We start from the raw sequence: 57,116 nt of genomic DNA, 5'->3' as shown, positions 1-57,116 counted from the left end.
AAGGAAAATTTACTTTGTTTTAATTTTACAACACATTGTTTTTGGAAGGTAAAAGGCCGGTTGAGAGCAAAAACACCAAAAAAAAGTGTGTTTTGGTTTAATTGGTCTCAATTGTGTTCATCATTAACATCAGCTTTGATGTTTTGTTTTTTTTTGTTTTACACTAAAGGAATCATTTAATCATTTTAATCTGTACTATGTAAAATTTGTTTAAAGATTCGCATAAATAACAATGTTGATATAAAAAATGGAAATTTGTAAATAACCCGACTTTCTTTCTCTTACTTTGCGTTACTACCAGCTTAATTGTTTGTTGGCATCCAAACACACAGTATTTGTGACTTCGGAACGTGTATTGCATGCTTTTTATTATTAAATAATAATAATAATAATACGTGTTTATTGATTGATAATTTATACATATTTACATAGTAGTGCCAGTATAATTATGATTTAGGGCACGTCAACATCTGAAGTTATTGGCGCCCGGAGCTTTATTCAGTACACTGGTGGCCTGCGGTCAGAGTTCTCTCGTTACAGATAACACTGTCCACCACCGGACAGTTTAATAATATTTTAACCAGCACTTTTAGGGTTTCCTCTAGCACGAGTGTTCTCCGCAGGCCTGATGCTTTTACTTTCAAAATGACCCAGCCATACTATTCGCATTGCTTCTGTATACATAACAATATCCTCATGGTCGTAGACTGTTCTAATTCTTTACTTACAATTTTCTTTCCTTATTCACAGGAAGAAGGATCTTCCAGAAAAGGTCCTCGCATTTATATAACCTCCCTCTAATTGCTTAAACGAATTAACCAAGCATACCAACGCATGAATCACCGTGATCATACCTCCAGCAGTACAGATGATAGTTACAGCCAAGCTGAAACTCCAGTTCCACCCGTCAGGAACCACTCAGTATCAGATATCACCATCATTTCTTTTAAGAAGCACTTCTCTAATAGACAAACCTTAACCTGAAATACTTTCAAGCATTTCTTACTCTTCCCTTCGACAGTGACAGCCGCAGCTTATCCCCTAATTTAGTATATTTCTTCGAAAAATGTTACTCTTCATCTAATCCTAAAATGGTTGTTCATTGATTATTCTTCAATAAAGAACTGAAGAGGTTCTAATGCTAGTATCAATTACTTCAGCTAAACATGCCGTTCACTTTCTGCAAAATCTTGATAAGTATGTGTTCTTATCAGAATTCTTGACCTCAACTACATCTCCACCCCAAAGTATACTCTCGTTTTACCTAATCTAATAGATCTATTTTAGGCTAGAGGACATCTCCCAACAGGCCTTTACTACCCACTCAACACCTGCAAATGCTTAGCTGTAGACCTCATTAGAGCTACCATCTTACCCATAAATATGGTTTTAATTAGAAAAAAAAACTCAAATTTTTGTTTACCCAAGAGGATATTACACCAAGTTAAATAAAAGTTGTTAGAGTCGCTTTTGAGAGCAATCTTGAACTATTCTCTGAAATCACTCTTTCCGCTGACTGGTTTTCTTTAAACCTAGAATTCTAAATTATGTACTTACTTTTTACTAAGAAGCTTCTTAATATCAAGTAGGTGGTACATAGAACTGAAAATGCACTTTAGTGGTGCCAGTAAATTATTATACATAAAGCTACAGTTACCTGAGAACACCTAAAAATCTATTCACCTAGGCAATTTCAAAAAATAAAGTAAAGCTATTTTATTCGCTGTAAGAAAACTTTTGGAATCAAACTTCAGAGAAGAAAAATTGCAATACCAGTATAAGTATGTGGGTATGAAGTCGAGTCCCTAAACAAGTTCACGCTTGAGAAAGAAGAAAGTGGATGTGTCATTTATAATCACAAATCTCTTTCACTGGATGGTATTGCAATTCAATTCAGAGTTAAATATCTCAACAACACTTTCCTCACTTCACTTTTTAGAACATTTAATAGTTAATATAATGGGCTAACAAAGTGATAGTTTTCATTGCTACAATTTAATGCGAACACAAATCAGTATGCTAGAATTCTTAGATGAAAGTATACGAGGTGCGGCTATTAAATAACCGAGACTATTGCTGTAAAAAAATTTATTTTAAATTTATACATATTTAGTTATTATCACCTTCAATATAAACCCCTGCCCAATCCCTAAAACGCTCCATGCGAATTTACCACTGTTTCGAAACAGTGCTGGAAGCCTCTTTTTCTGTCAGCTCCTGCATGATGCGTGACACTTTTTCTTTCACAGCTTCTCCTGACTGAAATCGTGTTCCTTTTAATGCAGATTTGGCTTTGGGGAACAGATAAAAGTCGTATGGGGCTGCCAGGTCAGGCGAATAAGGCGGATGGCCTAAAACTGGGATGTTGTACTTGGCTAGAAACGTCTTGACAGACAATGCAGTGTGAGCCGGCGCGTTTTTCTTGATGGAGAACCCATGACTTGTTCTTTCACAAATCGGGTCGTTTTTTCCTTACTCTTTCACTGAGTTGAGCAAGCAACTCACGGTAGTAATGTTGATTAATTATAACGTCTTCTCGGCCGTCTTAGAAATGTTTGAACCACTCAAAAACTCGCGCAGGTGATTAACATTCATCGCCATAAACTTCTTTTAATAAAAGATAAGTTTCAGTAGCGGTTTTACCAAGTTTCATGTGAAATTTCACTACAATTTGTTGCTCTACTACATGTGTAGTATCATGTTTTCGGCAAAACGAAACTAACACCTCTTACACAAACGGACGGTTCCGGTAAGACAGATTTCTCTACAAACACGTGAGACGCTGCAATCGAAAGAGATGGCTTGGTTTGGCGCATGCATGGTTCTTCTGTAGCAGCATCAGTCTCGTTATTTAATAGCCACACCTCGTATTATTTGGATTAAGTATATTCTCAGATAAACTCTCTCTGCGAATCCCCAGATAGAAGTAACACATTGTTCAACCTGAGAATAACTGTATACAATATACCAAGGGAAGCACAATAGGTCTTGTACACACAGTACTTTGCAGCTGCAGCCACACCCTACAACTGGTTCCTTCATCACATTTTACAATCTTTATTTTAGTTAGAAAGGTGTAGAACAATTGCCTTTGTTTATTGATTTAACTAATCAAACAAACAAAAAAACTGTTGAAGAAATAATCTTCAGTTACAAGTAATGAAATCCTCCTTTTAAATAAACACCAACTGTTACTGCAAATTTACAAATAAATCCTTCCATTAAAGAGAACTTATTTCTACTATTATATTTTTGAGAACTGAAAGAGTGTTCTGTTATTTAGATCAAAAGCAGCAAATAAAAAAAAAAGGACATAAAAAGGAATAAGGGAAAGGAAGCGAGTTGGGGAAAGGTACAACGATGGCTGTATAATAGTAGAAGGGACTTCAAAGGACAGCCTTACGGACCTATCAGAAGATAGTGAACACATTCACCCGTGAGATGGAATCACGTATCTCGCATTGACGAGAGTAACGGTGACAACTTTTATTACAACTGCCTCACTAGCTGCTATCCTGTTTCTCACCTTCTTACTTTAAATTTATTGATCTTCACTTTTTTTCTTTGGCTGCTGCAAGTGGCATTTCTGTGAACTTGTCAAATTTTAAGGTTGTGTTTTTACTGGACATAAACTAGTTTTTCAGGTCATCTGAAACTAAAAATGTGATTTTTATAAACTCAATTTGAGTATGTGTCTGGACAACATAATATGAAATAACGTAGTGCTCAGCAGACCGATGGTAAAGTTTATTCAAAAAGTCAATTAGTAGAAGTGCACTTAGCTGAATTGATCCTGTGCAATTTTGCTATTTTCCTTGGACTTCATTCAGTTTCTGCTTGTAGAGGCTAAGTACATAAATGTTTACTGAGTTGTATAAATATTGTTACAAAAAATTTCTATTTTAATTAATATAAACATCAAGACAATGGATGGTATACGACTGACTGACTATTCAACAAACTTTCCTTCATTTTACTAATATAGGCAATTGAACCGGTGTACTAGCATATTTCGGATCTCCAGTATTGTATGAGAATACATTAATTTTAACTACACTTCTACGAACTGTAAAAAAGAACTAGCTGACATCAGATACAGCTAAGGAATTTTTATTGAACGACGGCCTCTACAAAATACCAAAAATCCTTTATCAAATTAGTTTTCTAAAATGTGGTTGCAACTAATTTGAAAAGAATATTCCAAGGCATTTCATTGATTTGAAATGTTAAAATTCAGATAATTTCTGATCTTACATGCGTTACAGATGAATTAATTCTTACTAATAGATGTGTTAAAACAATGCTTGAAAGCTTAGCAGAGAGAGACTACTATCTTGAGAGCTTTCCTATTGTACGGCAGTAGTGAGAATCACTTCAACTTTTTTCATTAAATGAAAGGTGAGTTGTACAGCTGGTTCTCGTAATAAGCAGAGTTTGAGTGAACTATATTGGGGTTCACGCCTGTTTTTTTTTTTAATTCATCCATTACAATAAAAACACCTAATCACACTACAAACAAATCAACTAATCAATTTAGACTAAACCTTCTGTATTAGCCAAATGGTTGGAAGCTCAAAAATTCAAGATGCAAACTTCCCCTCTCTAATAGTATAAAGGACAGTAGATTCTCCGTAAAAATATTTGATATAAATAATTTTACTTTCAGAATTTCAATTTAACTCTAATAAAAAAAATTATTTCAGATGTAATCGAAATAACGTTGCAATTATTTAAGTTGAAAACCAAATTGAAAAATCGTAAATGATATTAATTAGGAATGGAAGATAATAAACTCGTATAAATCTTCGTTTTATAAGTTGGCTCAAAAGTCTCCTAGAATCTCGGTACTCGTCACCGGAAACCATTGGTTAAAGGTCACTAAAATCGGTTTTTCGTAAATATCTGGTTTCCTTGGCTCTAAATGTTACTTAAAGTTATTACATAAGTTGTAGAGCATAAAATTCTCTACAAATTTGGTTCTATGCAAATTTTACATACAATAAATCGTTCTTGAGATAGAGCGCGAAGAAAATCTGGAAATACCAGCAAAAATAAGAAAGATTTTGTATTTTTCCCTTTTTTTTAAATCTCTACATACAAAACAAGCCCACCTAATGTGTATAATATACGCTTGGCACTAAAGTACAATGTACGAAAACGAAATTAAGGACATTCCAGAAAAACTAATAAAGATTTTGTATTTTCCTTTTTTTCTAAACTTCTACTTGCGGGACTAGTTGTCAAATTATGTATACATTGTAATCTTAGGCAAATTGCAACTTATCAGTGCATTGTATCGCTGATATTATCTGTTGCAGCATGTTTTCTCTTTTTCAGATGGATTTTTACCCATCACCAGTCCGTCATAGAGAATACACTATGGATGACGGCAACATATGTTTGAAGCCAACTTCTCAACACCAAATTGGTGAATCAACCTTTGTTGATGGATGAAATCAACGATATTATCCATCACTGTGGTCTGAACTACTTTTACCACATTCAGCAATGCATTATTTGATTATGAACAGTGTGCCTACACATTGTCTTTTAAGATGTATTGCATCCACCTTTTTATTCTTCGATTGATCATGTAAGTCAGAAAATTTCGAACATACATTAGAATTAATCTTTACTATTTCCTTTGTGTCTTATAGATTAAGATATGATTTTTTGTTTTTCGATAAAACTACGCACAAATGTTTAATTCATTGTAAATAATTTAGATTATATATCATTTAAATTTCTTTTCAAGTGAAAATAAATCAAAACTTCTCTCCAAATTAACATTCTCCTAAAAGTTGTTGCATGAAAATTGCAAATTCTCCTATAAGTACTTTCCTGCTTTCAAATGTGTTTTTTTCTTAGATCATAATAAAGCAACAAGACAATATCTTAAGTTTGTACTTTAAATTAATTTTGGTCATGAGATTTTTCAAACCTTAACTTCATGTTTGAAATATTTCATTAAAAAATGACTTAAAAAGTAACATTTATTACAAACCATTTAATACAGAAGTCTTATTTTATAAGCATGTCTATTCTTATAATGAATAGAATAACAAGGGCTAATGACAGAAGCGACTTGTTAAACAACTGAAACTACAACTTAGGAATATTTAAATAGTGTTTTATTTTTGTAACAATATGATAGAGAAGTCAGAAAATAGAAAAAAATGACAACTTCATTTATAAAAAAATATCATTCTCTTTCTCGAAAAAAAAGTCCTAATTTATCTATATTTTAACCGTAAAAGTATTAAATTAACAAATAAGTTTGCCCACGTTTTATGAAGTTTTGAAATACTGTATTCAACACATTCTGTAGGAGACAAATGAAACTAGTAGAAATACAAAACGAATTTCCAATGTTTTGTTGAGTCACAAAGCATTTAATGAAATATTTTGCAGGAAAATATGTGTAATATACTTCCTCGTAAATAATATATTATGAAAGTCAATAAATTCACAAGACTAAAATTATTTCAAAATAATTTAAAAGCAATGAAAAGCATCATCATTCTAGTTTCTGTTCACAAGTTGTATTCGTGCTTTTTAATTATTATGTCTTATTAATTTTGTTTCCTATTTAATTCTTTGTAATTGTAACATTGAAAAAATGTTGGTAAAATATTATGCACGAATAACGTAATAAAATCAAATATTTCTCAAATAAACTGCATCTCTTCTCTGTTACATCAATGAAACATTACAAAGAAATGACAAATTGGATTTTAATGCCTAAATATAAAACTATTGCATTCCAGATCGCACTGCCATAATATACATATTTCTAATAAGATCATCCATAATAATGGATGTTTCAAACAAATAGTAACATTACAAAGTTGGTCTCATATAATGGATGTATTGAAATATAATATATACGAATGTATCAACGAAATTAAATACTCGTAGTTTGAAGTGCCATTAAATTTTATAGTAACAGATTGTGCTAAAATCTATGTTTTACTTTCAGTAAACATTAATTACAAAAAATGAATGTTTATTCCTAAAAGTGACTCACATTCCTGAGTAATTAACAACTTGAAAGTAACTATTTAAAAAAAAAGAAGTTTTTAACACTCAATCCTTAGGAAGAGCACTATCACTTTTGACTCGACCATATTGTTTAACTGTAGACTTACTTCCAAGCATTCTATCTAATAATGATTGTTTATTTTTACGACGGACAGTCAACACTTCGCGGCACAATTCGTGAAATGTCTCTGCAACTTGGGTAACTTGTTCGGCAGCCGCTACTTCACTGAACCAACATTCATAGTCTTTGGCTAAGATCTCACCTAAATAAAGAAGATACAAAATTTTTAGAGGTGTATCAAACTTTTATAGCTCTGTATTTAATCATTATCTTACAACTATTCACAATTGAATTTAAACAAAATAAGGAAATTGACTGCAAACGACTTTCTTTTTTTTTTGTATTTAATCCTTACTTGTAAATTTCATTCTACATTTGTTTATTTTTTATTTAATTTATTTTTTTTTTTAAGTTTAAGGACACCTTTATTTTAGGAGTCAAAGGTTTAGAATGTTAATCTATAAATAAAAAACTGCAGTTTGTTCAATCGGTAGCTTGATCTTTTTTTTTGGCAGGCTAATATTACTTTGAAATGTACTTTAAGTTAAATTTTTCTACCTATGCACATACCACCTACTTTGATAAACTTATACAGGAGCTAACAAACAAGTTCAATCTTGGTTGTACAGTGAACACACACTGAAAAGGTAGACTTGTATATTCTGGATAGTTTGATTTAAATATTTGCAGTTTTATAGTAACAAGACCTTCAGAAGTTTGCATTTACACAGTAATTTAGAGTTTCAAATAAATTTATTCTTGAAGTAGAAAGAAGAAGGAACGGGCCCACAGACACTGTGAGCCGCACGAATCTATTGTGACATTTCCTCAAATTAATCAAAGTTAACCAATGACTCAAACCACATCCGCAAACCCAATGATCACAAACAACAAAGCCACATGCAAGGCTCTTAGATTAGATTGTACAAGACGGGCGGTTCCACCAAAAAAAAAAAAGAGGGGAAGGAACGCAGGCAATCCTGATGCCCATTGTTCCCCGCCCACTCCTCATCTCATGAGAGATACCGGGGTTTAAAAACAAATCCGGCTAAAAATTACCAGATGCTAATATAATAACCTAACAAAGTAGCAACAGGACACTAGGGAGCTTGACGACTCAATCGCCCAGTGCACTGAATAAACCTAGAAAGTTCATTAAGATTACCAGATGCTACAATCTCCGGTAGGGAGACATTTGACCTTCCGAAGACGAGGAATCTAGTTTTAGAATAAACTGGGCACACCTCAACAAAGTGCCTCACAGTTTCATCGGACTCACCACAGCCAGCACAATTTGGCGACTGGATTAGGCCACATTTAAAAAGATGATATGCTAAATTCGCATGTCCTGAACCAACTGGCGGATCCGGGACCTGCTAAAACCAACCATATCCATTCTTGACAGGCCAAGGATTTCCTTAGCCTGGCGGCAGTCAGTTCGGGATCTCCACCGTTTCCGATGTTCTTTCAAAATCCACTGTTCCACCTCTGTTCTACAACGTCGATAGGATACAGGGATAATGGGCTGAGGAGTCATTGTTATCAACGCAGCTCCTTTCTTTGCTGTTTCATCAGCAAGTTCGTTACCCGGAATCCCAGAATGACCAGGAGACCAAGCAACCGAAACAGTATTCAAAGCTCCTAACAAATTGAGAGCAGCATGACGAGAATTGACCGAAATTTGGTTCCTACTAGGAGAGGCCAGAGCTTTAATTGCAGCCTGGCTATCCGTGAAGAACCTAACATCAGTGTCGGCAAATCCCTTCCAGCGGAGTAAAGTAGCCGCCATCTCAATGGCAGCCAACTCCGCCTGAAAAACAGATGCATAATTACCAAGATCAAGGCAGGTGCGTTCCCATAGGAACCCAAACTGGGGTCCCCAGATGCAGAGACCAGCACCTGCCCTATCCATCAATGAACCATCCGTAAAAACAGAAATGGCGTTTGTTGATAACTCGACAGCCGAAGCACAAGCCTCCTCCCTCGCAAGTATCTGAACCCCATAATTCCTACTGAAATCCAGAGTCGCAGGGATGAAGTCCCCCGGCATGGAGAGCACTACAATATGCTTTTTATCCTCTCGAACCAGATCAGCATGACTAATAAGCCTGCCTTTCCGACCAAGAAGGTTCCTAGATGCCCACGTGCCGACACTCTCAAGTCTACGAGCGGCCATCAAAGCCTCCCCTCTAAGAAAAATATCCAAGGGAGGAAGCCGTAACACAAATTCCAAAGCGGCAGTAGGAGTACTCTGCAATGCTCCGGTAATCAATACACATGCTAGCCGCTGGACGCGTTGCAAAACATTACAAAGCGTCTTCTGACTAGTAGCATTCAACCAAACAATACAGCCATAGGCTAAAATGGGACGCACTACGGCCGTATACATCCAATACATGAGCTTAGGGGAAATTCCCCATCTCTTACCAACCACCCTGCGACATTGCATAAGTGCAGAGGTGGCCTTATTCGCACGTTCCTTGACATGCGGAGTCCAAGATAATCTAGAATCCAGGATCACTCCAAGATATTTCACTGTTGAGCAAAACTGGATTTCCTCTCCGTAAAGCGTAAGACCACGCTGCGGACGCCTTCGGTTCCAGGTGAATAATACTACCTGGGTTTTAGAAACACTGAATCTCAGCCCATTTCCCTCAGCCCATCGCGCCACAAAGCAAAGGCTCTGCTGCGAAAGATCGAGAAGCGTACCGAGATCCTTCCCCACATGAAGTACCACCAGATCATCCGCATACGCCTGAGCATATCCCGGACGATCGGCAAGACCGTTGAGAAGGCCACATGCAAGGCTCTACGTCGTGGGAGCTTCTTCGTCCAGTATGAGAAGCCTCGCTCCTGCCACACTTTCATAAAAAAAGAACACTTGTAACAGTGTCCGTTTCTCAGTCATACAAAAAATTTGGAATGATCCCTGCTGACAGAGAACAAGCAGGTTCATAAGTCTTCTGAGCCTACAGTGCAAAGGTAAATTCATTTTTAGTAACATACAGTCCATTTTGTAGTGATTTCATTTATAAAGCATACAAATATATATCTCCGTCAGAAATAATAATTTTAATCCAACGCCAAGTATTTATGTAAGGATGAAAGTAAATAAGATAAAATTGCAATTATAAAGATTTAGGCTCATTTTTATACTCTTTTTGTGATCTTTTGCGGTAAAATGAGTTTTACCAATGTTTACAATGGTACTAATTATGCATTTTTCAATTGCAAAACTTTTCAAATGAAAATAGACATCACTTTGCATTTCTTTAAAGGATATAAGAGACTTTTCGAATACTAAGATTCTTCATCAATGTACCATGCAATTCATTGTTCCTAGCATTCAAACAAAGGAAAATTACTTAACTTCTTAAAAAAAGAAAAGAAATAACATTTAGAGCGTATAGGAATAAAAAATATTTGTTTTCAAATTTTCGTTTCATTTTTCCTGCTAGCACCGATAACCTTCCCAAAAACATCTGTTCTATACTTAGAAATATCAATTTTAAACAGCGTTCAACTATTTTCTGTTCTTTAAATAGCTTTTTCATTAACTTATAGATTGGAGGTGATATGCAAAAGGAATGTATGTTACATACGTTATTACAAGAATATGAGTAGGTGTTAGAAAATGACGCGGTTAAATGTATTTTTTACCAATACTAAAAAACAAGATGTTTTTAAATAAACGCATTTGGCCAACTCAATCTAAATATATATATATAAAAAATCGCACTAAATATTTTTAATATCAAAAGTTTCGATGGAAAAACATAAACATATGTAATTAAGGAGGAAAGTAATTTATTTACTACGTAGTAGTTTTTTTAAATTTATGTTATTTGTTTCAAACTAAAGTTGCCATTGCTAAAAGCGGAATTAAATTTTAAAATCAAATATAGTCGCACGGAAGGAGTGGCTTGAAATGCCAAATCTACGGCGTTCCAACTGGTAATTAATGGCTCCACGAGTATCTGCGTTATTCGAGTCTAAGTTCTGTACTATTTGATTTATTTAATTCACATATAGGCGGGGATAATTCCAAACAAACAGAAAATAGGAGTTGTGCGTAAGAGGTGCAGAACTAGAATTTACTTTAAGAACGGTAAACGTAACTGCTTGCCTTCAAATAGGATCCCTCCTCTGGGCTAGAATACACAACTGCAGTTTTATTATTAAACAGTATAAATACAATTCTTGTATATAGTAATCATTTATAAAAGAAATTAATTCACGAATGTCTAAATTGGTGAATATTAAACAAACCTTCATCCGTCGAGACCTGCCTAAGATGCACCATATCTCCTTTATTACCAACTAATACCACTGGCGTCATTTCGCACATCAATTCTCGTACTCTACGGATATAATTGAAGGAAATTCTATCTGTGATAGCATACACCAAGAGACAGCCATCAGCCCAGTTAAGCGTGTCATTGCTTGGCAACTCATCTTCATTCTGTAATCAATTCTACTCATATAAATACAATACATGAATTACAAAACAAAAAAACTCAAGAATTCTCTAAGAAAAAATTAATATTGCCAGTTATTGAATTTTCTACCTTCAATCTCGCAGTCTGAATTTGGCTCTCTTTTACCCTTTTAGGTAGATTACAGTCATCACGATGAAAAATATTTTATATTTATTTTATAGACATCATGGTTTTAATGTATTTTTATGTTGTTATACTCCACTTTTATAAAGTATAAAATTCCTTCATGACAGTGAGAGCTGCTCACAGATTTTAAACTCCTCACTGAGAGGTTAAATTTTTTAACTTGTTTGTTCATGCCAAAATTTTTAGAAAAATGTTAAAATTGAATATGAATTTGCAAACTAGCCAGATCTTCTCAAGTTTATAAGTTGGAAGGTAAGTTATATTAAATATTATGGTTCTACAAAAATAACTGATTTTTTTGGGAAATAACAGTAGTTGGGAGCATTCAAATTCAAAGATGTGAATGTAAACATAAAAATGCGTAGGAATGATTAATATTTATTTACTGTGGATTTAGAGGAAGTATTATACATCCAAAAAACTTAGACAGTAAATAAATTTAAAACACATAAGAATGCATCAAAATTCCACCTGAGCTAAAACAAAGTAGATGTAGATGAAGGAAAGAAAGTGGCTAAAAGCCAGATTCATAGCCAACTAAACGATCTATTGTGTGACTCCCTAATGTGAAGTGTTTTTGATCAAAATGTGAGCTTTGTAAAGTGCGTTTGTGTATGTTAGGTACTGACCAGATTAACCTGCGTGTTCGCTAAATCTAAATAGTTGCATATACCAAATATCTTTACAAACCTAAAAGTATTGTGTATGTACCCGCAGGCGCGCATCTCTCTCAGAAGAATTAGCTAGTCCACTTCTCCCTGTTTTACACAACAATAAATACGAACCAATCTTGGTGAGTCCTGGAGTCTGTGTCCTAGAGTGATGAACTGGCTTGCAAAGAAGTAAGCTAGGCCCAAGGATCACCTATTAATTGTTGTATGGCGACCTCGAATATTGGTACAGAACAATAGTTCCTCAGAAAGGTACAGTGAAATCTTTGGAGTTTTGCGAACCACGGTAATGGTAATGGAGGCGTTCCTCAACTAACACCGTTAGATGTGAATTATTAGTGGAAGAGCAAAGACAATTAAGGACGATTAGCAAGTGATTGGACTAAAAGCTAGAATTCTTTAATTACTTTAAAAGAGAGAAAAAGTTCTTGCAAAGATGATGGATACTCACCTAAAAAAACCCTATGAAGTAAACATAAGGGAACCCATTAAGGTAAGGCTTGCGAGCTAGAGTGTGCCGGAAGTTGAATTGAGCTTTACGGACGGATCTCACAGGGGCCTGCATATGGATAAAAAAGTGCATATGGAAGTAAAAATATAGATGGAGAACCTGGACGACTGTTTTTCAAACAAAGGTCATGACAATTCTAGTGTATAGTCCTATAGAAATAACCAGAGAACACAGGTTACTACAATTATAAATTTTCTCACTGTCAGGCTGATTTAAAATCTCTGGAGAAGCCAGAGTCCTCATCAAGGCTGGTAAAAGGGATGTAGATATAAGACTTTTTAGAAATGAATAGAAGAAAACAATGTCCTTTTTCTTTGGATCACAAAGAATCGTGGGTAATGAAAAAGCTGATGAGTTAGCAAAAGCGAGCTTTTCAAACTTCTTAGACTAAAGCCAATGAAACTACTTCTAGCAGTTATTGGGCTACCAATAACTGAAGAAGTGGCGACTAGTAGAACAAGAGATGCTGCCACCTTAACATATGTCAAATCGAAAAAATTCCCAAGACGATTAAGCTAATGAATTCGCTCGAGATTATTCAATGAAATAGGAATAATAAAAAGAACTTAGTGGCGCTGGTTTCTGGTCTTGCATCTGTGGCTTCAAGTTTAACAAGAAGGAAATTCGGCACGCGCAATGACAAAAGTGTTTGACAGTGGAATTCAGAGATCTTTTTTTTGTTTGCAAATTAGCAGGAAATGCCCCCATTCTGGGCACTACAGTAGATGAGTGATAGAATGGATATGGCTCGAAGGAACGACTTTAAAACTTCGACTTAAAGAATCTGTAAAAGAACAGCGAAGATTGGTAGGTTTAAAGGTAAGTAATTTGAAGATTGGATGAGAGTTAGCGATTTGTATTGGTGTGGATAGGGGCCGATCTATGGCAAAGATCCTAGAGGAACTCCTCCTCGAAAATGAACAAATCCAAATTCTTGGATAGATCTCAAGCTCCAAATTTTGTTCATTACCAAAAGCAATTTACAAACATTAACTATGCCATAACAAATAATTATAAAACATAATATTTATAATTGATAAAAATGAGATCGCAAAGGCATATTCATCTAATTATAATTAAAGTAATGACGTGAGAACAAAATGATAAGAACAAAAGTTGTTTATTTCTAAACCTCAAAAGAACTGAAAATTTAAATATACTAATAATAACATATATATACAAACTAATTATATATTAGACTTGTTTTTTGAAGGGGAAATATTCTTTACTGAAGTTTATTATGTTGCCTATTCTATTGTAATGTCAGAACCAGCTGAATATTATGATTTAAAAATAAAGACAGATTCGTTACAGAAAAACGGAAATGATTATCATAATATTTTACATTGTTTGACTATAATAAAACGTTCAATTATTATTTGAATGACTAACTCTATTCAAGGCGAAAAAATCTTTTTTTATTTATTTTTTTCTCTTGGTTTTTATTGTTGTTATGTCCAATGGTTTAGAAACTAACTCAGTCTACATTAAAAGTGGCCAAAGAAGAGATTTTTTACCAATTACCAAGCGTTCAGTATTGAAATAGTTTAATAATAATTTTAAACCATACATGATTCTGAGTTTTGGTTTTTGTGGCAAGATTGAGGTTTTTGCAATATTAGGTTTCCTGCAAACAAGGATGAGCTAACAGACCTCGTTTAGAGTTCTCATTTTAATAGAATTAATTTAAAGTAATTTTACTAATCTGCATTAAAAAAAATATATATATATAAAGAGGAAATATTTCTTTAAAAAGTTGTAAATTAAAATATACTCCATCATTTTTTAAAAAGTATTTTTGGTTTTAGTGTAATGTTCAATTGTTTTATATTTACCTTTGGGCATGTATCCAGTATTTCAAATAAAACTGGCTCTCCGTCAACTAAAACTTCGTGTTTGTACCTCATATCTGTGGAAGAAAAAAAAAATTGTATTATGTTGAAAAGTGAACAGTTTAAATGAATAATAAAATACAAAATGTCTTACCGGCTTGATGATCATATTCTCCTATGTAACGCTTGGTCAAAAATCTAACTGTAAGAGCTGCGAAGAAAATTATTTCTATTAATTATATTCTTGCTTAAGAATGGAAGAAAAACAAAAATATTAATTAATTAAATTGGATAAGTAGGCTCTAATATTTATTTGGTATTTTGAATAAAGCGAGAAAATTGTGGTACAATGAGGATTTGATCCTTATAACATCTACCTTTGTCGACAATCCGCCCATAACGCCGTTTACACGTGAACCACAAACCTCTTACGAAAGATTAGTGGAAGAATTTTTTTGAGAGATGAAGGGGGACGGTACTAAGAATAGTAGTCAAACGAAGATCCCCTGGTTCAGCGTCGACAAGATGCACTTTGTCAGCTTTGGTAGCCGAGTTGGTTGATGTACTTTGTCGGCGCTACGGTAGCCGAGCGGTTAGAGGCGAGACCTGTAAAGTTAATATGTATTGTGGTACTGGGTTCGATTCCCGATCTTTAGGCCTTGGATTTTATTTAATGGTTAATAAAAGAAATTTACAGTAAAGTATGTTTACTAGACACCTCCGTTCATAACACCTAATTGGTAGTTGGAAGTAAAGCCTGCCTGAAAAATAGGCAATTACTTTACTTTAACTTATCCACTACATTTAGAACATGCTTTATTTAATCCATGCTAAATACTAGGAAAGTTATTGAGTGGGGATATTAAACACCACAGGAATGCCATGAAACGAAGAATTAGTCAGCCTCTGTTTTGCAAATGATGAATAACAATCTTTACGGAGGTACTCTTCAGGTATATTTCTAAGGTTCTAGCCTTTGAAAAGAAAACAATAAATATCAAAGGAAAGGGACTAGGCCAGGGGTCGGCAACCCACGGCTCGCGAGCCGCATGCGGCTCTTTTATCCTAATTGTGTGGCTCTTCAGCCTGTCCAAAATCAATTGTATATTTCAATTTTATTGAAATAAATGAAAATTTCATTTTATAAAAGTAAAGATATTTTCTCAAAAAGAATTTTAAATGTGATAGGTTTGGAAATTGAATAGAATTACTTATTTTAAAATACAGTACGTAATTATAAAAGACTGCCGCCATTTTCATTCAAATACAGGTTTAGTTATTATTTATTCGTTTATTTACTTTGCAATATGTGAAAATAAATATATAAAATTGTCAAAGTTAACTGTTTTTCAACGTTACGCTTTTTCGGGCAGTTTTTGACGATTTACCCTTTTACCATGCCCTACCGCACAGTTTTAAAACATTTAAATGTTATTGAATATCATAAAATAATAAATTGTTAATACAAATGATCTTCAGAGTTTGTTTACACTATCATCCTTGCGGCTCTTGGTAAGATTTATAAAAATTATTTAAGGAGAAATGGCTCTCTACTTGAAATAGGTAGCCGACCCCTGGACTAGGCCATTGTTTAGCGTACACTGGATTCCAAGATGGAAATCCCGGCTACGAAGGACCCAGGTGTTGGCCCTTTGATTTTAGATTCCTTGGAGCTTCTTTCTTACAGCTAACTGTCTGAAGGCCGGCAGTGCCCTGAAAAAAGCTCAGGGCGCCAATGACTTCTCATGCTAACGCGCTATTAAAAAAAAAATCAAAATCAAAAGTCAAAAAACCAAAATAAAATAAACAAATCTTTAAAAATACTGGTGAGAACTCTCAAAATGACTTTTCTTTACAATTTATGAAATTTTCTTTAAATTTACAATTTTTCCTTTAAAAAAAAAATCCACAAAACCTAGAATCACAAAATCTACTTCGTAGTAAAAGTACATTTTCACCATAATTATTTACTTACATATCAGTGTTTAATTAGGAAATTTCTATTAGTGTTATGTGCAGGTGATGTGGTCGCAGAAAGAACCTTGAATTGATGGAATTATTTTGGGAGCCAGACATAGTCGCCCAAATAAAGAAGGGGAGATTGAGATGGTTGGGACACGTGGAGAGGATGCCTGCGGGAAGGGTGCCCTGAAAACTTATTAAAAACAAACCCAGGAAACAGAAGAATTCGAGGGCCCCCTCGACTAAGATGGCTGGATGTTGTGGAAGAAGACTTTCGTCGGGTTGGAGTAAGAAGATGGCGCCTTAAGGCCGTAGACCGGGATGAATGGGGAAAACTTGATGAGGAGGTCCAGGACTGTCGAACCAGATATTAGTGAGTGAGTGTGTGATGTGGTCGCTCTTTACACTCAAATAATGCTATAAATTAGGATTGATTTCATCTTCTTATCTGAAAAAAACCTTAATAAGTACTTATTCCTAGGAAAATGGTTCATAAAATTATAGATCTATGGGTCTGCGACGATCGTACAAAGTTTAAAAAAAATCTTGGGGGCGGAACAAGCCGATTTTGTCTAAAAGCCTATTGGCGAGGTCATAAAGTAGCATCGAATAAAAATATAAATTTTCAACTTTCTGATACTTTTTTTGTTTTGCTGATCACATTCAAAAGCAGACGGACGAACAATTCAATTTATAAAAACAATATCTTTCATTCTCAAGGGACCTCCAAAAGGGGAACACTCAAATTAGAAAATCTGCTCGATCACTGTACATTCCCTAGCCATGATTAGGAACAACAAACAGAGAGTAAAAATAATAACATTTAAAAAATATCACTCAGTAAGAATGTTGGAAAAACATTCTACCTTTCCAGATAGCGAAGGAACGGAGCTAGTACTCCTTTCATTGGCCTGGAATCAGTCCTGGAGATCACTAAGGGCGCAGTTCGTGAGGCTCTCAGAGATTAGATCTGGAGAGAACATGAAAATAACTGGGTGATGCTTCTTGGGGTCAAACACGGCAAGAGTGATATGCCAAAGAGACTCTGAGCTTGGGCAGAAATCAGATCACTCTGATTACAGGCCTATTCACAGGGCACGGCAGGTTCAGGAAGCACCTGCACAAGATGTGGGCTTATTAGCTCGGAACCGTTGTGTAGATTGTGCCAGGAAGAGGAGGAAATAGCCTCTCATTTGTTATTCGATTGCGTTGCAATCGAGCGGCTGCGCTACGATATCTTTGGAACTTTGAGGTCAAGGGAAATTGTGGTGCAGAAGGAAGTGGTAGGGAAAGTCCTCAACCTTTTTAGAAAGGGGAGTTTTCATCTACTAGACTTAGAGGGGAAGGCACAATAAGCCTCTTGTGGCTGCGGTGCCGATGGTGCATGGGTCCCGTCCCGCTTTTAAAATCTCAATCTTCCATTAGCGATAATGAAACGTTACCAGCATAATTTTAGACAGTTTTAATACATAAATCTACTTATAAATACACAATGCAGTAAATTGCTTTTTTCCCACCTTTCAACCATCATATAAAATCCAAGTAACATCTTAATTGGCTTCTTGCTTGTTTCATTCCACTCATGAAGGTTCTTAAAATAAATTCTGTTAAGAATGTTTTATAACAATATAAAACTAAAATGAAAATAATTAATAAGTCAAAAATAGCAACAAGTTTAACAGATAGAGAAGTAAATAAACAAAGAAAGTTAAGTTTTAATTTTCTCTCATGCACACGAGAAAGTTACTGCCCTCAGCTCTTCTTTATTTCTTCTTGTTTTATCTATTCTTTTTGTAATTGTTCAGTTTATTTGTTATGAAACGATAATTCTGGCAGATAGTTTAATAAATCCTTCCATTGTACCTAACAGCTACAGCTAAAAATAGTAGCTTGTCTTGATTGAGGTTAGTAGAACAGACAACCAAATAAATTCTCTTGTGACAATAAATGTGATTTACTGAAATGAATATATTTTTAATCTGGATACTAGTTAGGCCAATGAATCATTATATTATTAGTTATATATCTTGGTGCTGTTTTGAGTGATATAGAAATTTTGTAACTTTTAATTCTTCTGATATTAAGTTTTTTTAATGTTTAAATGATATTCAGCACTATTTAACAACGCTTTAGATTCTACTGCAGCTGTTCGACATTTAACAACGGTTCATGCACAGTATTATTATGATATTAATGCATAAAATTTGGTGTTTGGTCGTAGAATTGCTTGCTTTATGACATCTTTGAACTTACTAAAATATTGTGGGACTAATTTTTTCATTAAATTTGTTAAACTCTTTATTTAGTGTTGATAATTCGATTTCATGATATTTCAACTAATACATAGTAAACGAAAAATTATGAGTTTTGGCAGCTGTTAGTGTAATTTTGTTTGAAATTCATGATAATATTTAGCATAACTAGTTATGATGAGTAAAACTCTTAGACAGGAACGTTTTAATCTTAACTGTTACTTATAAAATCATTATTCTTGCACCTTCGATGAAATATTATAACTTCCTATTGCGTAAAATATCATTACAGAGTTTAATTTTTAATAATTTCCGCTTCAAATTTAAATAATTTTCTTTTAGCATTTCTTTTAGTCTAGATTCTTTTTTAAATAACCTATTCATACTCTGCAGTAATTTTGAGATAATTTAGCAATTAATTTGAAAGTAATTACCTAAGTATTACTGGATTGCAGCTAGGAACTTGTACTGCCACACTCTTAAAAGTGAGGGCAACTAAACTGAATAGTTACTGGATTTATCCCTTCTAGTGTCTGCCTAATAATGCTGAATTATTGGTCTTTAAGCTCTTGATTGATACCGAAAAAATGATTGCCCAATTATAAATATAGAATTGCATTATTGATGAAATAAATCTCACACATTAGATTCTTTTTTCTGCAACCATCAACTGCATTCTGTTGCGTGAAGGCTACTCAAAATGTATCGCTACAGTGGACGAGTCACTTCTTTCCCACCAAAAATCTCAGTACTTTAGCATCTGCAAAGGTAGTTGATGCGTGCAACTACATGGGCCAAGCACAACTTCAAGCAAATCTAGCTCGACATTATACATACTGTTCCTCATTCAAACACACATCGTGTTTGTGCGTGATCAGCAGTCAATAAAACAGATCAAGGAGTTCCAACGTGATGCAAATAATTGAAACTTAGGCATTCAGTCGTGATAGCATTTCGAATTTGGTAAACTTTGGAAATAATGCAGGATAAAAAATAGTTTTTAAAAAAAAATTAAATTTATTTCGGCAAGTTCAAAATGTCTCCAAAACAAAAAAAAGTCTTCAAATGTTCAAACATGGGATTTCTTTCGAGCAAAATGTTGCATTTACTCAAGTGTCGATCGGTGTACATAAAAGAAAATGCAATTTTACTAAAACTAATTGATTTTAATTGAGACTTTCTTCCAGAAAAACTGAAATGGGAGATTCTTTCTCAGGGAAATTCAATCAAAGGTATTTCTCTAATGTGCCGAGTCAGAATAATGGATAATCCTATCATCTGCAGATTATTGCGGAGCCTTAAACCTATCCATGGATGTAACTCGGTTAATCATGCCGTTTTATGTTTTCCCATAATGGATCGTACGATATTAAATACATAATACTAAGCAGTATACTTAGTACATTACACAAAATACTTGTACACTCTAGTACTAACAATAGACTTCCGATTAGTTGATTTTAAGAAGCTTCGGTAGAATGTATGGATGAGATATAAGACTAATTTTTCTTCATTACTTCTGGGTGAGATAAAGCAGAGTGCTCTGGCGGGCAATATCACTCTTGTGAAATCCTCACCACATAAATATTTGTTGTAACTAAGAAACCAACAAACTTTACAAAATTTGTCATTCAGTTGTACCAACTGCAGTTAGAGAACGTTGAGTGAGTGTTACAAGCCAGGTTTTAAATTTTTGAAAAGCACAATTCGTGTTGATGTAGTGGTCATGAACGTGGATTTGTAAGTGGGAGATCCCCAGTTCGAATCCCGCGAAGTCATACTTAATAACATCATAATACGTTTTAAAATAAAATGTAGTCATACGCCGGATTCGAACTGGGGATCTCCGCACTTACAAAGCCTTACATATATGTATATATTTGGGAACCAAAGAAAAGATATTTAAAAATAGAACGTTGATTTAAAGCGAGAGAAAATAAATTCACTAACCACTTTTACCAACTCCAGGTGCGCCGATGACAGCAACTTTCACCTCCGAGAGGGAGGATTTCTTCCTCCTGATTCCCCGGATGGCATTGGATGTCATCGCCCCCGTACCTTCCTAAAAAGTATTAAAATAAATGAATAATTAGAATCATTTGGCTGGTAGAAACGCTCAGCTTAAACTACTTTCCTTTGAAGGCAAAATAATTTTCATTTACAAAATAGAAATCTACTAATAGCTTCAATTCATACTTGATTGAAAACCTATTCAATAACCATTTACAAGAAGAAAACGGAAGCTCCATTCTAAAAACATTTAGACCAATCTAGATTACGCAAAACATATGCTATATAGCTGAATAAATGTTTTTTATAACTAATGCATCCGTGGGCGTGTAGACATATAACACCTTTCAGAATGTATTACCATACCGTGTCAGCACTTACGTAGGACGGAAAGAATGGATATATTCAAGCATAAAATATCCTTTTCGATGACTTTGAATACGTATTACCAATTTATCACCAAGCCGTTTCTCCAACGACGTAAAACGTAAAAGTTTTGAGACATTTTGTTTTATTCAATTCGAAAACTGTAACACATTTTCATTCTATCATTCTTTTTTTTACCGATGAGCAATATATTGATGTCTTATACTTGTTTATATTATAAATATGACCCACATTTTTGCGAAGAAATTGCATTTATAAGGTTATTGCAGCAAGCAATAGAAAGATGAGGGGTAAGAAGGCGCTAATGACCATAGACGTCGATGCGCCGCAAAAAAATAATATAAAAATAAATAAATCGTTAAATGTTTAGCGCTATGGATGGCTAAGCAGAAGTCCCCGGGTTCGAGTCCAGCAGGTAGATGTTATCTTTTCAGACACCTCTACTGACTTCTTGGGAGCTGTAACGTACGATGTCTGCAACGAAAGAACTAAGTCCGAATTAAATTGGTTTAACACAAATTATTTGCGGATGGTTTGGGCAATAGCTAGAGAATACTCGATAAACCGAGACGGCTGTAGTTTCTGCAATGAGCGTTAACACCTCTGAACATATCTAAGTAAATAAACATGTAAATGTTCGTTTGTTCAAAATCTTAAATCACCTACAGTTCTTCACCGATTGCTTTGAAATTTTGGACACAACAGTGCATTCAAATATGGGCGTCTTTTTATATACCTATTATATAAAATTCACACCTGTATCAGGTAAAAACATGTTTTTTTTAAATACATCTGTTGGACGAAAAAGCAACACACGCTATACTAAATATTTTACAATTCCGTTTCAATGTTTCCGATTGCATTGTTAAACTGAATGTTCATAGATTGCAATGTGCAACAAATAGCCCTGAATTCACTGGCTACAACACTAACTGCTTTCTTCACGTTATCCCAAAATGACGCGCCTACAAATTACACATGGAATGCGAACAGAAAATCATTTGAACGACGCAAACGAGGAGGGCGAATCGACGGTCAACTTGGCATATTTAAACAAACTACGACAGACAGACTGTACATCGTGCATTCCAATCAAGGATGAATGCTTCTTTCTTCGCAAGCTGTGACCTAAATGTGCCCGGCCAACGTCTTCCTGCAATTGAGAACTATCAACGGCGGGTATACAAGCCACTTTCCGCAGTGCGTGTCGAGCTCTGAATTTACTTACGACCGACACTAGGATGTATGCATTAATGACGCGTATAACACGTTATATCCAAATCAAATTCGTGCATTGTTTGCAATCATATTGACCGCTTGCTCTCCTTCATCTCCAACAGAAAATTCGCTGAAGATATTTTCCGTAGAATATGTAAGAAAAATTTAAACATGAACATGGATTTCACAGAAGAAATCTACAACAAAGCATTGATAATGATTGAAGATTTGTGCTTAGCAATCGCGAAGTTTCTCAAATCAAGTGGGAATGCTATCACCGAATCGATCTGCTGCTGCTTCAGACTGAGCCACAGTATCGCGTGGCCGGGTGCAGCTACTTTTATTTTTACTTTTTTAATGATAATTGAATGTTTACAAAGTGATAAACAAATATGCAACCTGAATATTATGCAGACGGTTGATGAGATAAAATCAATAATATATTTAATGATCTTCGAAATGTAATTGCGCAATAGGATACTGCAATAAGATTTTTCTATTGAAGCACTATTTTAATTAAGATTGGCAACTAAACTGTTCCTGATAATGATTTACTTTCATCTTCAGATGCTATTTTAATCCCATGAATTAAAAACAAGTTCGGCTGGAATTTGACAATAAATAAGGAGAAACACATGTTTTCAATTCTAATTATATCTCTTTCGACTTGTGTTATTGGTTATTCTGAACAACAGAATGAACATGTTCCAACTAATCAGATGTTGAATTGTTTGACAGATTTGTTAGATGGTTTTTCTTTTACTTGGGAATATAGTTTTCTCAATTAGGTTATTAGTATTAATGTGATTTCAATATTTTTACAGATAGTTTCAGCCTAATAAGGTGTTCTGTCAACTAATCTAGAACCTACGTATATAGAGTAATGTTTACATTGCTAAACTTACCGGGAGAACTGAACAGACAACGGAAGAGCAGCTTTATGATCTTTTGCAGCGAAGAACGCAGAAATAGACTCAGGAAGAAACTTAACAGAACTTTTCGGGGAGAACAGATTGTCTTTGGCTAATTCATGTGTTTTAGATAAATTTTAATAGTTTCTACTAAGTTCAAAAAAAAAATGAAAAGTTCACCATTAACTGTTGGGACTATACGAGGGTCGTTTGAAAAGTCCGTGCAAAGTCAGAGAGATAGCACTACTGGCGCGTATCGAGGTTATGTTTAGTTAGTAGCATCTCTTGGAAGAACACACACCAAGTTTCAGCCAGATCGGTCTATTTCTTTGTGTTTGGCATTCGTTTGAATCGAGGAAGTCGAGTGATTTTCAAAAAATGGACGAAAAAGAATTTCGTGTGTTGATTAAACACTACTTTATGAAAGGCAAAACGCCTCAGGAGACTAAAGAGAAGCTTGATAAACATTATGGTGACTCTGCACCTTAGATTAGAACAGTTTATAAGTGGTTTTAAAATTTTCGGAGTGGCCATATGGGCACAAGTGACGCTGAACGTTCTGGACGCCCTGTTGAGGTTCCTCTCCAGAAATCATTGATAAAATCCATGATATGGTGATGGATGACAGAAGAGTGAAGGTGCGTGAGATTGCTAGTGCTGTGGGCATCTCGAATGAACGGGTACATAATATTTTGCATCAACATTTGGACATGACAAAGCAAGATGGGTGCCGCGATTGCTCACGCTTGACCAAAAACGAAATCGTGTGAAGTGTTGCAAGGACGGTTTGCAGCTGTTCCAGAAGAATCCGCAGGACTTTAAGCGCCGTTTCGTCACTGTGGATGAAACATGGATACATCACTACACTCCTGAGACCAAAGAACAATCTAAACAATGGGTTACCAAGGAGGAATCTGCGCCAAAAAAGGCGAAGACCGTTCCTTCGGCCGGAAAGATTATGGCGACTGTCTTTTGGGATTCGCAAGGAATAATCCTCATCGACTATCTGGAAAAGGGTAAAACTATTACAGGTGCATGTTATTCATCGTTATTGGACCGTTTGAAAACCGAGCTGCAAGAAAAACGCCCACGATTGGCCCACAAAAAAGTCCTTTTCCATCACGACAACGCACCAGCTCACACCTCAGCAGTTGTGGTCGCAAAATTAATGGAAATAGGGTTCCAACTCGTTTCACATCCCCCCTATTCTCCAGACTTGGCTCCCTCGGACTACTATTTGTTCCCCAATATGAAGAAATGGCTGACGGGAAAAAGATTTTATTCAAACGAGGAGGTGATTGCAGAAACGAATGACTATTTTTCAGACTTGGACAAATCCTATTATTCGGAAGGGATCAACAAACTAGAGCAGCGTTGGACGAAGTGTATAAGCCTAAAAGAAGACTATGTTGAAAAATAAAAAAGGTTTACCCCAAAAAATTAAGTAGTTTTTATTTTTGCACGGACTTTTCAAACGACCCTCGTAAATCCCGTTACTCTGTTGTTCTTACCTTATTCTTATTAGGCTATTATTATTAATTAAGCCACCCGCGCCTTAGCTATTGACTACATAAGAGCCTTTAGGCTTGAGTCATGCTAGAAATTAATTTCTAAATTAAAATTTTGTAACAATTAGACCATGGTAAATTTCAATCTGATACAATTACTTCCCAAATAATGATTTTGGGGAATATTGAGGTGCGGTCATAAATTCAAAAACAAATATTGCTTCTTCATACCAACGTTTCGGTAAATCTATTACCTTCTTCAGGGTATTGTAAAATTTGTGAAGTTTAACGTTAAGCTATATCATCATAACTGTTAACAGTTTATCAACAGTTATGATGATGTAGCTTAACTTTAAACTCCACAAATTTTCCAATACCCTGAAGAAGGTAATAGATTTACCGAAACATAGGTATGAAGAAAGACATTTTTTTGTAAATTTATTAACCGCACCTCAATATTCCCCCAAAATCATCATTTAACAACTGTCCTAATACTGACACGATTGCTGTTACTTCGACGACAGTAGATCTGGACAGGAATAGCCGACCGTCATTCGGCTTAAAAGAGGATCCAACGCCCACTTTGAACACTTGGTAACGACACTGACCGTACATTCCCGCGTACAGGTTAGCCAACATGAAAGAAGGAGGTTTTGCTATTCCTTGATCCGCTTCTGCTGCTATTTCACAATATTCAGCGAATGCGAGAAAAGGTATTTAACTTTTCTAGTACTTTATAAAAGACCAGCTATAATCAAGAAACTCCTGGTTTGACGGTCATTTAAATTATTTAACTTCAATTACTTTGATTTCTCTTTTAATAAATAATAACACGCCCCATCGGTTTGTTGTAAACTTCTTTATTTAAGCATAAATATGTTACTTTTCACCCCCGTTTATGAACGGTATAGTGCGGACTTGAAAGTGAGAGATCGATCCCCAGTTCGAGTTCTGAGTGTAGTTACTATTAATTTTTTAGAAAAATATTAACAGTCAAGTCTGTTCCATCACCTCATCCACGAAAACTAATTTGGTTGATGAACTTTAAGTCCTGCCTGAAAAAATAGACGATTACTTTACCTCTGCTTATTTTGTACTCGAAGTTAGCAATGAAGAAAAGTAAAGATTCTTTACGCTTGTTTCATCAACATGTAATAAATTTTTTTTGTCCGATAGTGGGTAGGTATCTGCCAGCTGTTAGAACCATTAGAGATACTATTTTAGAACTGAGAAGGGTACTTAACGAAGGCGTTAAAAGCTAGCAGTGTATTTTAACTTTGATATTTACAAATAAGTATGAATTATATATATATTTTTTTTTAATCATTTGGGAACGTATTGACAGCTTTTCTGCCGGATAATTTATATTATAATAAATCTCTTTACTACAAAGATTTGGTATGTAGTAACTAAAATTAGATTTGCTGTCATATTTATTTGTAGGAAAAAGTTGCCAATGATGGCTAATTTTGCTGTCAGCTGTAATTTATAGGATTATTTTTTTCTGTTTAAAGTGGTTTGCTTTACGACAACATTTGCAAAGAGAGACACAAATGTTAAAAATAAAACCAGAAGAAAGTAATATCTAGTGTAATAACCTCCTCTCGCTTCACACGATTTTAGAAGAAACATTTCCTTCAAACCTGTCTCAGTAATACAAATATTTAAATTTGGTTTAACAACGAGCGAAGTTAAAGTGACCCCAGGTCTACTGAAATAGCAACTCAGACAAACCGCTGAATAGTTCAAAAGAAATTTAGCTACAATTTTCTCACTTGTTTTAGATATCTACAATTTATTTGAGTCATGAACAGTTTTTTAATTTTAAAAAGAAATGAACAAAAATTAGGGAGAAAAATTCACTCTTAATTTATCTAATTACTTAATCTACTTCTAATTACTTCTAGAATTATGAATTATACAGGGTAATCCATTTAAAATGCACCAATCGCTAATAACTTTTTAGGAAAGCGGAATTTCGAAAAAACCCACAAAATAAACTATATGTTTTTATTGGTCTAGTTTTCAAATTTTCCTCCCTCGATGCTGTATCTTTATTTTTGGCGGAGTTTCGGCCAAAAAACTGATCGGAATTACAGAAGGACAACTGGTTTTAACAATGTTTATGAAAACTACATAAAACATTGCGGCAAAAGGCGTTGACCCTGTTTCGATATCCCTAATATTAGTCGAGATATTTAAGATCAAATTTACAATTTTATCTACTCTTAATCGGTTTTCAATATTAATTTTCCACTAAAAATACATGTTTTAGGAGGTCCTCTGACTGCAAAAAATGTTATTTGTGTGGCAAAGAACAAAAATAAGAATAATAATTGAAGTTTTTAAAAAATGTAGAATAATGTAATGGTTGTGGGTGAATCAGGATAAATTTGTTTTATCATCAAATAAAAATCAACCATCACATCATGTTAATGTACCCCATATGCAAGGTATGATTACGGTGAGAATATCTTGCAAGGGTGTTGGTCTAATGGTCAAGAGCGTGGCTTTGTAAGTGAGAGATCCCCAGTTCGAATCCCGTGTATGCAGTCATTCATAATACTTAATTCATCATAATACTTTTTCTAATAAAATGTAGTAGGCCGACCAAGCAGCTAAAGATGTTCTGCAGTCTTCAGCAGATGGTGAAAAACCCTTTTAACCTCCGTTTAAGCAAATGGTGAATTCTGGTAGAAATTCAAAAAATTGATTTCTGAGACTCTTCAAGTTGTTGAAGGATAAAAATTTCCTGCCACCTTAAGAAGTATTTACTGCCAATTTTGGATTGAACTAACCCAAACATTTTTATCTGTGGATCCTCTAGTTCCTGAAGGAATAAGGAGTATACTTAATAGTCCTCTGTATGGCACAGGAGAGGTTGTAGTTGATTAACATCTTTACACATTCCTTAAGATGGCATTATTTAGAAAATGATGCTGTCAGTACTGAATGGTGCTGCAGAATAATTTATGTTGCACTCCTCGCAACAAACTGCCTCAACTATCCTTGAATGAACTTAAAATGACTTGATAGCCAGTAGTGCAGACTGGATATTTGAGGAAATTACTCTTCCAGAATTGATTATCCCCCTGTTATAATTCCAGTAGCACAAAGGTCTTATAACTAGCTGTGTTTGAAACTAGCTTCGGCTAGTTAGCCTAGACTTACGGATATAACTTGGATTAGCTCACCTCTTCTGTTTTGGAGCCTTCCTAGAAACTAAACATTGCCATAAGTTTACTTATTACTTAATATTAATTACTTATTATTAATGACCATCACCTTTTAGTGTTTATTATTAAGCTTAAAGAGATTATACTGCTTTAACTATTTTGTATTTACAAAATATTTTCTAGCAAAACAATCTCATTTAGAAATTGGATGGTATTCTAAATTAAATTTAGTTTTAAAACAAACCCGAAAACCCACCCGAAAAAATTCTTGATGTGCCTCTGCTGGGCTGTATCAAATGTTATAGATAACCTCTTATCATGCTAAACTCACGCTGAACCTCATAAACTGATTTTGATGACTTAATCTAGAGTGGTGCAGCGTATGAGACGGTAGGTATGTTAGCTCCTCGGTGATATTCAAAGCTGGATTAGTTTTTACCATAAAACAAACTGACTTCAGGAACCTACTCAAAGGTGATTATCTTTTCAATCAAATAGCTTAAAGCCAGCAAGAACTCAGTTTTATTTTTATTTGAAGCAATCGATGCAAATTTCTTGGCAGCTTGCTGTACCAATTTAATCTTCACGAAGAAGTTGTGTTTATTCTTCTTGCAACAGCAAGATAAAGACAAAGAAATATTTTAGAAAAAGAGAAGCAAAAAAGGAAACTTTGTATTTGATTTTCTTCTTTTATATTTCAAAAATTAAGTGAGGATCATAGTCAACACATATCTAGAAATTTAAGTTAGACTAAGAAATGAAAATAGCAAAAGAATTCGTCCGAAAATCTACGAAAAATTTACTCATACTGTGCGAATACAATTCTTGCGAGGTTTAGGTACGATCAATTAAATAATTTTATGACTATATGCAATCATTATTTATAACTTTGATCTGCACCTTGAATAAAAGATATTACGTTATTTTCATTTATATTCATACGCCTTAAGTGTGTTTTTAACTTTTTATGTTCAAGTTCACAGTGTGCAGCGTGTCAATTGAACGAGAGTACAAAAATAATACTCAAGAGTGTTAAATATAAGATTTATTTTTCTTAACGAGCAATAGTTGAAGTAAATTTAGAAAGAGGGCAATGAGAAAGAGTAGACAAGTTGCAAAAATAGAGTGGAAACAGACGGGTTGCAAAAAGTAAATAGATGAGTATTAGAAAAAAAATGTGTGTTATCCATTACGTTAAAGCAGTTTCTAAATATGTATGAAACTGAAATCTCTTAATGATTTTTGAAAAGTTTATTAAAATTTTCAATCATTTTTTCCGCTTTGATGAACAGTTTTTCGCTAGTTACTAATTTCTTCGTTGTTCAATAATGTCGAATCACTTTTCTTTCGTGGTCGAAGTTATATTGTGGCCCTACCACAGTGTTATTGTAATTATGCGGTTCATGCATTTAAAAAGAGCAATATTCTCCTACCGTGAAATTCCCAGTCATTGCCACGGCCTTCTGATGTTATATTTCTTTGTCAAAGGTGGAGCAATAACCGTTCAAAATTATTATCATTAATTTACAATTCGAAAAGATTCATTTCAACTCAAAGATACGGAAATAGCAGCCTTCATCTGGGACATTCATTCCTTGTGTTTTTAGTTGACTATTCCTTGTCTCTGACTTTTTAACCGGTGCTGGTAGAGGATTTATATACTCTGGAAGCACTGAGGGTATGCTCCATCAAGAAGTGATTAACCCCAATTGGTACATCTACTTTGGTGAGGAAACTAAATTTGCTAGGCTAGAAAGCCTACGCTACCACGAACCATGGCATACCATCTAGCGTGCATCCGGTTCCTTTCAATTTAGGGGAGTCCTCTTCAAAATATCTAGGAAGGAATTAGAGCGGAAGTGGTGCTAGAAGCGAGTATTATTTCTGACTGCCGCTTCCACATTCTATCTCGAACTTTCCCAGAGATGCTCTTTAAAAGGTGGTTTCTCTCCTGGAGGTGATGTAGGATACGAGGTCTAGTTAATAATTCAATAAGAATAGAAAGCCTAATACTGTATGGATCCGAGGCGTGGACATTGATAACTAAAGAGCGCAATATCCTTAATTCGACAGAAATGGGATTCTGGAGGAGATGTTTAAGGAAAACAATCTTCGATAGAGTCCCAAATATGGTTATAAGGGAAGCCATCGGTATACGAGATAAAACCATCCTGGATAGGGTGAACGAAAGAAGGCTGTTGTGGTTTGGACATGTTCTTCGCATGAGCGATAAGCGCTTCCCAAGAAAAGGCTCTCTGCTGGCAACCTGCTGGCAGACAAAGAAGAGGAAGGCCTATGAATAGTTGGCTCGCGCAGGTAAAGGAACTTATTACAGGCTACATTTGTACGTTTATCGGATTCCATAGCATAAGTGATATAAAAATTCGACCGACAGGGCAAACGAAAGATGTTTTCTGTGGGATGAACTGATTAACACTGATGACTAGCTTGAGATTAGACTGCTCTCTGAGAAGATTAAAATAATGCCCGTAAATATCCATAAAAATATTACATAAAACCGTGAAGTTGAAAATCAACCATTTACGACACGTAAATCCCATGGTCTTTTGTAAGACAGTGGTATATCCCAAGAAATTCAGTACTAATTGCACCATATTTTGGGTTTTTACATATAAACATACATACACATACATATAATGACCCTTCAAGAAAATTAGGTGTAAAAGAGTTGTTGCCACGCCTACAATTATGTTACATCGGAAGACAAAATATTTTCCTGTCGCCACCGAAAATTAACTTTTGTTTCGGCGCTGATCCAGGTGTTCTTATGATGACTCAACATGATTCCGGTTAATCCGAATCCCGGTTAACCGAGGGCCGGTTAATCGAGGTTGTACTGTATTTCCGAAGCTCGGGTGCAACACCTCTACCTCAATAAAACGGAATAAAATTCCACGACAATAAAAAATAACTACAATAGTGCGTTAACTGCAATATTATATCTAAATATTTGACAATGCATTTTCTATAAATAAACTGAAAACTGTGATTTGTACCAGAGATGGAATAAAATACAGAATGTAGTGCGCCATGGGCGGAAAATGTTTGCGAGACTCTGCTTTTAGGTAAAACCAAATTTAAAAATCTGGTTAAACAAACCTAATCTGGTTCAAAGTTAGAAAGGAAAGAACATAAGCTTAAACAATAAAGTCAACGTCACTGCTATAAAGCACAGCCTCCGTATTCTACCATGTTAAATTTATATAAAGGGAGTTCTGTTTATTCGTAAATAAGAAAGAAAAAGTTTGCTCATTTTTCTCATATTTAGAACCCCTCGATACCTGCGGGGAATCAACCAACACCCACTTGATATTTATTTGACGGCAACTAAACTTTTTGAATAAAATAAAATAAAATTTACAATTATTAAAGTTTACAAGTCGTGTAAATGATATTTATCATCGCTAGAGAATTTAAGAAATCTTGAAGTAATAATCGAAGCTTCTTTCTACTAGGCAAACAAACTGCCACCAAAATAATGTAACAGAAAGAGAGATTGCCAAAACGTTTGGTTTAATATATTTGAAAAGATGACAAACAAGCGACAGGTGCGGCAGGTAGGGGATGGTTTTATTTGGCCAACCTTGTTACAGATACCTAAGAAATGAAAAGTTCTATAACCCTTACCTAAATATATTTATTACGTGTTACAATAAATAGATATTACATGCGAGTGATAAATATTTCTAAATAAGCGATGTGAAGAATACAAGCAAAATGTAAATATGAGCTTCTCTATTCACGCCCAGCTAAGGGATTTATTACGGAATTAGTTTGAAAATCTAAACACAATTATTGATATTAATTAAGGAAACTTTATAAACATATCGTATACCATATTGTTATAGGGAAACGTCTCGCTACTCGACTTTAAGTGCTGTTCGACGATTATTACTATTGATTATAGACGATGATTATACATTGTTACTAGACAAAGCAACAACTAGCGTCAAGTTTAGCAGCACTACACTAAACCGAAAGAAGTTTTGAGCCAGAACTTACTAATTCCTACAGAATTCCTACAATTGAACAAATATTTCTACAATTCTGATTGCATTTTTTTTTCCAATATTTTCGTCCGCAAAATGATAAGGAGTCAAAGGATATACCGGTGACATTCGACCTCTTTTTAAAACGTAAAACCTATCGTGGAATCATTCCTCTCTCTCGTTCACAGTAAATCTAAACTTCTCCCCATGAGACTTTCGAAGCAAAAAGGTGCTTTTTGTTTACCTTTCTCCACCAGGAAGCAGAACTTGGTCATTACTGTAACGTCGTAATAACAAAAGTACATATTGAACTTGTAACCCAGCGCTTACCAAAGTCAGCTACCAGCTTACCCAGCGAACCATTGTCGCATTTGAGGGGTCTCAAGCGAACTGAACTTATATTTGAAAAATAAGTTCTCCTGTAATAATAGACTGCATTTATTATTTATGAAATTAACTCTAAGATGGCTTAACTCTCCAATAGGGTGTAAGAACAATTACCTTCCATCTGTTTTCTGCATTCTAAACTTAATTTTCCAATCTAAAAGTGGACAATTTAAGATGAAATTGTATTAAATTCTCTGGGGATTAGCCAGTCGTCTTTTACTACGAATTAGGAATTTGTTGTGGCAACCTCTAGTTGGACTCCTTTAGTCCTCTCTGATTGATTAAGCTTAATATCCTAAGAGGTAAAGCTTGAAGTCAGGTTTTCTAATCCAAAGTTCTGAACTCTCAGCATAGGTAAGGAAGTGCTGCTCAATTGGTTCTTCCCAATGATTCTTCTTTTCTACAATCTTACACAGGCTATCTGCATGTGTTTACTCAGTCTTTAGGAGCCCGCAAGGATGTCTACGGATGTATGAATTACAGTCTTATTGTCTTAAGAAGACTCAAGGTTAATAATCAAAATTTTCGCATGCCTCAGCGTGGGTTTCTATATTTGTGCCTCCACACTTTTGTTGGCTGCCGAACTGTGACGTTTTTGTTTGTCCTAAATGACTCTAATCCTTTGTGCCGCTTTTGCTCTGGCAAGTCCAAGCAACCTGGCTCAGGTCACTCAGCAGAATATCCATCCAGATAGTCTTACAGTTCCTTGAATTAACTTGATGGCCAAAACTGCCACTTGGATGTCTAGTTATATTCATGAATTGATTTCCATGTTTTACCAATTTCAGCAATCTAAATGTACGTATTACAACTAGTTTCTTGCCTGAAAGTCTGTGGCCAGTTTTCCTGGGCTTACCCAGGATATTATCTTTCGATAAGCGTTGTACTCTCAGTATCTCTCCTTCTTATGTGCTAGATCTCAAGATCCTAACAGTCATACGTTCATTGTAATTAATTATTAATGGCCATCAATAATAATTTTATTTTATAGCTTAAAGAGATCATGTTACCAGCAGCATTTTTGTAAACATATCCTAAGAAACAACGTCATCAGGAAAGTGGATGTGCTACATAATAAATGAAAGAAAACGCTTTCACTTCCGAAAACCACCATTTCCTCCCTGAACAAAGTTTTAGGTGCCTAGAATTTTTCACAACTATGACTCTTTTCCACCTGATGAAAACAGTAAATCTCTTTAGTTTTGGGAACCTCCTTATAAATAAGAATATCAGAATGTGCACGACCCAAGTTATCCATACGTCAAATTTGAAGCAATAAAAAGCATAAACAAAAAAGATAAAATAGATTCTGCGTATGCATAATTTTAAAAATATTTCATTTGAGGGGTACATTGATTATGTTTGCTGCTAATGAGCAAAATCTAGGGAATTTAATCCCGAAAGATTTATTTTAAAAGAATCCAACGAATCTTAAATATTCCTTTTAAAAAAAATAGCGACGTTCTCTTCTTTAATTCAGCTAACATTTTAGTCAGCTTACAGAAATGAGCTAAGATACAAGTGAACGAAAAAGTTGTTTATCTCAGTGATTTCTCCTAAAGTCAAACTTTTCTTAAATACAATTAAAGAATAAACTATTTTCTGTTAACAACTGGCACAGATCTGTTACAAATATAAAAGAGCAAGTAAGGGTTTTTTAAAAACAGCAAGTGCATATTTAGAAATAGAACTAGAAATAACGTGCAATGTTTCAACTTGTATTTACGAAATCAGCCAGATGTAAACAACCCTTGCTATTCACTGTATTACATAGTTGACAGTAAATGAGAAATTTTAAAATCTAGATATTTATTGGACAAGATTTATTGGTTGTAAAAGGAAAACATTTTTCCATATTGTGCTCCGAGGAATCAATAATCTATTTTAATCTCTATTTGCCAATGCAGATGCAAAAGCGATTGAGACTTCATTGGAAGTGATGCAACTGTAATTGGGCCGGCAAAACAATCGCCGATATAGGGAGGTAATTTGACCACATCATTGTAAAAGTAACTATTTATGTTCTATTTAATTTAAGACTAAATGTGTACGGAGAGATTAGTTTTTAATTTTCCAGCTGTAGGTTTGCATATATTGATTTTTTTTTTTTTTTTATTTACAACGTGTCTATTTAGAGCCCTGTTGATCTCTTTAAATTGCCAAATTGTAAAACTGAGGAATGACAGTTTGATTTACTGTGAAGAATGAGTTTGAACAGAGTTCCTTCACTGGAAGGCATTTCCCCACTTGTTTTCAAGGGATACATAATTCACACACCGACAGCAAAATCACTGATAATACTTTTTGATAGATGCGAATAAAAATAAAGATAAAACAAACTCATGTGACGTAAAACAAAAAATGAAAGTTGCTGAAACCGTGAAGTTATATAAATAAGAAAACAGAGATGGTAAATTGATACCCTGAAGGAATAAAAGGATAAGAAGACCAAAAGGAAAGTTGGAGAATGATATTACGAATTGAAGACTGTACACCAGAAAGTCAGAGAAGAATTACTTGGATGGTAACTCGGGATATGGAGTCGCTGGTAAAATTAATATTAAATGTTATTCTCTTTTCCTAGCTCGTGTTATTTATTTATAATTTTTATTGGTTGGAAGAAAAGTTTTGGGTTTTAAACATGAGTTCTTTTCGAAACGTTTTCCTGAACGAAACAATTAATACCAGGCTGTTGTTAGACTACCTTTCAGGGTATTTTCCATTATTTTTTAATCAACTTTTATTGTTTCCTCACATTTTCAGAATCATCTCATGTCAAGGAAGAAGTAATTTTGTATAAAAATAGACATATTCTGAGATTTGTTTTTCACTGCATTTTACGTAAAATTCACTTCAAGCAACAAGAATGAAAGAACAGGGAACTCTGTGCAATAAGGATGCTACATTTGTTAAATGCTACCAAAAACTACGCGAAATACCAATTTCGCAACCATGTTTTGACAGTTTTAAAAGAAACTAATTGATTTCGTGCACCGACATCAACAACATCGGCTCAAAGCTGTAGTTTAAGTTATTCTGCTAATGAAAAAAATTGATCAAGTATGAAACCAAATTGAGATGACTGCACTGAAACAAAATAGTAAGTAAGTAAAAAGTAAAGTAATTGCCTACTTTTTCAGCCGGGCTTTACGTCGAACTACCAATTAGGTGTCGTGGACGGAGGCGACTAGCAAACATACTTTACTGTAAATTTCTATGATTAACCTTTAAATAAAATCCATGGCCTAAGACCGGGAATCGAACCCAGTACCTCAATACATGTTAGTTTTACAGGTCTCCCTCTAAGAAACAAAATAGTATAAAGCAGTAGAGATTGAATACGCTGACTAATAGTAGCTGAATAAAATGGAGGACACGGGATTGAAGTGAAGTCATTATGGGGTTGAAGAGACGAGATCAAGGAAGAAATTAGGAATGCAAATGAAAGAAATAACGGAAATACATTTTAAAAATACGGAAACAGAAAAACTCTCTTTACACAGATATATTTTATATTACTTTTAATAATACCTTTATTGATTTAAAAAAATAAGTTTTATGATAATAAATGGTGGGTTACTTGGCAGCACAGTTGTTCACAACGTATCGGATTTGGAGCTTTGTTCTTCATTCTATTTGCGCTTCATTTAATTCATTTTTTACAAAATCTCCTCATTCCTCAACTGCCACTTCCACAGTGTCATTACTAGGGAACGGATTCGTATGTATTTACATATTTTTTTCTAGGCAATTTACAGACGTTTTTCAACTAGAAGAATTCATACTGACACTTTTTAAGCCGTTTGAGTCTACTTTTATTTCACATATTTCCACATATTTGGATATTATCGCATATTTATACATATTTGATTAAAATAAATAAATATTTCTACATATTTAAACAAAATTGTACATATTTTTTCATATTTTTCATTTTGGGCATATTTTCATAATTGGGAGGTGGTTGACAGGTACTGTGAACCACAGACTGTAGAGCAGTGAATCACAGTGGGTACAATGGTTATTGTAATTTACACAGAATGCTGCTAAACAGTGACGGGCACTTGTTAGTTCTTTGAAGTTGTCTGACGTTGTCTGTTCTTTCAGCTCGTTCGTTGAAGTGTCCAATTCATTTCGTTCGGTCACTTAGTGTATTCTTTTTTGGGTGAAATGCCACGAACATCGGCCTCAAACAAACAACTGGTTGTTGCTAAATATCTTCGCGAGTTTCCAGCAGAACTTTTTCGAAGTGATGGAGACATTTTGTACTGCACAGCTTGTGACAAGCGCGTTTCTTGCTCTCAACGTTCCCAAGTCACCCAACATATTGCCACCGGATCGCACATAAAGAATAAAAACAGAAAGAAAGAGAGGACGTCCTATCAAGCCTTTCTTACATCTCCACCATCAAGTAAGTCTACTCTGAGTACAGATCTGTATCGGGCTTTGGTTAGAGCAGATATCCCTTTCCACAAACTTAAAAATCCTCATTTCAAAGGATTTTAGTCGTTACAAGTCCATCTTACGCCCAGATCGTCGTCACTTTACGTTCCAACATTTGAAATTTCATGTGGTTGCAAACAATTTCGAAGAGTGAAGTTTTCAAAATTGAAAATTTAACACATCTTTTTATAAATAGTAAAAATGTTCTTTGTTGTATAAATCATTATAACTTGTAAAAACAAATTTTTTTGTTCCTAATAAATTATTATAAATTGTAAAAATGTTCTTTTCTTGTATAAATAATTATAACTTGCCCCTCCAAAAAAAAATCCATTTTCATAAAAAAAAATGTCCATTTTTACTTAAATATTCCAGAAAATATTTAAAGAAAATCACTTATTTTCCACATAATTGACGAAAATAAATGCATATTTTAATTAAATATTTGGCATTTTTAAATACATAAAAATCCGTTCCTTAGTCATTACTTTTCCTCATTACATATACGAGCGTAGAGAGAAAACCCCATAAGAAGGTGGAAGAACGCTTAAAGTTTTAAGGCCAGGAAATTAACTAACTCTTGTGTCTGGGAACATGCTCATGAGGAAGTGACCTTCGAAAGTGTCCTTTTTAATTACTCACAGTCCAAATTCAAATAATAAATCTATCGTCTTTCTTTTTGTTTGTTTGTTCGACATAATTGACGTCATACTTCCAATTAAGTTGGCAACACACACTTTACAATTACAATTGTTCTAACAAATTGCCGTGTTAGTGAATTCATCCACTACCATACCACTCTTGAGTCTCTTGTTTTTAGAATGCAGAAAAACAATCATGGTATGATGGATGAACTTACTAATAATGTCCAGCATCGCGGAACCAATCTTGTATTCAGTGAATTAGTGATACGCGAGTAGTTTTTAGTTGGATAGAAAAAAACGTTCCATTGCTAAAAAAGAATATCTAAGAGCTAGCCATTCTAAGGAGAGACATATCAAAGTTAGTTTCTGCAGAGGGAGCTATGCATTCCGTACGGACATCAAATTTGAGCGATTCTGGACAGACTAAGAGTCCAGCTTACAACTAAGAAACAATGTAAATATTGTTATTTACTATTTGAATTTTAAATTATTTCTCATTTTCAATTTTAGGCTTAAATATGCTCCTTTACTTATTTTAACCCCTCTCTAAAGAAATGTAACGCGGAACTAACGCTCTAAAGTGTAGTAATTCAGTAATTAATTATTTAAATTAATAATTTTAATATTGTCAGAGACGTTACTCCCTCCTGAAAATTAATTATAGTGGTTTCTGAAGAGAGAAAGATCAAGAGAACCTTAACATCATTATCTATATATTTTTTAAAGCACATTATAAGTTCAGTACCCCGGAGGTACACAACACAATGTCCAATTTTAATTTTTTTACAAGAGAGCAAATGAAAGAGTTTTCTCGCGGTTTTTTCTTACTTGTAAGACCACGGGAGTTATTTTGCTTAAATCTTTGGTGGATAATAAGTCACATAGATGCACGTTAACAGATGGGCGTGTAATAAAAAACAATAATTTTGAATAATTAGAAAGATTAAAAAAATAAATTTTGAAAAAATGGACTTAGTGTTGTGTACCTCCGGGGTACTGAGTTGAAATCTCTCAAAGTAATATTTTATAAGAAACAAATATAGGGCCACAATTTAAAGAAGCGTTAACGCCGGATGTTGCCCAGACACAAGGTTTATTCAAATAGAAATGCTCCACTGTTGCCGCAGATGGTTACACTTATTTCACCTGACAGGTAGATTCTAAAAAAAGACTAGTCTTCAAACAGTACTAGTGACGAGTACATATGGCCGAATCATTACAAAAGTCGTCTTTCATCCAGACTTTGTGATGGATCAGAATATTTTCAAGCGGTAAAAGTTGTTTTTCTCCCATTCAACCAAGATGATCATCAACCAAAATTAGTAAAACAAAAAATAAAAAAAAGATTGTTTACAGAAAAAGAAGAAATTTTTTTGAAAGAAAAACAAATTCTAATGAAAACATCATAAATTTGCTCAAGATTTTACTAAATAGTAAACAAAATGTGAGTGAAACATAACGAAATTCCATACATATATTTATTTACCAATAATCGTCGTCCTAGGCCTAATTTAACCTCAAAAAATGATGCAACATAAACACTGCTATTTCTCTCTTTTTAGCTCGCATCGCTCTCCGGGAGCGGAATTAATTTATTTATTTGTTAAATACATTAAGTAGCGACGCCAAATTTATGCTAGGCAAGAGATTTCCTAGGCACAGTGCCAATATGTATTGTTTTAAAGCAGTTTATATAAATATTGATGTAGTTACATTCAATGTACAAAATTTGTTTACAACAAATATGGAAACTTTTTTTTATTTTTTAGTGATAGCTTTATATTCATAGCTTTGGAATTTTATCTCTGACATCAGTGGTATTTGCTGTATTTTTATCAAGGTAAATATGTATCTATACATACAAGCATAGAATATAAATATGGTTTACTGTTTTCTTTCAAAACCATCTTTTAATGCTTTTACTGTTCGTTCAACCTGTAAGGGTTCAGCTTTCATCAGAAAGAGCATTAATTTAGTCATTTGATTTTCAGGGTTAGTTTTGTATGTCGGCTTCATTACCTTATTTTAGTATTAGCATTATGTAAATCTGTAAGTAGAATTAAGTTGTTTTGAGATGTGTGAATTGGGAAAAGTTGAATAAACTTTTCTCAAGGAGGAAAATTAATAATTAAATTACTAAGTGGGTCAGCGAATTAAAGGTGTGAGTCAGCGGATTAAAGGTGTGGGAGCCGCTGAGTCGACACCGTATCGTATATAAAACTGGGCTACTTGGCTGGCCAGGGGCTCACTTTTTTTGCGGACGGGCCAGTTGTCCAGCGGAGGAGCCAGCCGCCTAGCGTAGGAGCCAATGGTCTTGCTGGGGAGCTCAGTTGTTTCGGCGGAAGGAAGACCCATGCTGTGAAGGGGTTCGTCGGCTGGCTGGTGGCTGGTAAGTTGTAGCCCAGTAGAATTGTAATTGCGGTAATTGGTGAGCCCCAGAGTGGTCGTCTCAGTGGTTGCGAGGACTGAATTGATTACTGTATGTGTATGAAGGAAATTTTATCTTATTGACGTATCGGAATAGGTTAGAGGCGATGTTAGATATATAATTGTATGGTGGGCTAGTTTATGTAATAAGAAAGGAATGAAGCATGGGGTAGAATTCAGTTAGGTTAATTGTAGATAATTTGTAGTGTTTTTTTTTTATTGAAATAAATTCTGTAATTCTCTGGAGTTGTAATTGAGTGACCACTTCCCGTTTCCTCAACATGAGCGCGTCAAGGGCGGCCATCCCCCTTACACAACCCATTGTTAAAGAACTTAAATTTACCTTTTGAGTAGTTGCGGTAGGTGAATCAACCAACTACACACTAAGGAGGCTTTGCTCGCTACATGGTTTAGTAGCCGCCAAAGTTGAACCACTCGACTGAAGTGGAATATTTATTATTTAATCTGACATAAACATTTAGGAGAATTCAGAGATTCCAGCGAATAATATTCTCCATTCACTTTCTGAATCGTTTTGAAGGTTGGAAAGTTTAGAAAATAATATGTTAAATTTCTGAAAACGGTGTCTTAAAAAGAAGATGAGCTGGCAGGAAGTCTATGAAAAAAAAGAAAAGCAAAACTAGTTCCCGAGTTCGAATCCAGCAGCCAATTTTCTCTTCCTAGGATCTAGATGGTGAAACTGTCAGAGGTGATACGCGAAAGCTCATTTTGGGTGACACGCATCGACAGAAACCAAAAATTATGATATAATTTTAAATAATACTTGAACGATTTGAGGAGAACTTTGAAGAAATTAAGGTATTTATTGAGAATAAGGATCTGGCTAACTTTCCTCAGATCAATGATCATAAAGCGGGTCACTTAATACTTGCAGAGATGTGGCTAATAAAAGTTTTGGTTCAAAGTTACTCACCTGAAACACTGAGCTGGCAGAGGTTTTCTTTCATGAGTGAATCCAGTGGTCTTCAAGTACTTTTAATGAGGGCTGAAAAATAAGAACAGTTTATTCTTAAAATTATAATCCATTGAATTCATCTTTCGCGTTAGTAACCCATTGATTGCCTGAAGAAAATTATTCAATATAGCCATCATTTGTCTCCCTTTCAGCAGTGAGCCATTGATTAGTAGTGGTAGTCCAAAAGAGGCAAGATCTGAGCAGGGTGAGCAACAAGTTCAAAACTCCAGCTCATTAATTTTTGAACCAGTTTGAGTGAGCAAAGTACATCGATTTACTCACATTGCATTTTTTTTTTTTTTTTTCTGTTACTATGGTTGCAGTTGTCAAAAAAGTATGAATATTTCTATATTATATGTGTCACAGCACCAGATTTAAGTTAGGGTTTTTCAAAATTTTGACACTCCGAGCTCTAAAGGTTCGCCATCACTGATCTAGGAGCTTCTTACAGCTCACTGTCCGGTGATGGACAGTGTTATCTGTAACGAGAGAACACTGCCGTGACAGATATACAGATACTCAGCACAACTGACTAATATGTCATGGCAAACTGGTTTCGGAACTCTGGTCTACCAGAACAATGACATAATATCGGTGAAAGCCATGTTAAGTAATGAAGATGATACAAAATGCATACTAGTTGAAATATTTGGCGACGAAATCTCAAATAATTTTTTTTTTATTGCAGTACTTTAACCCAGAAACTAGATACAAATAAACAAAAAGTAATACAAAATGATTATTCTCAAAAACGAAAATTCAATAAGTTGCCGACTAACAATCTTTCTATCAATACGGTTCAATATTGATTTAACAATAAATAAGTACTGATGACAATTGCAGTTTTAGTTCGTCTTCACTTTCTACATCTTAGACTGAAGTAATGGCATAATATATGATGCAGTTTCTAGAACTTGGCTGCATATAATGAACGCAAGAGCTGTGCAATTCATGAGTCTAAATAAAACATTTCTCTTACGCTTGAATTATTTACAGAATTAGGGAGCAGAAAATAGTGATACTTTAAACAGCTATAAAATAGTGATTTAAATTATTATTTATTTTGTTTTAACGTGTTTAGGTGAGGCTGACAGAAAACATCCTAGTGGACATGTTTATTTACATAATTGCCATTTGGTCCTGGACTATGAGATACAGATACTTGTTGTGTTATCTAGCTCCAATCTTTAGATTTGACTTAATGTTTTCTCATTAGAATAACATCGACTTTTAGTAAGGTCTTCGCGAAAAAATGATGCTGCACGGAGTGAATGAAGGAACGACGGAGTTTTAAACAGCGTTTAGGACAGTAATGGTCAGTTCTAACTGATCCACAATCTTAAAGAAGATCGTCGGTTATGAATGCGAAAATTTAGCAAGACATTTAATGTTATTTCCAAATTTATAATGTGGAGATCACAAAAAACTGTACATCATACACAAAATGGCCCAAATAGATGAAGTACCTACCTCTTCCAGAAGGCCTTCAACAGAATTCTCTAGGAGAAAATGTGACAAAAGGATCGCTACGTTCCAATCAGATCCTCTAATCGGGATCTCCTCCACACATTCTCCTCTCTCATATAGAGAGTGCTACCGCTGGGTAGTTTCTCTCCTCCTGCTCTCCTCCCGCACCAGTTCATCACTCTCTCCATATTTACTTATTGTATACAATGTATACAGATTGTAAATTACAAAATAAATTAAAAAAAAAAGAAAAGGAAAATGTTCCAAAACTTTAAATATAAATAAAAGTATCTGATGCCGTTAAACTATCATAATTTGCTTTTAATTAGCAATAAATTCGTCAACAAATGTTTTCATTTCATTACAGTTTTAGTAAATACGAGTAATAGACATCCTCAAACATTAAATTGAAATCAAAACTGTAGGTTAGAACATGTGTAGCTTCTCGCGTTTAGGCTGGGTTTGATGAACCTTAATCCGTCAGCAAACCATCCCAAATATGTCTAGAAATTACTATCATCAGTAACCATAATTTGCGGAGAATGATTACTTGTTATGAAGAAATGTCTCTGATCTCATCTTTATTTTTCTGAACATGAAGTAGGATAATTGGAACAGTTAATTTCTGAGCAATGCTCCGAATGGTCTATCAGTGTTATAAAATTGTGAAGTGCATTCTTACGTATTCAACTAAACCAAAATAAGTTTTTATTTTTGCGTAATACAGCTACAGTTAGCTACAATTAGCGTCTATTATTGTTGATAAAGCACATCAACATCTGAGGTTATTAGCGCCCGGAGCTTTTTCTCAGAGCACTGTCGGCCTTCGAACTGATTCGTTGTCCATTAGCCGTTTCTGTGAGCAGTAAGAAGCTCCAAGGATGTGGAAATCTAAGGGCCAACAGCTGAATTCAAACCCGGGATCTCAGCGTGGGAGTCTAGTACTTCAACCATTGAACTTATCCGTTTCCTAAGCAGTCTGTCATTATTGTTTTAATTATTTTACATTTTTTAATTAAGGTTATTTGCGCTTGAAACCTTCTCAGTGCACTGCCGGCCTCTGGCCAGTGTACTCTCACTGTGTGGAACAAGCAACACAGTTATTTATCATACAGTGAGGGATACGAGTATGTGCCATAGGAAGACAAAATCTAAGGGTTGTAACACGCCTGGAATTAATCTATCAATGGGTTAATTTCTTTCTTTATTATTTATAAAATTATAATAATTATTATTTTATAAAGCCTTAGTTCAAAATTTAATGTTTATTTTTCTCTAGTTGAAATCGTAACTAAGATCAATCCTATTCCATTTTGTGTGAAACATTCACAATGTATGCATTTAGATTTTCATGAAGAACGTGGAATTCGTGACTTAAATTGCAAAGGATGGTGAATGATTAGTTGCGTTGTTTCTTTGTGTAAACAATTCATTGGCTCCTACTTGCTGAAAGCCGACATTATTCCCAACAGCAGCACCAGTTTCAGTAAATTATTAATCGCAACTGAATAGTGAGAAAATGGCCAAAGTTTGAAGAAACTTTGTGAACTTCATTTTACCTACTGCAATTGTGACTAGTACAGGTTCTTGTAGTTCAATGCCAAAAGATTTTAATCAGCTTCAGTAGTTATACCATTTTTTGCTATATACGTATAAAAAAAAAATACGTTATTTGGAATTCGTTCCATAAAATCATCATCGAGAAAAAAGAACAAGATAGAACGGACTTATTCTCAAGTTAATAAATACTAAATACATAGAAAGTTCAACCGATGCTGAAAGTATTAGCAATATATGGCAAGTTAAAATGTTGGAACTGATGTCAGTTGTATTTAAAGCCTCACGGAGTAATAAATAGAATGTCCTTGTAGTAACGAGCTTCAGCTGAGAAAAAAAAATCTCAAAATAACATTTTACTTTATAAGGAATAACTGCTTCATAGGTTATGTATTTTATTGGGTACCATGTTTTCTAGTAAATCAAAGAGAATTAGCGAAAAAGATTATCCCTACTTCGTAAGATTATGTTTTTTGTTTAGTAATCGCATTTTAAAATGCAGTTAAGGATACTCATCAACAATCAGATGGAGATAAGTTTAATAAAAACAAAGATTAATTAAGATTGATTTAACGAGATCTTCATTAACAACGCCTCATAAATCTTCATAATCTTTTTTTTTCCTAGAACTAGTTTTATTCAAATAATTTTGCGTCACATCAATTATTTTTATTTTTAGTTAGTTGAAATTATTTTTGTTCTTACTCTACTAGTATTATTTAGTAAGAGTAGCAGTATTTAATAGTATAATAAGTATTTTAAGGGAAAAGTATACTAATAAATAAGTGAGAATATTGTAATCCTGTAGCATTTTGAGTTTGGAATTTCACAGCGAACATCGATTTATAAATCCCCAAAGTACGAAAAATTTGTATTTACAAATCGGTCTGTGAAACTAATAATATTAGAAAGAATTGCATATTGCTTTAAAACGTGGAGTAAATGAATAAATTAGAATTATGAGAATTTTTAGTAAGAGAAAATTGAGTTTATGTTATCAAATTATGTTTAAGAGAGTCTTTAAGGAATCGGAAATATCCTTTTGGAAATATAATAAGTGAATAAATTTGTAAAATTAACTATTACAATTTGTAATTATGTATAAAAGAAAATGAAATTGTTGATAAACTTGCAAAGGAAGCCATTAATAGTGGGGAAATTATAAATTACCACACACCGATATCAAGTGTATGTATAATTGCAAAAGCAGCACTACAAAAATGGCATACAGATTACAGTAATGGTAATAAAGAAAGATTCTACAAAACTATGGCAGATCAAGTTACCTAGACAACCATGGTTTAAGGGAACTGTCACTAATAAATGGGTTGTTACGACAATAAGCAGGCTGAGAGCGAACCACGCTGTGTGCGGATCGTATCTTCCACAGGATCAACAAAAGGTCCTCTCCACTTTGCGTAGATTGCAATGAGGAGGAGGATTTCAAACATATAATAATGATATGTCCACGTTATGTGGTAGAAAGGAAACGAATGTTTGACGACTTATACGGGTATTTAGATGCACCATTTCGCTACGAATATATAATATTCTCCACCAACATATATGTGCTTAAGTCTATAGCAGAGCTAGTTAAGAAATATGAATGTATTTAAAAGTTATAGCCGATTAGAATGAATGCAAGAAAATGATTAGAGAAGGATTACGTGATTTTAATTTCGGCTGAACTATAACTATGACAGGAACTGATCCATCCATTAGTTGTAGTTTATGTAAATAGTTGTATATAGTAGAGGGATGAATGTGTGAAGCGAATGTATTTATAAGTAAGAATGGAGAGTGAGTGATATTCTAGTGATAAGCACCTAGACGATGCTGGCTGTATGGCGGAAGCCAATGCCAAAAAGAAAGGCAAAAAAAAAAGTTATGTAAGAAAGTGTTGAGGTACTCTCGAATTTGAAATTAGTAAGGTTAAATAAATGGTAGATAGCTGAAATTTGGGCAAGCTAAACCCAAATACGCGGCCAACCAAATGTCTACTTATTTTACAATACTTTGAAAAACAATTTTAATTTTTCTACAAAAGACGAGTTATGAATCAGATCTGAACTCAATTCAGCACCCTTCGATAGGACTCTTGGGGCCGAAAAGTACTTAATCTTCAGATAAAAGAAAAAAAAAGATTTTTTTTTTTTGCAATGTGAGTAAATCGATGTACTTTGCTCACTAAAACTGGCTCAAAAATTATTGAGCTGGAGTTTTGAACTTGTTGCTCACCCTGCTCAAATCTTGCCTCTTTTGGACTACCACTACTAAATCAGTGGCTTACTGCTGAAAGGGAGATACATGATGGTTATATTGAATAATTTTCTTCAGACAATCAATGGGTTACTAACGCGAAAGATGAATTCAACGGATTATAATTTTAAGAATAAACTGTTCTTATTTTTCAACACTTATTATAGTAAAGTTGCCAAAAATACAACTACTTGAACACACCACTGGATTCACTCATAAAAGAAAATCTCTGCAAGCTCTGTGTTACAGGTGAGTAACTTTGAACCAAAATCTTTATTAGCCACATCTCTGCAACTGACGCAGTGAAAGATTGTTTTTTAAAAAACGCTGGAAACCAAACAAAAATTGTTTTTTAAAAAACGCTGGAAACCAAACAAAAATTGTTTTTTAAAAAACGCTGGAAACCAAACAAAAATTGTTTTTTAAAAAACGCTAGAAACCAAACAAAAATTATTGGTAATTTTGTCAAACCAACATTCTTCAAATTTTGCCTAAAATATTAAACAGATAGTAAAGCAGCACATTACACTTGAATGAAACTTAAGAATTTAAAAAACAGCAAAATCCTTTCAAAGAATTTTTCTACGAAAATGTTTTCAATAAAAGCCATAATAAAATAAAAATGCGTAATGCAATGGGTAAACCAAGTTTTTAAAAACTTCATTATTAATGGATGGGATAAACAAAGTTGGATTGTAGCCGAAGAACTTATTTCTTTGAGTTTATTTTAGATGTAAAATGTTTCTTTCATCCATAAATTGTAAGCTGAAAATCTATTGCTTTCATTTTCTTATCCTGCATGCATATTTCTGTATATTATAAATAAATGAACAAATATTTCTGTGTAGTAAAACAAATGGCCGGCTGTTGAACCCTCGCGTCACTCTCTTGTACCGCAATTTTCCTTATGAAACTATTTTGGCGGGAAAAAACGATAAAAACCATAAAATGCATTTAGTAAAGCAGCACTTTCGCTTGATTTTCAACAAATCTGGAGTTTTCTTTATTACTTAATTCTTATAAATATTACACAAGTGATAAGACCGCTCATTAGTCTTAAATACAACGTCTTTAAAATAAAACTTGACCCATTTCTTCCACGAAATGCCTTCAAAAAGCATTTTGCTGGGGAAAAAAAATATTCATAAAAATAAAGTTACAGTCCTGCGGTGTGAACAATTAAATAAAATCGTTTCAAACGTTTTCGAGAAAATGAAAAATCGACACATTAATGTGGTACAAACGGTTAGATAATTTTATCCGCGAACTTAAACCAATTTCGAATATCAATTTTCAACCTTCTACGATTTCCAGCTTGCTGTTTTTTTGATTGTGCTGTTCAATTACATATTCTAACTGACCAATTCGTAAAAATTTCAGATTTACGGGGCCGTTAAACGGATATTAATAACTCAAAACAGTAAATATACACAATTATGATAAAACAAAGTTATAATAAAATAATTATTATGAGTGCAGATTATATTTAATAATATCAGTCACATAAATGGTGTTGAAGAGAAGTAGTGGATTGAGGGAATTAAATGTAAGATACTTTAGCTTAAACGTTTTCAAGATGTAAATCTTAGTTAGCTGTTTAGATAACACGCGTGGTGTGTGCGAGTTGCTCTAATAGCAGCTTCTTTTAAATTAATCAGTTGTTTGTAGACTTTAAAAAAGATACGTGGATCTTTTTTTTTTTTTGTAGAATAAAGGCGTGGAATAACGAGAGTAAAAAAGAACTCTTTGAGCGTAGAAGAGGTTTATGAACTTGTAAAATAATCTGTACAGAAATAGCATGAAATAGGGGAAATTTATAGCATAGTTCCTATTCAGAGGAGGAAATAACCAGCATTTCTGCTGAGACCTAGTCAAAGATGACTTTAAGTGCTCTTCATGATGTCAGTTGTTTCATCACCTAAAAAACCCACAGCATTTTAATGTCACTTATGAATTATGCAGGGTGGGGCAAAAGGTATGAACCGGTTTTAAAGGGATGTAAAACAAAAACAATCACGTAGGTGGCGGCCGTCAGCCGCGATGCACTCTTGAAGGCGAATTCTGAAGTTTTCAACCGCTCTTCTGCACATTTCGATGGGTATTGCCGTAACTACCTCTCTAATTCTGTCCTTAAGTTCTTCCTGGGTATGTGGACGATGTTTAAAAACTTTTTCCTTTATGTACCCCCAAAGAAAAGAATCACAAATTCTCAAATCTGGTGAGCGCGCAGGCCACTCCACGTCACCCCTCAAAGAGACGAGGCGCTGGGGGAACACTCGTTTCAATCTCGCCATTGAAATCCTAGCAGCGTGGGATGTAGCCCCGTCCTGGCCAGATGTCTCCCAGATTAGTTGCTTCACACAATTCTTCCAGCTTAGGTTCAAAAAACTCTTCCATCATTATCACATAGCGCTCAGCGGCGACAGGACGGTTAGCATTTGTGATTTTTTCCTTTGGGGGTAGATAAAGGAAAAAGTTTTTAAACATCGTCCACATACCCAGGAAGAACTTAAGGACAGAATCAGATAGGAAGTTACGGCAATACCCATCTAAATGTGCAGAAGAGCGGTTGAAAACTTAAGAATTCGCCTTCAAGAGTGCATCGCGGCTGGCGGCTGCCACCTACGTGATATCATCTTTCAAACTTAATGTAAAAAACTAGATTCTGTACTGAATTAAACAATATAAACTGTTCAAGCTCATTCCTACTCCTTTCTGTCCTCCAATGTATGCTAACCGCATCGCACGCATCGACCTCGGCAGTTATCGTGCTTACGACTGTTCTCGGCTGCTCTTTGCTCTGTGCAGTCACCTCTCAGTATGTGAGTGAGTCTCTCTTCGTCGTTTACCGCAGTCTGTTCGTAACGTCGGTTCTCTGGCGCTCGTACGGAAGTGTTTTCCGTTTTCCGCTATTCTCGTTACACCGCACGTTCACCGAAACTGTACGAGTGCTAAGTTTACTACTCTTCCTGTTACACCGCAATTTCAAGTGTTATCCCGTGTTCACTTCTATTCGTTACACCGCATGTTCACGGGTACGCAGTTTTCCGCTATTCTCGCTACACCGCATGTTCACCGCTATAAAGAATATTAATGCCTATTTGGCCTTCAATCAGCTCGCCTTTAGTCAAGAGGACATAATCTACGCTCACAAAGGTATCTAGGGCCAGGGGGTGGGGGAGTCGACTCTCTTTTCCCTTTGGGGTTTCCGTTTCCTTAGAGCTGTGTCACGCCAGTGTCCACATCTTGCAAGGTAAGCCTTATTATTTCATTCTATTTGTATAATTTCATTTGATTGCCCGCTTAACGAACTACACCCTATTCTATACAGTCCACTTACCGCGTTTATTTGCAAAGATCAAACATAAACATAATTTCTGTAAGTTGAATTGTTTTTGTTTTACATCCCTTTAAAACCGGTTCATACCTTTTGCTCCACCCTGTACTTGATGCCAACTATTCACATCCTGAAGCGTGTATTGCTAATTATACCAGGTGTACGTTTAACTTCATTTTAATTGATTAAACTAGCCAAGTTTTCTTAAGCGGTTCTCTCTCTAAGTAGCATTAAGTTGGTAAGTTAGCTTCAACTTTAAGAAAGAAAGGATTTCAGCATAAGATGGAATAGATATACAGGAGATTCAGGATTGGATATTCTGTTTGTTCTGATCAGCTAGATTTTCATGAAAAGCGTGCGGAAGTTTCAGATATATTAGCGACAGTTCGACGTTTGTACAATACCAAGTGTTCCATATTTGTTTAGCTAATGATGTGGTAGTGTCAAAGAAAGGACAGAAAATTCGTAAAATAGATTAAAGAGTTATTTTTAAGGATATCCCCCGCAGAAAAAAAGGTCCTTTTCCTTGAGAGGAGCAACTTTTCTTCATCATTTTGTTTTGAACTATTAGTAAAATATAGTACAATTCTATTGGACTGCCATTTGATAAAAATCTACTGCTTGTTATAAGCTAAAAAAAAATACTGCTTTTTCAATTAAGAGAAAAATATTTGAAATAAAGATAGCGGGCGAGCGAGCATCCTTTTCTCCAGCGTTTAGAATTATATTTAGGTTAGTAGGTGACAGCTGTGGGTATACAGGTTTTTAATTGACCCTAGGGGGTTCACGGGTTAGTCGCTCTTATCATCTCGTTCATTATTAAAACCAGTGTCCTTTCATCGCATTCAACGAACACAATCAACTCTCCAATTTGTTTTATTTTTTTTAGTCGTCAATATTTGATTAATAGAATGGACATTGATCTTGGAACAATACAAAAAATATCATGGAAATTTTTTTGAATTCTGAATATCTGTAGATATAAGGAGAGAGATTCTAGATCTCACAATTCCTGCTGCGAAAAAAGTAAAAAACAAAACATTTTTTTCTTAAAGAATGGTAATAAATATTAAAAATAATATTAACCAGTTAAGCGTGGAATTTAGTTTTAAAAAACACCCCCCACAGTCGTGTATACACGTCGAACGCAGGGCAAAACAACCAAAAGTTTACAACTTGTCGTAATAGTCACTGCAAGCACTTTTTCTGCAATTTCTGGGGCTTGCAAGTGCTTTTACAAGAAAGAAAAGAGCTTTGAATTCTGTGCAAAATGAAATCATGCTCGTACTGAGGTCTGAACCTCTATCTAAGGTTAAAAACGGCATTGCACAAGGGTTGAGAGCTTTTATTTGTGTCCTTAATTTCCAATCTCTAATGCGGAGACCAAGCACTTATAATTTGGCTGGCTCCCTGCACCCCTCCGAAAAAGATACTTGGCAGTTCTATTGGTAAGATAAAGGAAACATCCCACCAAATAATATTCTTATTGTATTTTTTTAAAATTTCGAGTTTTTATACACGTCGAACGCACCTTAATAGAGATTCGGTGTGACATGTGTACACGTCAAACAAGCTTAACTGGTTAATAGGGAAGAGATTGCTCCAATGGTTAGCGTTGGACTTCCAATGCGGAGATCCCGAGTTCGAATCCAGCTGCTGACCCTTAGATTTCCTCTTACTAGGAGCTTCTTACAGCTCACTGCCCATGATGGACAGTTTTGCCCATATAAATGTCTAGAATTAATATTGTTTTTTGTAACAATAATAATAATTCACACATTCAAACAACAATCTTACCGAAAATCATTTTTTTATAATTTGCTTTAAATGTCCTAACTTAAATAGAGTTCAGGATAAAGCTAAGGAAGTTTCTTGCGAAAGGACACTCTTTGTTTGCCTTCTTTCACCAAACTAAATCTAAATTCCATCTCACTCTGTCCAAATCCTCTACACAATTCTTCTTCTAGTCTGCATTCCGTCACTTAAGACAGCAGCGTACAATAAATTATTCCTAGTTCCAGCTACTTCCAACAGTAAATCCCAGTCAAGAACTCAACGTCCTCTTTTTTTCCTGATCTCGTCTCTTTCTTGAATTTCCCCAGCACCAGAGGCTAACTGCCCCTTGCAATCTCCCTTGCTTACTATTCGTATTTTCCAGCGCATAAAAAGGAATTCATCTATTTTTTTGCATATTTTTTTTTTTTGTTTAAAGGGGGCATCGATGGCCTCCAGCACCTGGAACTTTCTCACTAGACTCTCATTTCCAGGCAGTCATCTCTTGTTGCAGAAAATTGCCCATGAAGGGATAGTTCGCTTTATATATTTTTTGAGAAATAACATGATACCATTCTTTCTTTGTTGGAGAAATATGCAGCTTTTACAGTCAAATTAAAATTTTACAAACCAAAATCTTTGTTCGTCACCTCTGATAAGGTTTGTTTGTGGTGATTCGGCGCTATTCTCTGTCCGCAACTAGAACACTTTTCTCTTAACTGATCCTACATTTAATCAACTTGGTACCTCATTACAAGTTACTTGAATACATTTTCCAAGGATACTGAAACTTTTCTTGACCAACTGAGTTGCACTAAATGAACAATTTGAACAACTTTTCTCTCGCATGGGTTATTTTTTAACCTTAAGTTATTACACATTGTAAACAATATTATCTTCCGAAGGGTGATTACAGAGATTCTAACAAATTTAAGAGACAAAAAAGTTATCATCCACACATAAAAACGAGGAAGATAAAAATTAAATTATTTACAAAGTATTATGGTATTTACAAAGATTAAAATGATGATTGAATAGAGATTTTTTATTTAATGTCTGAATTTAGTACACATCTTTCATCAGCTTCATACAAGTTACAGACACACTTACATAAAATAGAATCCTGGACCAAGAAGTGGCGGATTAAAAGGAACCCACAGAAATGCCACCAGCATGCCACGTTTACTCTCCGGCGGGACTTCTGTCCACCTGTCCTCTTCAACAGCAATCCTTTTTCTTGTACAGATCTGAAGCACTACCTTGGGCTCTTTATAGAAAAAAGACTCACGTGGAACCCACTTAAAAGACAAGCAACGGCGAAACGTGCTAAACTAGACTTCTTGGACTACGCTCTAAATTTCCCATTGAACTCAAACGATTAATATACATCACTATCCTCAAACCTATGTGGACTTACGGACTAGAGCTGTGGGGTTCAGCGAAAACTACAAACATACGAACGGTACAGGACATTTCAGTCAAAACTCCTCCGACATATAGCTGACGCTCCTTTCTACGGTAACTAACCTCACCCTTCACAACGACCTCAACATTCCCTTCATAGACCAACTCGCCAAGACTAAATATCAAAAATACCATATTGCTCTCTCGACTAGCTCAAATCCTCTTGTACAGTCACTCACGTTCTCTGACATCCCTAACAATACTCCTCGACGGCTGAATCGCCAGTAGCCCCGTGGCTTCCTTACTGACTGAAGAACTAAACGTCATTATTCTCCCATCTCTGCTCTCTCCTCCTCATATTCTCCTCTTCACATTCCCCTATCTCATATGGAGAGTGCTACCACTGGGTATTTTCTCTCCTCCTGCTCTTCCCGCACCAGTTCATCTTATTTACATCCTATTTACTTGTTGTATATATGTATACAGATTGTAAATTACAAAATAAATAAAAAAAAAAGCCTGAATTTTAAAGTCGTTAAAATGTTTCCTGATCGATTTCGATATCAAGAGCAGCGTTTTTTTATTATTGCTATTTAAAAAAAAAAAGAAAAAAGTTGGAAATGTATTTATTTTTTAAATCGAAATTGAAAAACTTAAAAATACCCAATTTTATTGGAATTTATTTAATGAAAAAAAAAGAGAAGTGAAAATGAACTGATTGATTCATTTTCTTTAGAAGAAATGTGAAGATTTGATAAGTCCATGTTGATGAGTGCATGATTTCAGATGATACTGTTCACCATCACAATTGACGAATAAGCTGCCGATTGAGGGATGGGAAACAGAATACAGGAAATGAAGCATAATGTTATTGATTTAAAAAGAGGATAAACAGCGAGGGCGGAATTTCAATTAAATTTTAGGAACTGGCAGTTGTGTCTGAAGTCGAATTTTTACGAGGGTCGTTTGAAAAGTCCGTGCAAAGTCAGAGAGATAGCACTACTGGCGCGTATCGAGGTTATGTTTAGTTAGTAGCATCTCTTGGATGAACACACACCAAGTATCAGCCAGATCGGTCTATTTCTTTGTGTTTGGCATTCGTTTGAATCGAGGAAGTCGAGTGATTTTCAAAAAATGGACGAAAAAGAATTTCTGGTGTGTTGATTAAACACTACTTTATGAAAGGCAAAACGCCACAGGAGACTAAAGAGAAGCTTGATAAACATTATGGTGACTCTGCACCTTCGATTAGAACACTTTATAAGTGGTTTCCAAATTTTCGGAGTGGCCATATGGGCACAAGTGACGCTGAACGTTCTGGACGCCCTGTTGAGGTTACTACTCCAGAAATCATTGATAAAATCCATGATATGGTGATAGATAACAGAAGAGTGAAGGTGCGTGAGATTGCTAGTGCTGTGGGCATCTCGAATGAACGGGTACATAATATTTTGCATCAACATTTGGACATGACAAAGCTATCCGCAAGATGGGTGCCTCGATTGCTCACGCTTGACCAAAAACGAAATCGTGTGAAGTGTTGCAAGGACGGTTTGCAGCTGTTCCAGAAGAATCCGCAGGACTTTAAGCGTCGTTTCGTCATTGTGGATGAAACATGGATACATCACTACACTCCTGAGACCAAAGAACAATCTAAACAATGGGTTACCAAGGGGGAATCTGCGCCAAAAAAAGGCGAAGACCGTTCCTTCGGCCGGAAAGATTATGGCGACTGTCTTTTGGGATTCGCAAGGAATAATCCTCATCGACTATCTGGAAAAGGGTAAAACTATTACAGGTGCATATTATTCATCGTTATTGGACCGTTTGAAAACCGAGCTGCAAGAAAAACGCCCACGATTGGCCCACAAAAAAGTCCTTTTCCATCACGACAACGCACCAGCTCATACCTTAGCAGGTGTGGTCGCAAAATTAATGGAAATAGGGTTCCAACTCGTTTCACATCCTCCCTATTCTCCAGACTTGGCTCCCTCGGACTACTATATGTTCCCCAATATGAAGAAATGGCTGGCGGGAAAAAGATTTTATTCAAACGAGGAGGTGATTGCAGAAACGAATGGCTATTTTTCAGACTTGGACAAATCCTATTATTCGGAAGGGATCAACAAACTAGAGCAGCGTTGGACGAAGTGTATAAGCCTAAAAGGAGACTATGTTGAAAAATAAAAAAGGTTTACCCCAAAAAATTAAGTAGTTTTTATTTTTGCACGGACTTTTCCAACGACCCTCGTAAGCTATTACTTTTGCCGCTGATTCAAACGTTAAGCTGTTTAAATAATGCACAAATAAAGAAAATTATTCTAATACAAAATGAATTCTGAATCTTTTATTAAACTTTCTCACAAAAATTCAGTCAAAAAAATTTCAATCTTACGTTTGAAAGTTGTACACAATTTGGCAAATTGATGGAAGCACTATCTTACTTTTATACAAAAAGTTGTTATAAAAATAAACAGAACTAAGTTGATTACATCAATGCTTGTGTTGAAAATTTAACCTAAACAATCAAATAAAAGAAACATCAGTAGCAAAGTTTTCGGTAATTCTATTACAGAGAAAAAATTCGACTCACTTTACCTTAAGTAACACTAATCTATAGTAATAAATCTAATTTACATCAACCTTAAGGGCCATTATTAATAATAAATTGGGAGACAATACCTTGCAATGTCATGTAAATAAGATGATGACGGCTGGTATTGCATTAATCGACATTATAACAGTAAGTTTAACTATTACCATGGACCCGTAAATTCAGTGCGATGTTGAATAGTGTTCTCTGCACAAGACGACTTGTGTTCACGGACACTAGCACGGTCATACTAATATTTTTAGACGTCTGCCGCTTCTACATCGCGTTAAACACATGGTCCCCACTTTCTACTGTGAATTAAGAAGAGGGCGATTTTTTAAAAAAAAAAATAATTTATGTGATTTTACTCGATTAGGCAAAAATTTTTTTTGGATAATCCCACACTTACTACAATTCTATTGGGCTTATTTTCTTCTAGCAAGGTAATTTGATTAAACGTTAATTAATTTTTAGCGTGTTTATAAATGATATTTCACCTGCACTGATGATAGTTACACTAAAATGCGAAAAATGGGACATTTGGGAAGATGAAAAGGCTATAAAGTTAAACAGATTAGAATATCCTAATTTCCCCAGTTTTACAGTAACCTCTAGCGCTAATCTAGAGTCTAAGGCTGGAAACATAGTGGAGCGGCGAGCAAAGCGGCGCTGATAGCGAAGAGCGAAGCGGCGAAATCAAACACAAGTTAACATATGGGACCGCGCATAGTGGCGAGCAAAGCGAAGATAGAGCAACTCTATCTATTTCTAGTTTTTGTTTTTGCCGCTTCGCTCTTCGCTATCAGCGCCGCTCCACTATGTTTCCAGCCTTAAACACAATACTGGCAGCGCACAATCATAACCTCTTTCCAACTTGACTTGCTAACTTCACTACCAAAAGAAAAATCACAATCAAAAGAAACCCGAAACTTCTACAGAGAAAAACTGGTCTATTCTTCACGTCCATGAAGAATAACCATTCAACTGCGATTCAAAATACCCTCCAGTTATCTAAAACTATCAGATGAAACTTCGCATAATGAAAAGCAAATACTGTAAGAATTAAACCAAAATCTGGTGCAAACTCATGCACAACGTTTCCCTAAATTTAATTTTCAAAATTCTAACTTACCCATTTTTTGCAAACACCGATTTGTAATCTTTCTTACTAACATTATCCACCTTATAAAACAACATTTAACTCCAAAATTGCACTTTAAGGGGAAAAAAATCTCAGAAAATGAAAAACCCATTCATTACAGTTGTACATCCAGTTATGCAGTTTTTGAAATCGAAATTTTAGCAGCACATTGACCCTTCTTTTTATAACATATATAACACGCAGTACCATTAATTATAAAGAAACGGTGCTCTCAAGGAACATCTAATCAGAATCCTCACCTAGAAGTACCCTTCATAAGTGCCCTGAATCCAATTTTTATGGGAAAACGACGAAGTGATAGAGCCAACAAGTACTATGTTCGGAGATTAAAGAAAAATGGAGCCATTTTCGACACCATTTTTGGGAAAAAAGTGAAAAATACATTCAATGAATCAATGAATGAATGAAAATAAATTTATTACCCTGGGACTATTGTCCCGTTAAGAATAAAAACGTAACATTGGAGGCCCTATTGGATTGGCCTGCATTTTAGAGATTTATGTACAAAAATT

General features: G+C 34.8%; 1 protein-coding gene across 4 annotated transcripts; it reads right to left on the bottom strand.

The window, feature by feature from the left end:
• Positions 1-5,979: 5,979 nt before the first annotated feature.
• On the bottom strand, positions 5,980-55,714 carry LOC141449258 (ras-related and estrogen-regulated growth inhibitor). Of its 4 annotated transcripts, XM_074118491.1 has the most exons (7): positions 55,532-55,714; positions 41,011-41,082; positions 20,906-21,017; positions 14,896-14,952; positions 14,745-14,818; positions 11,372-11,564; positions 5,980-7,304 (listed from the first exon to the last, which is right to left on the bottom strand). In XM_074118491.1, exons 3-7 carry the CDS (start codon positions 21,000-21,002, stop codon positions 7,087-7,089), a joined length of 639 nt encoding a protein of 212 aa, XP_073974592.1. In that variant the 5' UTR covers positions 21,003-21,017; positions 41,011-41,082; positions 55,532-55,714; the 3' UTR covers positions 5,980-7,086. The 4 variants fall into 4 exon arrangements, with proteins under 4 accessions (XP_073974592.1, XP_073974591.1, XP_073974593.1 ...); XM_074118490.1 differs by lacking the exon at positions 41,011-41,082 and having other exon boundaries at positions 55,532-55,713; XM_074118492.1 differs by lacking the exons at positions 41,011-41,082; positions 55,532-55,714 and adding an exon at positions 15,119-15,347.
• Positions 55,715-57,116: the final 1,402 nt, after the last annotated feature.

The sequence above is a fragment of the Rhodnius prolixus genome, unplaced genomic scaffold (genome assembly GCF_049639745.1).
Source record: "Rhodnius prolixus isolate KJV_2025 unplaced genomic scaffold, Rpr scaffold_2, whole genome shotgun sequence".
Classification (NCBI taxonomy): domain Eukaryota; kingdom Metazoa; phylum Arthropoda; class Insecta; order Hemiptera; family Reduviidae; genus Rhodnius; species Rhodnius prolixus.
Note: the sequence above shows the minus strand (reverse complement) of the source record. Positions and strands in the feature narration are given on the sequence as shown.

What these genes read in the sequence shown, in the direction of transcription:
- LOC141449258 (XM_074118491.1), bottom strand. Translation starts at nt 21,002, where the DNA reads ATGACATCCAATGCCATCCGGGGAATCAGGAGGAAGAAATCCTCCCTC. An exon ending in AGAATATGATCATCAAGCCG is followed by an intron (nt 14,819 to 14,895) that starts GTAAGACATTTT and finishes TTTCTTCCACAG; the next exon opens with ATATGAGGTACAAACACGAA. An exon ending in TACTGGATACATGCCCAAAG is followed by an intron (nt 11,565 to 14,744) that starts GTAAATATAAAA and finishes AATTGATTACAG; the next exon opens with AATGAAGATGAGTTGCCAAG.